The 72,089-nt window shown below is 38.8% G+C and overlaps 1 pseudogene across 1 annotated transcript; it reads right to left on the minus strand.

Moving 5' to 3' along the window:
• Positions 1 to 39,710: 39,710 nt before the first annotated feature.
• Positions 39,711 to 40,302, minus strand: LOC311170568 (small ribosomal subunit protein eS6-like; annotated as a pseudogene). Its single transcript has one exon. The product of its transcript is annotated as a small ribosomal subunit protein eS6-like (transcript).
• Positions 40,303 to 72,089: the final 31,787 nt, after the last annotated feature.

Consider the following 72,089-nt stretch of genomic DNA (forward strand, 5'->3'; position numbering starts at 1 on the left):
AAGAACGCAAAGAAACAACCTAATCTCGAAGCTCAAAGATCTAGAAAAAGAACAACAAAAAAACCCCAAAACCAGTAGAAGAAAAGAAATAATAAAAACCAAAGCAGAAATAAATGAAATTGAAACTAAAAAAACAATCCAAAAGATCAATGAAACCAAGAGCTGGTTCTTTGAAAAAATCAATAAAATAGACAAACCCCTAGCCAGGCTCACAAAGGAAAAAAGGGAGAAAGCACAAATAAACAGGATCATCAATGAAAGAGGAGAAATCACAACGGACACAGCAGAAATCAAAAGAATAATCAGTAACTACTATGAACAGTTATATGGAAACAAGTTCAACAATCTAGAGGAGATGGACAAATTCCTACAACTCTACAATCACCCAAAGCTAGATAAAGAAGAAATAGAACACCTAAACAGACCAATTACAATTAGCGAAATTGAAATGGTAATAAAAAACCTCCCCAAAAACAAAAGCCCAGGACCTGATGGATTTACAAATGAATTCTACCAAACATTCAGAGACGAATTAGTGCCTATCCTTCACAAACTCTTCCAAAAAATTGAGAAGGAAGGGACAATACCAAACACGTTTTATGAAGCCAACATTACACTAATACCAAAACCGAACAAGGACAACACAAAAAAGGAAAACTACAGGCCAATCTCCCTAATGAACACTGATGCAAAAATCCTGAATAAAATTTTAGCTATCAGAATCCAACAATGTATCCATAAGATAATTCACCACGACCAAGTTGGATTCATTCCAGGGGCACAAGGATGGTTTAACATCCGAAAATCAATCAACGTTATCCAACACATCAACAAAAAGAAATATAAAAACCATATGATAATATCAATAGATGCTGAGAAAGCTTTCGACAAAGTGCAACACCCATTCATGATAAAAGCCCTTGAAATTCTTGGGATACAAGGAACATACCTCAACATCATAAAGGCCATCTATGACAAGCCAACAGCCAGTATCATTCTCAATGGTGAAAAGCTGAAAGCAATTCCATTAAGATCTGGAACAAGACAAGGATGTCCACTCTCACCATTGCTTTTCAATATAATACTGGAAGTCCTAGCCAGGGCAATAAGACAAGAGAAAGAAATCCAAGGAATCCAAATAGGAAAAGAAGAAGTCAAACTATCACTATTTGCAGACGATATGATATTATACATAGAGAACCCCAAAAACTCCACAGAAAAGCTAATTCAACTCATCAATCAGTTCAGTAAAGTGGCAGGATACAAAATCAACACGCAAAAGTCAGTAGCCTTCCTATACACAAACAATAAATCTGAAGAAGAAGAAATCAAAAAGACCATCCCTTTTGTTATTGAAACAAAAAAAATCAAATATTTGGGAATAAATCTAACAAAAGAGGTAAAGGACCTATACAAAGAAAACTATAAAACACTGTTAAAAGAAATAGAAGAAGACACAAAGAAATGGAGAGACATCCCCTGCTCATGGATTGGAAGAATAAACATTATTAAAATGGCCATCCTTCCAAAAGCAATATACAGATTCAATGCTATTCCAATCAAAATTTCAATGTCATTCTTCAAAGAAATAGAACAATTATTGATGAAATTCATATGGAATCACAAAAAACCCCGAATAGCCAAAGCTCTCCTGAAAAAAAAAGAAGGGAATGGAGGCATCAGACTCCCAGACTTCAAACTATACTACAAAGCCATAATCATCAAAACTGCATGGTATTGGAACAAGAACAGACATACAGACCAATGGAATCGAATAGAAAATCCAGAAATAAACCCACAGATTTATGGTCAACTAATCTTTGACAAAGGAGCAAAGACTATGCATTGGAGCAAAGAAAGTTTGTTCAATAAATGGTGCTGGGAAAACTGGGTCGCTACATGCAAAAGAATGAAGCTTGACCACCACCTCACACCATACACAAAAATCAACTCAAAATGGATTAAAGAACTAGACATAAGACCTGAAACCATAAAATATATAGAAGGAAATATAGGCGAAACACTACGTGATTTGCACATCAAAGACATCTTTACAGACACATCACCCAAAGCAGTGATAGTGAAGGCAAAGATAAACAGCTGGGACTACATCAAATTAAAGAGCTTTTGCACAGCAAAAGAGACAATAACAAAAACAAAGAGAAACCCCACCAACTGGGAGAACATTTTTGCACCCAACACTAATGATAAAGGACTGATCACAAAAATCTGCAAAGAGCTGATGAGACTCAACAACAACAAAGAAAATAATCCAGTCAAAAAATGGGCAGAAGAGCTTAAAAGAAACTTCTCTGAAGAGGAAATTCAAATGGCCAACAGGCATATGAAAAAATGTTCAACATCACTTGTCATCAGGGAAATGCAAATCAAAACTAACATGAGATACCATCTTACACCAGTGAGAATGGCACATATTAAAAAAACTAGCAACAACAAATGTTGGCGAGGTTGTGGAGAAAAAGGAACTCTTCTGCACTGTTGGTGGGAGTGCAAACTGGTCCAACCACTGTGGAAAGCTGTGTGGAGATTTCTGGACCTACTAAACATAGAGCTTCCATATGATCCAGCAATTCCACTCCTAGGTATTTACCCAAAGGACACAGAAACATCAATTCCAAAGAACACCTGCACCCCTATGTTTATAGCAGCACTGTTTACAATAGCTAAGCTTTGGAAACAACCCAAATGCCCAAAAATAGATGACTGGATCAAGAAGATGTGGTACATATATACCATGGAATATTACTCAGCATTCAAAAAAGATAAACACATGCAATTTGCAGCAACATGGATGGCGCTGGAAGGGATCATGCTCAGCGAAATAAGCCAAAAAGAAAAAGAAAAATACCGGATGGTCTCACTCATAGCAGGAATCTAGAAAACTTAAATAAGGGACCAGGAAAATGAATAACTATAAGATAGTGAAAATCAAAATCAACAAAAAACTATGAACCAGAGACACTTTTAGGGGGGCGGGAGGGGAGGGATTGGGGTCAGAATGGGGGGGCTGCAATTGTATGGGGAATATAACAATAAAATTTATTTAAAAAAAAATAATAAAATTTGTTCTTTGTACAAAAAAAAAAAAAAAAAAAAAAAAAAAAAAAAAAAAAGAAATAAGATGTCAGAAGCAGAAAGACAAATACTGGATGATTTCACTTTTATGTGGAATATAAAGAAACTAAGCAAAAGAACAGACAAAACCAAACTGAAATAAACTCTTGGATTATGACTTCAGAACTGAAATTGCCAGATAAAGAGATTGTGAGAGCAAAAAGTGGGGGGTTTCAGTGGACTATGGTGGAAGGTTTTGCGTATTTTTTGTGATGGATGTGGTGTAGTAACATACATTTGAAAAGGTGTGAACTTGTATTCCTAAAACTTAAATAGTGCTGTGAGCAAACATTGCCTCGATAAAAAAAAAAAAATTATAAAAACTTATACAACAGGATGGTGAATACAACTTATTTAAAGGGTTCAAGTCAACTCTACAAAGAGTCTGACATTGCTTAACTCATTTGTGAACTATGCTTCACTCTTGAGTAAAGTTTGTGTAAATCCTATCTTCTTCAGAAAACTGTTTTACACCCATGGGATTTATCTAAAACATGACTTTGGATATGATCCTTTTCTTTGAGTGCTTGAAGGTGAATAATATACTAAGATTTATATCCAAATAGTATATCAGATACTAATTTGATAAGTTTTTCCAGTGTGTAGGAGAAGAAAAAGAAAATAACTTTTATTGGAAAGAATACTTTTAAATTCGAGGACTGCTAGCATTAAAAAAGCTTGGTCAGCTAACACAGTACTTTGTGAGCCAACATTTTAATGTTCTTTTTGAAAGAGATGAAACAGTTTGCTTCAAAACTGAGATATTAAATGCCAAGTTTGAATCCATGTGCTAGGTTTTAAATGTTCAAATAGCTGTATTAAATGAATTTTAGAAAACTGGATTTACTGCAGTCATGTTACTATAGCTGTAACTATGGGCAGACTATTGTGGTTTTGTCTCTGATCATAAAAGAACAAAAAATCAAAAAGACACTAAAATTCATATCTGAGCAATAACTAAAGAGGCAGAGATAAAGGAAATATTTCAGTGACACTACAATGAAACTATTTTTGCCCCATTTTTTAGTTATAAATTAACATAATTTTTTGTTTTTCAAATAAACTCTTGCACTTACAAAATTCTTCAGTTTAGACAAATTCTAAGTGCTGATGAAAAATATTTGGCTTAGGTATTGAAGTATGTGGTTTGAAAGACTTAATGTCAGAGATTTAAGCTTTGGCATGTCTGGGGATATTCTGGAATTCCCTACTCACAACACTGTAAATTTAGAAAGAAAATGAAACTATATTATTCTATTCATTCTGGACTAACCTCCACCATAAATTTACTAAAGTATAAGAGATATTTACTGTTTGTAGTTGTAGTGTTCAGAGACAGGATTTGATATAGTGCAATAGTTTTCTATTGTGCTGTAAGACATTACCACAAATTTAGAGACTTAAAACAACACAGATTTATTATCTCAGTTTTCAAGGATTAGGAGTTCAGACACATTAGGCCCTTTGCTCAGAGTTTTAATATTGCAATCAAAGTATCAGCTGGATTGCATTTCTTTTTGGAGCTCAGGGTCCTTTTTTCAAGCTCCTGTGATTGTTGGTAGATTTTTGGTAGGTCCCTGAATTTGCTGGACTGAGGCTCTCATTTTTTTTTTTTTGCTGACAATTAGCCAGGGAAACTTTAATTCTTGAAATCTCCCACAGTGCTTGATACATGACCCTCTTACAGTATGTCAGCACACTTATTGAAGGCCAGCAGGTAATACGTATTCCCTTCAGTCTGAAAAACAGTCTTATGTAATCTAACATAATCACAACAGTGACTATGTCATCACCTTTGCCGTATTTTTTAAACTAGTCAAGGGATTACCTTACTCCCCTTTGCCATATTCTTTTTTTTTTTTTTAAGATTTATTTATTTATTTATACAAGCACTGGGTACAGTCAGAAGCATGGGAGGGTGAGAGAATGCACCAGAGCCAGAGCAGGGAGCAAAACAGGCAGACTGATGAAGTACACTGCTGAAGGGAGCAGCGGGTGTGGCAGGAGAGGTCTGTCGCACCATGTGGGACCCTCGCTGGTGGCCAGGGATCGAACCAGTGCTGTAGAGGCTATGGGCAGCTTCACAGCCCAGTGCTCAACCACTGCGCCACCAGGGGAGGCCCTGCCATAATTTCCTCTGCACGGAAGAGAATTATGTAAAGGCTTACACGAGTTATTAAGGGTCATGTTAGGGGGAGTCTATTGAACCTAATATACCCCAAACTGTGTAATTAGGTCAGATATCACATTAAAGCTGACAAGTGTCAGGTAGTTTTTCATTTCATATCATAGTATGGTAAATTGAGATATAATTAAAGAAAGAAATATTGTATTATAGAAACACATTTATCATGAAATCACTGGTGATCTTGAATAAAGCATTTCTCAGCTTGAATGTGTATTTTAAGTCTCTAAAATAAGTAGGAGGTATTTATTACCTTCATGATTATAATGACACTTGTAGTGTGTTTTGGTTAGAAGTTCAGAAAATTTTGATGGTTTTACAAGGGTAGGAGTTAATCTACAAAGTTAAAATACAATACTAATAGGATTTTTTTGTTTTAAGTAGTCAAGTTGACCCTAAAATTCATCTGGAAAAAAAATGCCTGAAAAATTTGAATAAAAAGAAAAATAGAAGATTTAGGAGGGATTTGCTGACAACATATTAATATGTATATGCTACAAAAAGCTAAATTAGTTTAAAATATAACATGAAAAAAATAGTAGCTATAAAAGAAACTAAAATACATACGGAATTTTAAAATAAAGGTTGCATTTTAAATCAGTGATAAAAGATGATTAATTCAATTAACTGTTAAGAGGCAATTAGATTCTTGAAAGAAAGTATAGAGTGACCCTTTTCCCCCTAAAATATATCCTGATGGTCAAAGGCATAAATATTAAAAAAATTAAACCATAATATTACCAGAAGAATCATGAGAGATGATTTTATATACAATCTACAAGTGCCTTTCTACAAATGACACGGACCCCCTGAAATTCAGAAAAATGACTTAATTCAACTTTATGAAAATAGAAAACAAAATAAAAATATAACTATAAAAATTATAAAGTTGGAAAACTATTTGGAATATATCAAGAGTGTAAATTGGCATAAACCCTTTGGAGGATAACTTAGCAATGTTTAGCAAAATAGGAAATTAATGCAGCCTTTGATACTGCTATGTATTTTTCCATGCAATGATGATCCATGAGCAAAATGAATTCATGATAATATTGTTTATAATAGAAACATTTTGAAGAAACTCAAATGTCCTTTAGTAGAGTATTAAATAAAATATGGCTTGTGAGAATAAGAGCTAACTTTTTTGAGTGTTTATTGTGTGTGAATTTATAGTAGGCACTTTATATATATATATACTCTAATTTAACTTCCACAACATTTCGAAGTAGGATCTATCAAAAAGGGAAAAATGCAACATCGAGAGGGTAACTAACTTATTCCGAATGAATAGAGGAACTGGGATTCAAGTGCTGACATATTCTTACTAGGCAAAATATTCCCGAGTACATACAGAATTCTAGGAAGGCATAAAAAAAAGAAGGAAGTCACTCTATGTTCTGTATTAATACTCTAGATTGTCTAGAAACATACATATAAGCATTTTAAAGAAATATTTTATGAGAAAACTGCAAGAAATACAACAGTGTAGTATATCATTACTTGTGAATATATTGACAAATGCTTATAAATACACAATCTTTCATCACAGATAGAAAAATATTAGCATAGGTTTGCAACCATGGAGAAGAACTGAGTGTGTTGGGGAATAGAGGAAGGAAGAAATTGTATTGTTTATCACTTTGTGTATTTAAATTTTGTGTAATGTGAATATATTATCTATTCAAGAAAAGGCAATTAAATAACAACAAAAGAAGTAAACACAGGGAAGCATTAACTCAGAGACCTTTTTTATAGTGTTTTTCTTTTTTTGTAAGTATCTCATTTCCCCTTATAAGGACAGTATATGTTATAAAAATTGAACATGCATCCTAAATAAGTGAAAAAATGATTTCAACAAATTGAGAAAAAGTATTTATAACATAGAATCAACAGAGGATTGATATCTAAGATATACATAGGACTCTTATACACCAGGCAGAGAGGGGCAAACAAACTAGTAGAAAAAATGAGCAAAGATATGAACAGGTAATTCATAGAAGAGGAAGTTCAATTAGCAAACACACAAGAATATGATAAATCACATGGATAATTATGAGAATGTTGCCACTTTGGGGGGTAATGTAATGCCTAGTAGAGTGGAAGGTGATATGTGGAGAGTGTGATTCACCAATTCTGTCCACATGTACTAAGGAGACCCATGCAAGGTTGTTCACAGTGGACTTTTTTAAATAAAAATTTTATTGAATGTGTTAGGTAACAAATATTTAATTTTAGAATTTCTAAAGTACTTGGCAATTGAGACCAATGGCATCTATGAATTTCACATTGTTAGTTTCTTTAGTAGTTGCCGTAGAGTTTGTAATACACATTTATAATGAATCAAGTACACTTTCAAATAATGCTGTATTGCTTCATGAACACTGCAAGTAGTGTTTTTTTTTTTTAAAGATTTATTTACGCATATAAGAACTGGGGTACAGGCCAGAGTTGGGGGTTGGTGAGAGGATCCACCAGAGACAGAGTGGGGAACAGAACAGGCTGATTACCTGAAATACACTGCTGAGTATAGCAGCGGGCAAAACAGGAGAGGTCTGCTGTGCCATGTGGGTAGCTCCCTGGCTGGCCGGGGATCAAACCCATGCTGCAGAGACTGAGGATAGCTTCACATTGTTGTGCTTAACCCCTCATGCCACCAGGGAGGCCCTGCAAGTACTTTATAATGACCATCTGTGGTTATTAATTTTATGTGTCTACTCAACTAGCCAAGGGGTACCAAGATTAAAAATATTTTCTGGAGCTGTTTCTGGATGAAATAAGCATTTGAATTGGTAGACTCAATAAAGTAATTGCCCTCCCCAATGTGGGGCGTCACCCAATCAGCTGAAGGTCTGAATAAAACAAAAGATAGAGGAAAGAGGAAGTTATCCCTTTTTTCCTGCCTTACTGATTGAATTGGGACATCCATCTCCTGTTGCCTACCTTTGTGTAGGATTTACACATCAGCTACTCCCAGGTTTGTGTGTGTGTTTCCAGCTTGCAGATGGCAGATCTTGGAATTTCTAGACTACATAATTTTGGGAGCCAGTTTTTCATTTTTCTGGAGAGTTCTGTTTAATGCACCAAGTTTTCCTAATTCCTCCTACCTGCCCTCTGTATTGTTGCTGTCTTTTATTTCACTTATATGTACATAATAATTATTGAATACATTATTTCAAGCAAACTATTGTTAGCTCAAGAATACAAAAGTTGCAATGTACCTTAAGTAACTCTTAATCTCTTCTTTTATGCAGATCCAAGTTTCTGACCTATATAATTTTCCTTCTCTCTGAAGAACTTTTAACATTTATTCTAAGACAGATCTTCTAACAACAAATTACCTCAATTTTTGTTTGTCTAAGAGGTCTTCATTTTCTCTTTTGAAGAAAAGTTTTTTGGAATCAAAATCTATTTTGATGTTTCTTTCCTTCTCAATTCTTGAATTATTTTGCTCTGTTTTGCTTGCCTGAGCTCTGAGAAGAAATCAGATGTAATCATTGCTCCCCTATAGGTAAGATATGTTCTCTGACTTCTTTCAAGATTTTTCTTTATTATTGATTTTCTGCAATTGGAATATGCAATGCCTAGTACGGTGTGTATGTGTGTGTGTATGTATGATTAATTTGTTAATGGTATTCTCCGAGCTTCCTGAATCTGTGATTTGGTGTCTGACATTATTTGGGGGGAAATCTCGGTAACTATTGATTAAATATTTGTGTTGCTTTCTTTCTTTGTTTTTTTTTTTTTGGTATTCTCATTTTCTTTGTTATACCTTGTGTCGTTGTCCTATAGTCTTGGAGATTCTATTCTTTTTTTTTTTTTTCACTCTTTTTATCTTTGCTTTTCAGTTTCTCCTGCATATCTTTAAGCTCAGAGATTCTTTTCTCAGTCATGTCTAGTGTACTAATGAGCTGATCAAAGGCATTTTTTCATTTCAGTTATACTGTATTTGAACTATAGTAGTTCTTGATACATCCTTAAAGTTTTCATCTCTGCTTATATGGAACCATCTGTTCTTACAAGTTATCTGTTTTTTTTTTTTTTTTTTTCCCAGTAGAGGTTTTAGCATGTTAATCATAGTTGTGTTAAATTCATGGTCTATGGTGACATACACCTGAATGGTCTGGTTCTGTTCTTTTAAGTTATATATAGTGTTGCAAACCAAAGTTACCTCAATAAAAAAAAATTAAAGAAAATATATTTATGGTCTGATAATTCCAGTGTCCCTACCATGTCAGAATCTGTTTGTAATACTTGTTCATTATCTTCAAACTGAGTGTTTTGTTTTGTTTTTTTTTTTTTGCCTTTTAGTATGCCTTGTAATTTTTTGTTTAAAGTCCGACAAAGGGGACCTCTCTGATGGTGCAAAGGGTTAAGTCTCATCACTATGATGCTATCACTGCCACTGCAGCACCAGTTTGATCCCTGCAAGGGAGCTACTCACATGGCTCAACAGACCTCTCCTGTCTTGCCCACTGCTACGCTCAGTAATGTATTTCAGTCACTCTATCTCTGGTGTCAGTCAATCTGCCTGTTCTGTTCCTCACTCTGTCTCTGGTGAATCCTCTCACCACCACCTCCACCCCCCCCTACACACACACCTCTAGCCTGTACTTCAGTTCTTGTATGCATAAAGAAATAAATCTTAAAAGAAATAAAGTCAGACATGATATACTAGGTAAAAACAATTCTAGTAAATAAGGCTTTAATGGTGTGAAGGCAAGCTGTGGGATGAGAAGTGTTCTATATTCCTATAATTAAGTCTCAAAATTCTTTTTTTTTTTAAGAATATTTTTTTTTTCCTTGAAGATTTATATATTTATATAAGCACTGGGTACAGTCAGAAGCGCAGGACGGCGAAAGAATTCACCAGAGCCAGAGCGGGGAGCAGAACAGGCAGAAGGAACGAAGTACACTGCTGAGGGGAGCAGCGGGCGGCAGGAGAGGTCTGCACGCCATGTGGGACCCTCCTCCGGTGGCCGGGGAGCAGCCGGGGATCGAACCGGCGCCGCAGAGGCCGCGGGCAGCTTCACAACCCAGTGCTCAACCGCTGCGCCACTGGGGAGGCCCAAGTCTCAAAATTCTTTAATAAATTTCATCCCCTGTTTTTGAAATTTATAAGTGCTTCTCAATTTTTTTCTCTTGCCTAAGGTGGGAAGGATCCTTTGAGGGGTCTAAAGGTGGGGATGAATGACTAGAGTTTCCTTCCCCAACTAGATTAGGGTCTGAGAGGTTAGAATATAATAAAATAGTCTCCCTAAAGGCATGTATTGTTAAAAAAAAAATCCAGAATGGGGCCTCCCTGGTGGCTTAAGGGATTAAGTCTCAGCACTATGAAGCTATCCACAGCCACTGCAGCATGAGTTTTATCCCCAGCCAGGGAGCTAACCCACATGACACTGCAGACCTCTCTTGTCTTACTGATGCCGGAATTGTCAGGCCTAGTCTCCCAGCCAGGAACGGATTCCAGGCTGCAGGGCAGCGCTGAGCCCCAGCCACTAGACCCCCCACGGGTTGGTGTCTCACGAAGCCTCAGCAGGAACTTCGCAGACGCTCAGGCAAGCAAGCGAGAAGAGGCAGTTTGTTTAGAAAAAGAAAAAGTTTATTGAGGAGAAAAAGAACAGAAATAAAGTGGGACTCCCAGGCCAGGGAACCAGGCCTGGGAGGGGCAAGGAAGCCAAAGTGGAATTGTGTTTCAGGGAATATATACCTTTTTTCCCTCATTATTCTAAAACTTCACCAGTCTCTCTGTGATTGGTTAGTTCTCGGATGTCTCACTTAATTTGCTACTGAGTGGGGATCTTCACATTCCTTATCTAACAGTTTTTTCTTTTCCCATTTGTTGCATCTTTAAATTTATGGCCCAGTCCTCTGGATGGGCATCCCTGCATTGAAGTTAAACAGCTGCCCTTCTAATGTGACCATAAATTAAACCACTCTCCATTTCTCCAATCTCCACCTCCCTTTACCACCTGAAGGAAACCAGGACCAGCATTAACAGTTGTCCTTGGTCCTGGCATGTTTGTTTTTCCTAATGGAATTGGTTATATTTCTTTGGTTGTCCTTATCTCTGAAGCCTCCCTAAATTCTTCAGAGGACCCCTCCTGCACTGTCCCTAAAACTGCCTAATAACCCTGGCTTGCCCTGTCTCATTACTACGGGGAAAGGATGTCCTGAGCTATCAGGGCTGCCCTGTAATAGTCTCACGCACTGCTCCCCACAGCAGTATATTTCATTCAGTCTGCCTGTTCTGCTCCCTGTCTCTGGTGAATCCTCACACACGCCCCCCTTCCCCCCACACCTCTGGCCAACATACCAGGTCTTGTATGAATAGAGGGATCTAAAGGTGGGGCTGAATGACTGGAGTTTCCTTCCCCCACTAGATTATGTCTTGATGTTTCTTGTGTGTGTGTGTTTCCAGCTTGCCAATGGCAGATCTTGGAATTTCTAGATTATGTAATTTTGTGAGCCAGTTTTTCATTTTTCTGGAGAATGAAATCTCGAGAAAATCTCTCTATTAAAAAAATCCTGAATGCTCCGGTGACTCAAATGGCCATTTTTTCCTCTCTCTCTCTTAGAAGTGCAAGAGAGATTTTCACTGTGAAATCTTCACTGGGGAACTTGGTAGAGCTCCTGAAGGTAAAACTTACAAAAGTGTGAAAGGTCATCTTGAAGCGAAAATATATTATTGAGCAAATGAATATAACAAAGATTCCAGCAGAACTTCCAGCCCAGGTGCAATGAACACTCCAACGCAGGCATAATCAACAACTTTGCTTAATTACAACTCCTTCCCTTTCAAGATTCATGGCCAGGGCCTCAGCACGCTTATCTATTAGGTTGGGCAGTTGGCCAAGCTGGTCTCTCTCCAAGGCCATCCCCGAATGCCTGCATCTTTCTCCCCTTGGATTGCCCCCCCTTGTCTGGGGACTTTGCTGCAAATGGTTGTGTAACAGGGTGGTCCCCAGGAAAGGGGGAGGTTCCCTGCCCCACCCAAGGGAGGGTGGAGCTGAGCAGGAAGAAAAGAAGCAGCAAAAGAGACTGAGGAAGGAAGCAGGATGGAGCCAGGAGACCTGGAGGAGGCGCATGGAGCCTAGAGACACGTGAAGAAACTGCGCTTATCTTTTTGGTCGTGGACTGGGTGACACAGATGTGGGTGAGACCCATGGGGAAGTGACAATGGCAGCTTTTATCCTAATGTTGATTTTGCTCTTTTCCTTCCGGGCTTGTCTGGTTGTTTCTGACCCTTTTCTGTGGGTCCCCACTGGAAGATGCTTTAGACTTGTGGCAGGCTTTGGGGCCTTGCTCTGCGCCATTCCCATATGGATGGACTTTTACCCACGAGGGGACGGGTAACTTGGGTTCTTGATTTAGGAACTAGACTCTTTGCCTTACCTGTATTGTTTCCTAGTTTTATTAAAGTTCCTTCCCATTAAAGTCTCATATGTTTTGTGTTGATGCGGCGGATGGCAGAACCCATTTAGAACAGGCAGGTTTGCGGGGTTTGGCTGCCCCTGAGACAGGGCAAGCTAGGTTTATTAGGCAGTTTTTAGGGACAGTGCAGGAGGGCACCTCTGAAGAATTTAGGGAGGCTTCAGAGATAAGGACAACCAAAGAAATATAACCAATTCCATTAGGAAAACAAACACCCCAGGACCACAAATAATATTAATACTGTTAATGATGGTCCTGGTTTTCTTCAGGTGATAAAGGGAGGTGGAGACTGGAGAAATGGAGAGTGGTTTAATTTATGGACACATTAGAAGGGCAGCTGTTTAACTTCAATGCAGGGATGCCCATCCAGAGGACTGGGTCATAAATTTAAAGATGCAACTAATGGGGAAAGAGAAAGCTGTTAGATAAGGAATGTGAAGATCCCGCACTCAGTAACAAATTAAGTAAGACAGCCGAGAACTAACCAATCACAAAGAGACTGGTAAAGTTTTAGAATAATGAGGGAAAAAAGGTATATATTCCCTAAGACACGACTCTACTTTGGCTTCCTTGCCCCTCCCAGGCCTGGTTCCCTGGCCTGGGAGTCCCACTTTATTTCTGTTCTTTTTCTCCTCAATAAACTTTTTTTTCTAAACAAACCTGCCTCTTCTCGCTTGCTTGCCTGAGCGTCTGCGAAGTTCCTGCTGCGGCTTCGTGAGACACCAACACGTGGGGGTCTAGTGGCTGGGGCTCAGCGCTGCCCTGCAGCCTGGGATCCGTTCCTGGCTGGGAGACTAGGCCTGACAATTCCGGTATCACCCCTCTCCCTGTCCTATAACAGTTGTGCCTGCTGAAAAACAATGTTATCCATGTAACAGATATGGACACACAGTTGTGTATAAAAGGAACCCTTGGTCTTTAAACAGGTGCTCATGTCATAGGGCAGCCCCGATACAAAACGGGTTGCCTGACTGTGGGTTCTCACCCGCGCACTTAAAAGGACTTATCGATACTCTACTGCAGGCGCACATGAAAGGTTAATAAAAGGTTTATTTACAAGGGAAGGGCAAATAAGGAAATGTACAACTCAGGGAGAAAAGTGGGAGACAAAGTTTTAAATGCATCCTACCCGATCCGCCGATCTGGAATCCCAAATGGCACTCTGAGAGCTGGCCGCGAGCCAGGAGCCATGAAGCCATGAAGCCTGGAAGCGAGCGAGAGAGCGAGCCCCCCAAGGTCCACGTGTTTGGTTTTTTATACCAATCCTGGCTGCTTAACTCCACCCTGCCACCTTCCCTTTGGTGGTGACAGGATTTGTCTTTCCCAATGTCCTGATGGCTTTGGTCTGGAGTGGGGGTGGGGTCCACAAAGCCTGTATGGGATTAGCTCAGAACATCCTTTCCCCCTAACACTCAGACCTTACGGGGTTACCCAGGTCTGGGACCTCATGCATGGGCAATAAAGCTTTTCCTGACCTCACCACTCCTGAAGTACCACTTGTTCTTCCTTAGCCTGGGTAAAAAGTAGAATTTATTTCTACAACTATCTAATGTGGGTCTGCTAATCCTAAGTGGCCTGTTCAGCCACTATTTTGTTACCTACAGTTCTAAATCCTAAGCAAGGTCAGAATGGCCCAGTCATTTAGGTACAGGAACCCCACCTTGCAAGGTGCCTTTCAAATCAATCAAGAGCACAAAGCTGGATCGAGGTGGGAAGGCTTTGCATCATGAGGTGTGACAGGGAACGCCTGGGGGTGCCGAGGACATGACCGATGTATAACAAGGGACTCCAAAGCTAATCAGTGGAAAGCCTTGTTGATAAGATTGAAACCATGGGAAAAAAAAAAAAAAAAAAAGATTGAAACCATGGCTGGGGAACTAGAGCTTGATCTCAGTTACAATACCAAGTCATCAAGCAGATGAGAAGTGCCTGGAGGGCAGACTCACAACCCCTGATACTATAGATGACAGAGCACATTTTCTAGTTTTACTCCTTCCTTTTTCTCTTGGGCCTCCTTCCTCTCAACTGATGCGGTATAGTTCTATCAAAAAAGGCCAGGATCGCGCTCTTTAGCAGCATCCTGCATTTTGTAGCCTGCACCAGGACTCCCACTTCTTTATCAGTGTGGTGTTGCCTGATGCCACAATCTAAGACTAGCACCCTCTCGAGTTTTAACTCTCAGAATTGTCCACACAAACCCTCTAGCCATTCATCAATTATACTTGATCTTTTCCTACCCAGTACTAGTTCCAACAGTGGTTGTGGAACACTCCTCTTGATGGAGGACAAAAATGGAAAGACTAGAAAGGAGGTGCCCCAAAACCAGAACCTGACTCACAAGGAGGTGGGGGTCCAGGGAAATAACATGACAATTGATCTAGCTGTTTAGAAGTCGTGACCCTTAGGCACCAGTGCCTAATCACAAGGCATAAGACCCAAGCAGGATCAGATTGCTTTAGGGAGTGGAGCACAGACCTGAGGGTAAAGATATGGAGATTGGGCCCACCCTGGAATCTCTGGTCCTTTCATTGTTCTGCATTGTTATCCAAAATCAGCAACAAACTGAAGGCTCACAAGGAGTGACCCCTCCCAAACAGAAAAGGACTATATCAGTGCAGTCTCTGCCCAGGCTTAGGGCAGCAATCCATCGGCTGGTGCTTCTTCATCAACTCTCTCCCCTGCAGGGAGTTCTGCAGGGCAGCAACTTCCTGCCTGCCCATGACCTTACCATGCCAGGACTTCTCTTCACTGACCTCCCTCAGAGGAGGCAGCTCTCCTCAAGGCTGCCTGCCTGCAATCATGCAGGCCTCTCTTAGCAAACCTGTCCCTTTCCGGGCAGCTCTTCCTGCCTGCTTGTGTCTGTGCAAGTGTCCTTCATTCTCCTGTCCCTTTCCCTAATAAACCCATTCTTTAAATATAACTAATGTCTCTGTCTCGAGGAGAAACTCCCTGGGAAACTTGCCGCGTGTCGCTGAAAGGGGAACTCTGGTGAAACCTTTTCCAGAGTGAACCCAAGGACCCCGCACTCAAAACCCACAGACTCCAAAAACGACAACACTCTGGTAAAGTACAAATCTTTATAATTTGTTTCTCTGTTTATTGGAGCATCAGCTTGCCCTGTGACCTCAATTCTTTGCTGGATCTGATACCGGAATTGTCAGGCCAGTCTCCCAGCCAGGAACGGATCCCAGGCTGCAGGGCAGCGCTGAGCCCCAGCCACTAGACCCCCACGGGTTGGTGTCTCACGAAGCCGCAAGCAAGCGAGAAGAGGCAGGTTTGTTTAGAGAAAGAAAAAGTTTTTTGAGGAGAAAAAGAGCAGAAATAAAGTGGGACTCCCAGGCCAGGGAACCAGGCCTGGGAGGGGCAAGGAAGCCAAAGTGGAGTTGTGTCTCAGGGAATATATACCTTCTTTCCCTCATTATTCTAAAGCTCCACCAGTCTCTTTGTGATTGGTTAGTTCTCGGCTGTCTCACTTAATTTGCTGAGTGGGGGTTCTTCACATTCCTTATCTAACAGCTTTCTCTTACCCCATTTGTTGCATCTTTATCTTTATGGCCCAGTCCTCTGGATGGACATCCCTGCATTGAAGTTAAACAGCTGCCCTTCTAAGTTGTCCATAAATTAAACCACTCTCCCATTTCTCCAATCTCCGCCTCCCTTTACCACCTGAAGGAACCCAGGACAGCTTTAACAATGTTGTCCTTGGTCCTGAGATGTTTGTTTTTCCTAGTGGAATTGGTTACATTCCCTTGGTTGTCCTTATCTCTGAAGCCTCCCTAAATTCTTCAGAGGTCCCCTCCTGCACTGTCCCTAAAACTGCATAATTCCTAGCTTGCCTTGTGTCTCAGATCTAAGAAAGAGTTGTTACCTTTTAGCTTTTAATTTGTTGTTAGGATGAACTATCAGCTTCTAAGCTTCTCATATACCATCAAAATCTGAAAGTCTATTCAATGGCATTGAGTTTAATGTTGAAAGATTAAAACATTTCAAGTATATGTCATGAACAAAAGAAATAAGTAAATTGTGGTATATTCACATAACAATACTATAAATGCACTGGAATTATATAATTTAAAGTGACTGTGCCACAGAAATATAGAGTGAAAAAAATTGATGAGAATGATACACACAAAACAATCACATATTATGGAAAACCATATGGAGATTCCTAAAAAATATTAAAACTTCAACAACCATATGATCCAGCAAATTCCACTTCTGGATATTTATTTGAAGAAGATAAAAACATCAATTTGAAAAGATATATACAGCCCTATGTTCACTGAAACATTGTTCACAATAGCCAAAATACACATATAACATAAGTGTCCAGTGATGGATGAATAAAGATATATTTGTATATAAATAGTACACACGTGCTCATGTACTTGTATATAAATATATATACATACACATGTATAAATATGTATATTTACATATAGAAATATGACATGGAATGCTAAAAAATACCTTTAAAAATCTTGCCATTTGAAGCAACATGGATGGACCTTGGGGGAAGTATATTAAGGAAGATAAATCAAACAGAAAAGACAAATAAATGCTCTATGATTTCACTTATATGTATAATTTAAACAATAAAAAATAAAACAAAACAAAACAACAAAAATAAGAGTTACAGATACGGTGTTTCCTAGAGGGACAGGTTTTGAGAATTAGGCAAAGTGGATGAAGGGGATCAAGAGGGTAAATGCCAAAACTAACTTTATGTGGTGAGGATGATGACTCGAAATTTTTGTGGTGAGAATTTTACAATGCATGCAAATTTCAAATCATTATGTTGTATACCTGAAACCAATATTATGTTATATGTCAATTATTTCTCAATTAAAATATGAAAAATTCTATATGTTCATGGATCCATACATGTGTAATAAAAGCATAATGTAACAGAAAGTGATATATCATTTTTGGGCTACATTAAGATTTCTTCTGGGTATTTAGGGAGGAATTGAATTCGTGTGAAATAGAAGAGATTTCACCTATGTGGGTAATATTTAATTACTTAAAAGAACAAAAGAATGAAAGCAAATAGGTCCTCCTTGGTGGCGCAAGGGGTTAAGTCTCAGAACTATGAAGCTTCTGCAGCAGAGAGCCAACCCACAAGTTGCAGCAGACCTCTCCTGTCTCACCCATGGCTCCTCTCAGCAGTGTATTTCAGTGAATCTGCCTGTTCTTCTCCCCATTCCTGTCTCTGGTGAATCCTCTTTACCCCCTCCCCCATGCCCCGCACCTCTGGCCTATACCCCTGGCCTGTACCCCAGTTTTTGTATGCATAAATAAATAAATCCTTGGTTAAAAAAAAAGAATTAAAGCAAATATAACAAAGTGTTAACCCTTCTTACGTTTGCTCTTAGGAATACTAACTTACCTCCAAATACTTTAGTGTTTTTCCCTTAACATAATCACAGTAATAATACTTATTTTGTATGGTTGTTAAGGGTTAAATGTACATTATATATAATTTATTAAAATTTTTGTCATAAAAATGTAAAGAAAAATTATGATAAAAGAAGATGGACATATTTTAGGAATTCGGATGAGTTTAAAATGACCTTATGTGATTATTGCTATAATAAATTCTAACATGTTTAATACAAAATAGAAAGTAGATGTTAGCATTCCTTACTTTAGCTATCATTTCATTTGAAAAATGTAACTAATGTTGCTGCTTTGGGAGATCAATTGATCAAGGGTAAATGAAAAATCAAAGCATTAGTTTTATTTGTTCTGGAGGAATCTGACTGATTGGTTTTCATCAGCATTTCCTAAGGGAATTTGACAATTTTTGCAGAGCCTGTTTGATTTTTGTCTCTAAACTTTAATAACTCACAAGGAGACCTCCTTTTGTGTCTTTAGATCCTCGTTTCAAGCTCCTAGTAGAATTTACTACTGTTTCTATTCAATAACAAAATACCAGGAAGCAGTAGGAGAACCTTTAGTGAGGACAATAGAGGGAACCAGAATGTTCCTTGTGTATGTTGTTTTGTGTCTTCTCTTTTGCTTCTTTTTTGTCCTCTAGTGTGGATGGCGCCTGTGATCTGATTGACACCTTAGTCCATGTTTTCAGTCACAAGTCTTCGTGGCATATCAGATTGTTGTGACCTTGCATGAGATTTCTTTGCAAAGTACAGGGCTTTTGAATCAATTGGAAAATGCCTTCTGTTTAGGAAAATGCTTGTTGTTCCGTGCTCTGCTTGTCAGTAAGGCTGAGACTATTAAAAATAAAGAAGACAAAGTCCTCTGGGTGTCATCTTTCTATCTTTAAGTGAGAAGAAATCCACACAACCAAATGAGCAATGAAAGCCACAGTTTGAAGCCTGAAATTTCTATTGTGAAATAGCATGTCTTTGTAACACATGCTTTGTGGCTAAAAGATTCATAAGGTTTCTGTAGCCTGTGCATGCAAAAACTTGGTCTCTTTTACCCAAATAGAGGGGAACTATTGAAGCAAGAGTTCCTCTGTGAACACAGTACTTGGAACAAAATAAGAATAAGAATAATTTAACAATTCTGGTGCAGGCTTTAGATGAATCAGAACATCGGCCTCTAGGTCAGTTATTTTTCATGACTAAGTGAAAAAGCACAGGGAGTCCCCATTTTAATTTGTGGCACACACAGAAAGGTGTGCACACTTTTATGGCTTATCCGTGTAAATGTGCATACATAAGCACCCCACTTCTTTTTTCTGGCATTGCTAAACAATGAGGTTTGTGCTACAGAAAGGAAACTTACTTGATTAAATATGGTAGTTTAATATTTAATATGTATCTGCCTTCTTTAATAAGCATACCAAACACATTTTAACTTTTTGTGGATGATACATTCATCACTATTAATAATTAAATATGATGTTTTTATTTCTAGAAAAAAAACCATGATGATGCTTTGCTTTCATTCCTTCCCCCTTTGTTATTACTAAAGCAATACTCATTACAGAAAACCAGAAATGCAAAGAGGAAAACACTAATTATTGCACATATCTAGAGATATCAAGGCTAACTCTTTGTGTATTTTAAAAGTCACACTTATATGCACACATTAAAAAAATAGGAACATATAATATCTTTTGTGATCTGTTCTTTTTAATAATGATGTATCATGAAAATTTTTTATTATTATTAGTGAACCCATACATGAAACATAATTTTAAATGACTACACGATATGACATTGTATGGATATATATTTTATTTCAACTTTTTCATGTGGTTGGACAGTTACATTATGTTCAACATTCTTCTATCACCAACAATACTGTTAAATATACATTTGTGAACATATGTAAGTGTATAAATATGTAAGTATTTATGTAAATGTCTATTATTTCCTTATAATAAATTAGTAGATGCAGACTTTATACTTCCAAGAATATGTACATATTTGAATTTGCTATGATCTGTCAGCCAGGAATTACATTCAGTTAATGGATCCGGATATGGCTACACAGTTGGTTTAGAGCTGTTACCCACTTTGATTGTTCACTATGTACACTGCATTGGTGGTTAAATATCATGAAATATTTATTTTTGCGAACTAATCATAGGAAAGTTATATAGATGTGTATTCCCACAGATTTACATTTTGAAGAGAGATGAAGGGACACCTTTAAAGTTTAGTTTTAGTTTTTATTCTTATATAAAAATACATACATGAGGGCCTCCCCAGTGGTGCAGTGGTTGAGCGCTGGGCTGCGAAGCTGCCCAAAGCCTCTGCAGTGCCTGTTCGATCCCCGGCCGCGGAGAGGGTCCCACATGGCGCGCAGATCTCTCCTACCGCGCCCGCTGCTCCCCTCAGCAGTGTGTTTCGTCAGTCTGCCTGTTCTGTTCCCCGCTCTGGCTCTGGTGAATTCTCTCACCCTCTCGTGCTTCTGATTGTACCCAGTGCTTGTATAAATAGATAAATAAATCTTAAAAAAAAATACATATATGAAACTCAAAATGTTTAAACATAAAAATTTGGGAGCTAGAAAGTAAATTTTTCTTGGATTAAAATATATACTACTTAAAAGGATTTAAGCAGGCATTTCACAAAATATGCATATAAAGAAATGAGAAAGTATGCCACATAATTAGCCTTTAGGGAAATATGTATTATTATTATTTTTTTAAATTTTAATTTTTTTAAACAATATTTGCTTTCCCCCACCTCCTCAGGTTGTGTCCTCATAGATAGGGAAATATATATTAAATACAAAATGAGATAGTACTACATATCTACTAGAATGACTAAAACAAACAAACAACAAAATCTGATAAGTACCAAGTGCTGATAAGAGTGTGAAACAACTAGAATTATCTCACATTGTGGGAGGGAATGTAAAAAATGTTACAGCTATTTGAAAAGCTGAATAATAGCTTGAAAAAAATGAATAATCAAGTAAAAAAATATGCAAAAGAACTAAATGCACTCTTCTTCAAAGAAGATATATACCTGGCCAATAAACACATGAAAAAAATGATCATCATCACTAATTATTAGGAAAATGCAAATCAAAACCATAAAAACATAATATCTCATACCTGTGAGAAGGGTAAAGATCAAAAAGGCCAAAATCAACAGGTATTGGTCAGGGTGTGCAGGAAAGGAATGCTCATTCACTATTGGTAGGAATGTAGACTGGTGTAGTCTGTATTAAAAGCAGTATGGAGGTTTCTCAAAACTTTAAAAATAGATCTATGATATGATCCAGTAATCTCTCTCCAAATATCTACCCAAAGAATATGAAAACAATTCAAAGGGATTCATTCACTCCTATGCTCACTGCCACTCTATTTATAATAGCCACACTGTGGAAACAAACTAAATCCTCAAGAACATATGAGTGGATTAAATTAATGTGGCGCATGTGTGTGCAAGTGCACACACACATATACTTACAAAGGAATACTATGCAGCTACAGAAAAGATGAATTCCTGCTACTTGTGACAACATGGATGGTACTGGGGGGGGGTGGCTGATAAGCAAAATAAGAAGGAGAAAGAAAAATGATAACTGATATCCTCGTGTGGAATATAAAAAAACAAGCAAAGGATCAGAGAAAAACAAACCAAAAACAAATCCTAGAAATTGGACTGCAGAATCGAGGTTACCATATTGAGAAACAAATGTCAAAGGGGGACTATGGAGAAAGATTATTTAGACATTGGTGGATGATGTGATAACATGCATATTTAGTGGTGTGAACTTACATCCCTGAAACATATAAAATTTGTAGGCCAATTCTACCACAATAAACATCATTTTTCTATTTTAACATTTATCATTTTTTAAAATTTTTTAGACAATATTTGTTTCCCCCCAGCCCCTCAGATTGAGTCCTCATAGAATTTCCTTCCCCAAGGCACCCATGCATCATCACCACAGTCCCCTGTGCTCCTCCCTCCCTCTGATGCCTCTCCCACCTCCTCCCCTGCAGTATGTCTGGTTTATAATTGTCTGTTTTTTTTGTTGTGTTTTGTATTATTGTTATTTTTTTTTACACTGATGTCTTATTTGGTTCCCCTATATTCCTGTTACAAGTGAAACCATCCGATATTTTTCTTTTTCCTTCTGGCTTATTTCACTGAGCATAATTCCTTCTAGCTCCATCCACGTTGCTTCGAATGGCATGATTTTATCTTTTTTGATTGCTGAATAATACTCCATCATGTATATATACCACATCTTCTTCATGCAGTCATCTATTTTTGGGCATTTGGGTTGTTTGCAGGTTTTACCTATTGTAAATAGTGCTGCAGTAAACATAGGTGTACAGATGCTCTTTGAATCACTGTTTTTGTGTCCTTTGGGTATATCCCTAGTAGTGGAATTGCTGGGTCGTGTGGTAGCTCCATTTTTAGTAGACTGAGGAACCTCCAGACAGCTTTCCATGGTGGTTGGACCAGTCTGCACTCCCACCAGCAATGTAGGAGAGTTCCTTTTTCACTGCATCCTCACCAACATTTGTTGTTGCTTGTTTTTTTGATATGTGCCATTCTTACTGGTGTAAGGTGGTATCTCAGTGTGGTTTTGATTTGTATTTCTCTGATTGAAAGGGATGTTGAACATTTTTTCATATGCTTGTTGGCCATTTGCGTTTCCTCTTTGGAGAAATGTCTTTTGAGTTCTGCCCATTTTTTGACTGGATTGATCATTTTGTTTTTGTTGAGTCATGTGAGTTCTTTGTATATCTTTGTGATCAGTCTCTTATCAGTTGAATGGAGTGCAAAGATTTTTTTCCCAATCAGATGTTTCTCTCTGTTTTGATTAATGTCTCTTTTGCTGTACAGAAGCTTTTCAGTTTGATGTAATCCCAGGTGTTTATCTTCTCCTTGACTATTTTTACTTTGGGTGTTGAGTCTTTAAAAATGTTATTGCGGAGAAGGGGGCGGAGCAACAAGGCAGCGAGGAGACGCTGCGAGTAAGATCTCCCATTAAAAAAAGTTAATAGGGAGGAAAAGCGGCAGGTCCCAGTGAGAACTGGGACACGGAAGATAAACGGACGACTCCAGCAAACTGCCCGAAGAAGAAAGTGGCCATAAAAGAGGACGAGAAGGGAGGGAAGCGCAGAACCCTGCTCCCCTCCCCCGCCCACAGAGGCGGCACTCTCTGACCGGCAGAGACGAGGGAAACAACAAACCAAAACGCCCAACAAGAAAAACGGACGCAGCAAGTGGGACTGTGAGTGGAAAGGAACTATTTCAGCCACCACACCCCGTGAACGGGAGCTGAGGCGAACCCTGCAGGATCCGCCGCGGAGGTGAGCTCCAGGCGCCATTAAAGAGAGCCCAACCCCCCAGGAGGAGACCAGCACCAGCACACAGCCCCGGCCGCCCGGTAAGCTTGCGCGAAAGCGGCGCTCGGATTGCAGCTGCCCAGGTCCCCGAGCCTGCGACCTAGGCTTGCGGGGAGACGGCGGAGGCCCTCCCTGAGTGAGCAGGAACAAGGTGCCCAGGCAGGGGAGCGGGATTCAAAAGGCGCCATTCCTGCGCCACTGATCTGGGCTACAGCCTGTGTCCTGGAACTGAGGGCTTTGGAACTGAGACCCAGGCGGAGGCCCTCCCTGAGTGGGCAGGAACAAGGCGCCCAGGCAGGGGAGCGGGATTCAAAAGGCGCCATTCCCGCGCCACTGATCTGGGCTACAGCCCGCATCCTGGAACTGAGGGCTTTGGAACTGAGACCCGGGGCATGAAATTAGGGGCGTGGGTTCCCCACGACGGTGGGGCACAAGGCAGACACAGCACCCCAAAGCCGTTGAGGTGTACCCTACCATCCCCGCTCTGCTCCCTGTCCCACGGGGTGGAAAATCAGCTCCCCAAGGGCTCTAGGAGAGATCTCTGGCGCCACCTAGTGACTTGACCCCAGCACAGGCTCCTGAAGGAGCTAGTGGCCAGCTGGGGAGTTAGCCCACACCGGGCCCCTTCCGAACAAGTAGTCTGAGCCCACAGGGAGAGCGAGCACCCACAGCCGGGGCAGACCAGGCGCGCAGAAGAGTGTGCCTGAGACCAGAAGCGCAGGGAGTGTGTCCCACATCACCATTTTAGAACAGGGACATTTCTTCAGTAAAGACTACCTGCAGAAGGCTTCCTCAGGAGCCAGAGGTGAGCGGGGGAAGTTCGCCCACGCCAGACCCCCTCTGGCCTGCAGTCCAAGCCCAGAGGGGAGCAGGAACCCACGGCCGGGGCAGACCAGGCGCACAGGGGAGTGTGTCCCCACATCGGCATTTTAGAACAGGGACCTTTCTCCAGTAAAGGCTGCTTGAAACTGACAGATGACTCCTGGAAGAACCAGAGGGGAACAGAGAAGCCCACCCAAGATGCCGGCAAGTCCCAACAACACAGTGTCCCAACGCATACGGCAAATTAGAAAACAGACAGTAGGGAGGAGAAGAACCACACGCAACCTAGCAACTCTCCAGAGAAAAAGCACACCACAAAAAGAAAGCCAGCCCCCAGATTGCAACGACAATAACTTGGAAGAATTTCTGAGCCTTCCAGAAAGAGAATTTAAAATTGCCGTGATTAAAAAACTGACAGAAGTCATAAAGGAAAACAATGATAAGGGAAAAATAATCAACGATCAGAAGAATGCAATTGAGTCCCTAGAGAGGGAAAACAATGGTCAGAAGAAAGAAATTGAGTCCCTAAAGAGGGAAGTAAAAGAAATGCAGGAGATCAAAGAATTAATGGAAGAACTAAAGAATTCTGGGAAAAGCAATGAAAGCAGAATAGATGAAATGGAAGAACGAATAAGTAATCTTGAAGACACAGAAATAAAAAGAACCAAAACAGAAAAGGAAAGAGAAGTACGAAGGAAAAAGAACGAAGAAAGACTTCGGGAACTATCTGACTCCATGAGGAAAGGAAATATAAGAGTTATAGGAATACCAGAAGGAGAGGAGAGAGATGTAGGAACAGAGAAAATATTCAAAGAGATAATTGAAGAGAACTTCCCAAATGTGAAGAAGGAGCTGAAAATTGATATACAAGAAGCAAGAAGAACACCAAACTTCCACGACGAAAGGAAAAATACAGCAAGACACATAATAGTAAAGCTCCCAAGAATCCAGGACAAGGAAAAAATAATGAAGCTGGCAAGAGGGAAGAAACAGATAACATTCAAAGGAAAACCAATCAGGCTGACATCAGACTTCTCCGAAGAAACACTACGGGCAAGGAGAGAGTGGAGGGACATAGTCAACAGACTCCAAGAAAACAGATGCCAACCAAGAATACTCTATCCCGCAAAGCTCTCCTTCCTCTTTGAAGAAAGAATATGGACCTTCCCAGACAAACAGAAACTCCGGAATTTCATTGCAACTAAACCCCCACTCCAAAAAATACTACAAGGAGTCCTAAAGCCAGAACCTCAGAGGGACGAATAACAATGAAAGAAGGCCAAAAAAAAAAAAAGTTATTAAAAGAATAAATAAATAAAATCAAAGGAAAGACAAACACAATGGCAAATACAGATGTTAACATATCAATATTAACTCTAAATGTAAATGGACTAAACTCTTCAATAAAAAGACACAGAGTTGCAGCCTGGATTAAAAAACAAAACCCAACCTTTTGCTGTCTCCAGGAAACACATTTAGCTACAAAAGATAAAAATAGGCTCAAAGTTAAAGGATGGAAAACAATCCTACAAGCAAATGGACCAAAAAAGAAAGCAGGAACAGCTATACTTATATCAGATAAAACAGATTTCAAACTCAAAAAGATAAAAAGAGACCCCAATGGTCACTACATTCTGATCAAGGGGACAATACTTCAAGAAGAAATAACACTCATTAACATATACTCAACAAACGAAGGAGCACCAAAATATATCAGACAACTGTTGTCCTCTCTGAAAACAGACATCAGAGAAAACACATACGTAGTGGGAGACTTCAACACACCACTATCAACAATGGATAGATCAACAAGACAAAAAATAAGTAAAGAAACCAAAGCTCTAAATAAAGACCTAGAGCAATTGGGCTTAACAGACATCTATAGAACACTAAACCCCAAAAAAACGGAGTGCACATTTTTCTCAAGCGCACACGGATCATTCTCCAGGATCGATCACATACTGGGGCACAAGACAAACATCAACAGATACACCAAGATTGAAATCATATCAACCATCTTTTCTGACCATCAAGGCATCAAACTAGAAATAAACCATAAAAAGAAGGCAAGGAACTTTCCTACCTCATGGAGATTAAAAACCACACTACTGGAAGACCATTGGACTAATGAGGAGATCAAAGAAGAAATTAAAAAATTTTTTGAATTGAACGACAAGGAGGACACCAATATCCTAAATGTATGGGATGCAGCAAAAGCAGTAATAAGAGGAAAATATATAGCAATAGAAGCTCACATCAAGAAACAAGAAAGAACGCAAAGAAACAACCTAATCTCGAAGCTCAAAGATCTAGAAAAAGAAAAAGAACAACAAAAAAACCCCAAAACCAGTAGAAGAAAAGAAATAATAAAAACCAAAGCAGAAATAAATGAAATTGAAACTAAAAAAACAATCCAAAAGATCAATGAAACCAAGAGCTGGTTCTTTGAAAAAATCAATAAAATAGACAAACCCCTAGCCAGGCTCACAAAGGAAAAAAGGGAGAAAGCACAAATACACAGGATCATCAATGAAAGAGGAGAAATCACAACGGACACAGCAGAAATCAAAAGAATAATCAGTAACTACTATGAACAGTTATATGGAAACAAGTTTAACAATCTAGAGGAGATGGACAAATTCCTACAACTCTACAATCACCCAAAGCTAGATAAAGAAGAAATAGAACACCTAAACAGACCAATTACAATTAGCGAAATTGAAATGGTAATCAAAAACCTCCCCAAAAACAAAAGCCCAGGACCTGATGGATTTACAAATGAATTCTACCAAACATTCAGAGACGAATTAGTGCCTATCCTTCACAAACTCTTCCAAAAAATTGAGAAGGAAGGGACAATACCAAACACGTTCTATGAAGCCAACATTACACTAATACCAAAACCGAACAAGGACAACACAAAAAAGGAAAACTACAGGCCAATCTCCCTAATGAACACTGATGCAAAAATCCTCAATAAAATTTTAGCTATCAGAATCCAACAATGTATCCATAAGATAATTCACCACGACCAAGTTGGATTCATTCCAGGGGCACAAGGATGGTTTAACATCCGAAAATCAATTAACGTTATCCAACACATCAACAAAAAGAAATATAAAAACCATATGATAATATCAATAGATGCTGAGAAAGCTTTCGACAAAGTGCAACACCCATTCATGATAAAAGCCCTTGAAATTCTTGGGATACAAGGAACATACCTCAACATCATAAAGGCCATCTATGACAAGCCAACAGCCAGTATCATTCTCAATGGTGAAAAGCTGAAAGCAATTCCATTAAGATCTGGAACAAGACAAGGATGTCCACTCTCACCATTGCTTTTCAATATAATACTGGAAGTCCTAGCCAGGGCAATAAGACAAGAGAAAGACATCCAAGGAATCCAAATAGGAAAAGAAGAAGTCAAACTATCACTATTTGCAGACGATATGATATTATACATAGAGAACCCCAAAAACTCCACAGAAAAGCTAATTCAACTCATCAATCAGTTCAGTAAAGTGGCAGGATACAAAATCAACACGCAAAAGTCAGTAGCCTTCCTATACACAAACAATAAATCTGAAGAAGAAGAAATCAAAAAGACCATCCCTTTTGTTATTGAAACAAAAAAAATCAAATATTTGGGAATAAATCTAACAAAAGAGGTAAAGGACCTATACAAAGAAAACTATAAAACACTGTTAAAAGAAATAGAAGAAGACACAAAGAAATGGAGAGACATCCCCTGCTCATGGATTGGAAGAATAAACATTATTAAAATGGCCATCCTTCCAAAAGCAATATACAGATTCAATGCTATTCCAATCAAAATTTCAATGTCATTCTTCAAAGAAATAGAACAATTATTGATGAAATTCATATGGAATCACAAAAAACCCCGAATAGCCAAAGCTCTCCTGAAAAAAAAAGAAGGGAATGGAGGCATCAGACTCCCAGACTTCAAACTATACTACAAAGCCATAATCATCAAAACTGCATGGTATTGGAACAAGAACAGACACACAGACCAATGGAATCGAATAGAAAATCCAGAAATAAACCCACAGATTTATGGTCAACTAATCTTTGACAAAGGAGAAAAGAATATGCATTGGAGCAAAGAAAGTTTGTTCAATAAATGGTGCTGGGAAAACTGGGTCGCTACATGCAAAAGAATGAAGCTTGACCACCACCTCACACCATACACAAAAATCAACTCAAAATGGATTAAAGAACTAGACATAAGACCTGAAACCATAAAATATATAGAAGGAAATATAGGCGAAACACTACGTGATTTGCACATCAAAGACATCTTTACAGACACATCACCCAAAGCAGTGATAGTGAAGGCAAAGATAAACAGCTGGGACTACATCAAATTAAAGAGCTTTTGCACAGCAAAAGAGACAATAACAAAAACAAAGAGAAACCCCACCAACTGGGAGAACATTTTTGCACCCAACACTAATGATAAAGGACTGATCACAAAAATCTGCAAAGAGCTGATGAGACTCAACAACAACAAAGAAAATAATCCAGTCAAAAAATGGGCAGAAGAGCTTAAAAGAAACTTCTCTGAAGAGGAAATGCAAATGGCCAACAGGCATATGAAAAAATGTTCATCATCACTTGTCATCAGGGAAATGCAAATCAAAACTACCATGAGATACCATCTTACACCAGTGAGAATGGCACATATTAAAAAAACTAGCAACAACAAATGTTGGCGAGGGTGTGGAGAAAAAGGAACTCTTCTGCACTGTTGGTGGGAGTGCAAACTGGTCCAACCACTGTGGAAAGCTGTGTGGAGATTTCTGGACCTACTAAACATAGAGCTTCCATATGATCCAGCAATTCCATTCCTAGGTATTTACCCAAAGGACACAGAAACATCAATTCCAAAGAACACCTGCACCCCTATGTTTATAGCAGCACTGTTTACAATAGCTAAGCTTTGGAAACAACCCAAATGCCCAAAAATAGATGACTGGATCAAGAAGATGTGGTACATATATACCATGGAATATTACTCAGCATTCAAAAAAGATAAACACATGCAATTTGCTGCAACATGGATGGCGCTGGAAGGGATCATGCTCAGCGAAATAAGCCAAAAAGAAAAAGAAAAATACCGGATGGTCTCACTCATAGCAGGAATCTAGAAAACTTAAATAAGGGACCAGGAAAATGAATAACTATAAGAAAGTGAAAATCAAAATCAACAAAAAACTATGAACCAGAGACACTTTTAGTGGGGCGGGGGCGGGAGGGGAGGGATTGGGGTCAGAATGGGGGGCTGCAATTGTATGGGGAATATAACAATAAAATTTATAAAAAAAAAATGTTATTGCGATGCCATATGGGAATTTTTATAGTGAGGAAATTGATGCATATCTTAACAGTGACTGGCTATAAGGTGTTATGCATTTGTCCAAAGTCAAATATGTACTGATCAAAAGTTAATTTTACTGAATTGAAATTGAAAGAGCAGACAAAAATAAGATATAAGAATAATTATATTTTATTTAATAAGAGAAAGAAAATACTGTGTTGAAGCTTTTGTCTCGACCAGGTGAATAAGCATTGCATACTTCCAAACTGAAAAGCTTGTAGCACCTAGACTTTATGACTTTCGTTTTGGCTATATTGCAGGTCTAAGTCCTTTTTATTTACACCCAGAGTCTAGTTTTGCTCAAAATGACTGAGGTTGACAGACATGCAAACTCCAGGGAAGAGATTATTCTGTATCAATATCTCTTTAGATAAGAGAAAGATTGATGAACTCTTCAGTTCCTTAATTGAATAGCACACTTCTTAAACTTTTCTATGAGATTATTTATCTTGAAAGACTGGAAAAAGGAAAATTGGTTTCATCTTTTGTACAGGAATTTTAAACAAAAAAATTTGATTCTCTCCCTTAGGACAAAAATTTGATACAAAATCTTATCACTAAATTTGAGATTAGATATTGACTCTGATATGGCTTAAAATGTTCAGTAACTTTTAGATAATGTGGCACTGGCTTTAGGAAGGCTTTGTTTCTAATATTAGTTGAATTTGATTGAGCTTAGTAAATTATAGCCAAATAAATACCATTAATTAACTAAGCCAATAATCATCAGGACCCCATTCTAAAAATTGGGTTTTAGATGGATGCAACCCAATGATCATTGATTCTCTGCATGTAGCTAATATAACAGATGGAATAAAAGGGACTAGTAAAGAGCTAGCTTCTTCGGTTGACAGTACCTGGAGGGACTACATTATTAATATTTGAGCTCTAGTCATAGCATATTGGTGCTGTGAAAGCATTATATGTAGCTTCTATTTTTTTTTGTATTTCATTTAGGAAATACTACTGGTAGCTCCCTAAATTGATTTCACTGCTTTTTAATGTGACATGAATTGGGGTCTCCTTGGTGGCACAGGGAGTTAATTTTCAGAACTGTCAAGCTATTGACAGCCACTGCTGCTTGAGTTAGTTAGACCCAAGGCCAGGGAGCTAACCTACATGGCGCAGTAGCCCTCTCCTGTCTTACCCAGCGCTCCCCTCAGCAGTGTATTTCAGTAGATCTGCCTGTTCTGCTTCCCACTGTCTCGGGTGAATCCATTCACCACCCCCCCCACACCTCTGGCTTGTACCCCATTTCTTGTATGCATAAATAAATAAATCTTTAAAAAAATTTAATGTGACATGAATTGCAGTTTGGAAAATATTGTAGGTGGCACCAAGATCAGTCTTTCTCCTTCAATGCTCCCTTGAACTGGAGCCTTGTTCCTGGGCCCAGCAAACACCAGTATGGTTTAGTAGTTATTAATATCTTACTTTCATAAGTCGTTCATTCTGGTAAAAGAAGGCCCAGGCTGTGATAATATTTTCACCTTGGACTGCAAATGGGAAAATGAGATAATACATAATTAGTACAAAGTATCTTTGTTCAAAATTTCTATTTAGCAGTCTACTTCCTATTGTACTTTCAAATTGGTTAATACATAAAATGGTTTGCTTTATTCAAACATATAGATGAGCTGGGGGGGATTCCAATAAAATAATGAGGAAGCAAAAATGAGAACTCAAATCTAATTCAGAAATTTTGCATTTGTGAAGTGGGGCTGAACATCCTTACACTATTATTAGGAGGATAAATAACAGTGACTATATACATAAATTAGCTGCATAGGACACATAGTGGATAGTTGCTTGCAAAGATAGTCAAAGCAATCCCCCCATTCCTGTATCTTTTCCCCATTGTAACATAATTTGCCACTTCTTCCATGGAGAGATGAAGTCTATTCTTTCCTATCCATCCATCCTATCCACTTTCATTTGTGTCTGGACTGACCTTTGAACTTACTTTGACTAACAAAACATAGTTGAAGTGATGTTGTGGTGCTTCTAGCTTAAGTTTCAAGAGGTCTTGTAGCTTTTGTTCTCATTCTCTTAAAATCCCTTGACTTCCATGCAAAGAAGGCTTCTTGAGAATGAAAGATCAGGTTGAGAGGTAACCAACACCAATCACCAGACATGAGAAATAGGCCACATTAGCCCACCCAGCTCAGTTACTATAGGTTAAATTTTGTACTCCCCCTCCTGGAGGTGGAGGTCTTTTAGAAGATGGTTAGGTCATACAGGTAGAATCTTCCTGAATGGGAATTGTTTCCTTACAAAAGGTCTCCAAATAGACCCTTTGCTTCTTTCACTTTGTGAGGTCACACTGGGCAGACTGTTCTTTCATGAATCAAGAAGCAGACTCTTACCAGACACCCTATCAGCAAGAGTCTTGATCTTGGATTTCCAGCTTGCAGATCACCCAGTTGAACACAGCACAGACTGTTGATCCACAGAATCATATACAAATAAAATAGATGTTATTTTAAACTTTTCTGATTTAGAGTAGTTTATTACACAGGGGTAGATAAATAATAAATCGGAAGATTATAAATTTTCAATAAATGGGTCTAAATCCTTTCTTCTTGCGGAATAGATATGTTTAATTTTGAAGTATAGTTTCAAAGGTAATTTTTTAAAGTACTGAGATTTATTTCTTAGAATTAGGTGGACAACATTTGGTAAGTTATTTGGCTCATTATTGTTAACTCTGTGTTTACCTCAATTCCAGATCTCTGTATATACATACATAAACCAAAACTATTTAAGGCAAAATTGACTTTGTTTAAAGTTGTCAATCAGAAGAAATCTCAAATCTTGATTAGTGGGGATCCCTTATATTGGAATACAAGTTGGGTCAATGGGGTATAAATATCATAGCTAGTATTCCCTAGGTCAACACTGCACAGTAGAAAGACCCTGGAGACATGGTATTTTGAAATTTCACCATCTAAGAGAATAATGAGGAAGATAATTTCTTTCATTTAGCCTTGTTGGGAATTATGACTCTAACATGTTATTATGGGCCACATTAAATTTTGCAAGTGCAGATTGTGGAGGATAATATTAGCGATAGCTAACACTAAATATTTCACATCAAGTATGTTGTAAACATTTGGAACATTTTTAAAGCATTTTATCATTTATTTTCAATTTCCTTATCTGTACCAAAGGGAATAATAGTAGGTATGGGGAGGAAACTGAGGCACAGTGACTTGGTTGTATTTCCTAGAATTAGAACTTAAGATGGGAACACTTACATCATGGATTTATTGCAGGAGCCCTCTCAGGAGAAAAGTGTGGTAGCATTCAGGAAACAAGAAGAGTAAAAACTTAAGCAAGAATGTCCTCTTGGTTGAAGTTTTGCTTCAACCTAATCCTATGGGGAGTTCTGGAGTGTTAATTGCACCAAAAGTTTGGTGACACATTGAGGAAAAGAGTCCAGTATTTTTAAATCACTATAAGAGGAGTTTTTAGGACAGAATTGTCCTAGAAAGGATTACTGGGGTACCTAACATCTTTGTGGGAGGGAGGCTCTTGTTGCCAAAGGGCAATTATCAAAAGAGAGGTGCAAATGTGGAATAGTAACAAGAAGTACAATAGCTGAGTGATGGGGGCACCAACAGAGTAAAGGGATCTCACTGGGGCATCAACAGTCTTTGCTTTGCACTAATAAAATATACTTGCTTTTTACATTAAGCTCACTCTGTCCAACTGCTGTTTCTCCAGGATTCAATATTGGTTACAATTTCTGGAAAATTTCTACAAGAAGAGGGCTAATAGGGCAAACTACAGCCCCTATTGCTGCAGTTGATCTTGACATCATGACTAAAATGCCTTGTCTTTTGCTTTTACCTTTTATTCTATTTTCCTTCACCAAGTGCTAGCACTTCTCCAGTTATAGGTGAATTACCTGCTGGATTGATCAAGACTCTCAGTTCTGGAGAATCTGAGCTCCTAATTATTATGCCTTGATCATACTAAATGTCTTGAGTTTACCCATTTAGAATTGATACTGGGCATGGTAATACTAAGAGATGTCCTGTGGACCATCTGAGTATCAACAATAAATCTATCTGCTCCTTCCCCCGCAATTAGCAGTAGTCCTATATCCTCACAATGATCAGGGTTAATTATTCCTGCTAGTATATTAACATTCTTTTGTTTCCCAGTCTACTGGCATAAGGAACACAAAGTGACCAGGAATCAACCATAACTTTTTCGGTGGGACCCTGATGGAGGTGAGTAGCATTGAGTGTCAGGATCTTCAGAACTCTAGAGTCTAAGGATTCAGGTATAGGAAGCACAGTTTCCTTAGATATATTTCTGGAGTGAACATAAGCAAAGCAACTTGTACTTCTATCTTTTGAAGACACAGAATGAAATTAAGGCTAATGCTTTAATGAGTATATCATATTCTGAAAAAGTATATCATATACTTTTTTCTCACAAGGTGTTATAGTCCTTAATTGTATCCTCAAGAAGCTACTTCACAACTTTATCTGGGGAGCAGCTTTGTATGGTGAGAGATATGTTGAACAAGTGGATTTTATCAGCATGGACTCACTAGTATTCCTCCTTTGCCGTAAATGGTGTCTCTTGCTTGAGGCAATGTTATAAGGGATCTCATTTCATAATTCGAATACTTGCCAGTATTGGTCAGAATGAAACGTTGTGCTTTTACAGGAAGAAAATGACATGAGGTAACCAATTCCACTCAATACACTGGTTGGTGTCCTCCACTGGGGGGACAAATCTTGGTACTGGGTTGGAAAAAGCATTTATCTCTGTTGCTGACATATTGGATAACCCTCAGTGAAAATATTAGGTCAGCTTTGGTTCAGAGGGAACTTGTGTTGTTGGGATAGTGAATGAATAACCTCAGTCCTTGTCATCATGGACTCCTCCATTCATGCATGCATTAGTATTGGGTGGTCAACTAGAGAAGTTGGTTGACATCCGTGTGGCAGAGTTAACATCTTCCCTTCTGTTATTAGCACCTCTGCCATAGGTGCTTTCTGGAACATATGCTTTCTCTTGCATACAATTCATCTATTTTGGGGCATTTAGGTTGTTTCTATCTCTTATCTATTATTGTAAATAGTGCTGCAGTAATCATAGGAGTGCTGGTTTTATTTTGAATTAGTATTTTTGTGTTCTTTTAGTAGGTTCCTAGGAGTGGAATCACTGGATCATATGGTAGATCCACTTTTAGTGTTCTAAGGAAACTCCACACTGTTTTCCATAGTGGCTGGACCAGTTTGCATTCCCACCAGCAGTGAAAGAGGGTCCCTTTTCCCCCACATATTTTCCAGCATTTGTTGTTTACAGTTTTTTTAATATGGGTCATTCTCACTAGTGTGAGGTGGTATCTCATTGTGGTTTTGATTTGCATTTCCCTGATAGTAATGATGTTTAACATTTTTTCATATACCTGTTGGCCAATGAAGAGAAATTCTGTACCTTTGTCTCAGTCAATAGGTGTGAGTCTTGGAATGCTATGGTCTTGGGTTAAGTGTCTCTCTGCTGCTGAGGGACACCCTGAAGGAGCAGATAGCTGAAAGTTGTCTGTTGGCAATTTTTTCTTGCAAAGACCCATCTCTACCTCAGCCAGCCTACCCTTCTGATATAGAGGATGGGTCTGATAGATCAGTTCAACATTGGCAGTTACAGCTGTATGATCAGATATGCAGATTCCTTCAGAGCTAAGGAACATGCCAGAGTTGGTTGTAAATGTTGCCTAATTCTCTACACAATATGGAATGAATTACTCTAGAAGACTAAGAGTCTGTGCTATTATTCCTCTATTGAGTCTTGCCAGAAATTCTGCCTGGTGCTTTCGCTACCAAAAATACCTCTATTGTCATGGAATTTGCTTGGTTATATGGCCCAATTGAGGGACTTCTTATGCCATAACATAAATCTTCTGTAAAGAACTTTTTAGTTTTTTGCTCTGGTACCAACTCAAATATAGTAGTGTTCCTCACCAACCCAATAAATTAGTTGGTTCTATTTTTCCAAATGCAGTACATGCAGCATTAAACCCCAAATTGACCTAATAAGTGTTAGGCTTCTTTCTTACTGGTAAGATGTGTTAAGTGAATAACTTGCTCGAATAGTTGAATATCACTCCTAACTCAATAAACATTTTGATGAGTTAAGCTCTTGAATCTTTGCAAGGTTTATTTGCTTTTCTACAGAGCACATGAGTGTTACTATTATTCCAGAATACTTGCCTCTTCCTGCTAATTAGGTCAGATTTATGCAATGTCATTAATATAGTGAATTAATGTGATACTCTGTAGAATGTCCAGATGGTAACATTATAACAGGGAGCAGGAGGATAGCCTTGGGTCAGACTATGCATTCATCTTATTATTTGTCTCATGCGAATGCAAATCATGAGACAGACTTGGTCAGAACTCCATTTACAACCTGATCTCCATGATGACACTTGCATCACCAGATAGCAGTGTCAACTCAGACCCTGCATACATAAGATCCCCAAAGATCTGGGCATTCTCTTTTTCCTATGTTTTGTTAACTGAGTGAATGACTACAGTCCCTTGGTCAGTTTCTTATTCAATGATCATGATCTGGGTATATGCATTGGCTCAGGTATCCAGATCTGGGTATATACATTGGCATCTCTTCATGATCTCTTTTGGTTACCTAAGTGAAGGATTATTCTTATTGGCTGTCCATTTTCCTGTCCCCCAGGTCCTATGTTTTAGTTGCCATCTCCATTGATCCCTATGAGCCAGGTCATTTTGTCTTTGCTGTCTTTTAAATTTTATTTATTTCTTTAAAATAAGTTTTTATTGGGCCTCCCCTGATGGCGCAGCAGTTGAGCGCTGGGCTGCGAAGCTGCCCGCAGCATCTATAGCACTGGTTCGATCCCTGGCCGCTGGCAAGGGTCCCACATGGTGCGCAGACCTCTCCTGCCCACCTGCTGCTCCCCTCAGCAGTGTATTTCAAGTCTGCCTGTTCTGTTCCCTGCTCTGGCTCTGGTGAATTCTCTCACCCTCTGGCGCTTCTGACTGTACCCAGTGCTTGTATAAATAAATAAATAAATCTTTAAAAAAATTTTTTTGTATTTGTTTTTGTGTAAAAGAACTGGGGTATAGGCCAGAGGTGCGGGGGGTGAGAGAATTCACCGGAGACAGAGTGGGGAGCAGAACAGGCAGATTGACTGAAATACACTGTGGAGGGGAGCGGGGCGAGACAGAAGAGGTCTGCTGTGACATAAGTAAATTAGCTCCCTGGCTAGGACCAATCTCAGGCTGTGGCAGTGACAGTGCTGAAATTTAAGTCTGAGGCCACCACGGAGGCCCACTGCCTTGTTTAGTAATTATGCCTTTCTTGTGCCTGAGGGTTAAGTGCCACACTTGGCTTTTGCTCTCATGGAATCCTGTCATTCCCACTGCAATAATGAGTGTGGTTCTTTAGCAACAACTTTTATTATCAGCTCTAACTTTTAGAAGATGATCAGCCCCCTGTAAGTTTCCTGCTTATAAGTCTCCAATTTAAATATTTGCTTTCTGAAGATACTTCCTGAGACATTAGCTTAAGGCAAATTAAATATAATTCTTTACTGAAGAGCTTTAAAATATCTTTTATGTGAGAGTAGAATGTGATTTTCCATAAATGTAATAAAAAATTTGAGTAGAAATTCTATTTGTCTACTTTATCAGGTGATTCTTTTTTTTTTTTTTTTTAAAAGATTTATTTATTTATGCATACAAGAACTGGGGCACAGGCGAGAGGTGTGGGAGGTGAGAGGATTCACCAGAGACACAGTGGGGAACAAAACAGGCAGATTGACTGAAATACACTGCTGAGGGGAACAGTGGGCGAGCAGGAGAGGTCCGCTGCACCATGTGGGTATCTCCCTGGCTGGGGATTGAACTTGTGCTGTAGTGGCTGAGAACAGTTGTGTCTCAACCCCTTGTACCACCAGGGAGGGCTATCAGGTGATTCTTACCTAACCCCCCAAACAGCATTCATTTGTGCTCTCAGTGTTGCAAATATCATAGGTAAAAAGTATCTCAAAATTATTTTAATTTTAAATTTCTAATTATGAAATGAAGATTTTTAAAAAGTCTGTAACATAGGTATTCCATTTTCTATAAACTGTTCATCATTTGTTCATTTTTAAAAAAGGTGTCTCTTAGTGACTTTTAGAAACTCTGTATAGTGAGAATTAGTTCTTTACCCAATATGGTAGAAAATATCTTTTTTGATTGTCATTTGATTTTAGAATTGTTTAGGGTTTTAAAACTTCTTCTCTCTCTTTACAGCCTTCCTTTTACTCATCTTCCTTTTTTTTTGCTTACCATCTTTTCTACCTATAGCCTTCTAACAATAATAGCCTGATTTTTCAGTAGTGTTCCTGCCAATTTTTTTTTTTTTAGATTTATTTATTTATACAAGAACCGGGGTACAGGCCAGAGGTGTGGGATGGTGAGAGGATTCACCAGAGACAGAGTGGGGAACAGAACAGGCAGACTGACGAAATACACTGCTGAGGGGAGCAGCGGGCGAGACAGGAGAGGTCTGCTGCGCCATGTGGGATTCTCGCTGGCTGGCCGGGATTGAACCTGTGCTGTAGAAGCTGTGGACAGCTCTACAGTGTGCTGCTCAACTGCCTGCACCACTGCTCAACTGCCTGCGCCACTGCTCAACCCCCTGCGCCACGTCACCCCTGTCAATTTTTTAAAAGATTTTATTTATTTATGCATACAAGAACTGAGGTACAGGCCAGAGGTGTGGAGGGGTGAGAGGATTCACCAGAGACAAAGTGAGAGGATTCACCAGAGACAGAACAGGCAGACTGACTGAAGTACACTGCTGAGGGGAGCAGCGGGCGAGGCAGGAGAGGTCTGCTGTGCCATGTGGGCCAGCTCCTTGGCTGGGGATCCAACCCATGCTGCAGTGGCTGCTGATAGCTTCACAGCGTTGAGACCCAACCCCTTGTACCACCAGAGAGGCCCTAAAACTTCTATGTTTAAAAAAAAAAAAGAAATGATGAAGACCTTAGTACTGTGCTGTGAGGAGTTTATACTTATACCAGAGAACATGAGGTCACCAAAACATTTAGTAACAGTGATCTGTTTTATGTTTGTTCTATACTTCCCTCTTGTCTTACAGAATGTTCTATTGGTAGTAATTTCTTCAGGATATTTTACGTGTGTACAGGAATCTGCATGGGGAATCTTCAACTCCTTAGTTAGCATGAAATGCCTTTTTTCTTCGTTGCTTTTGGAAACTGATTTTACAGGTGTATTTATATCAATCTGACTTTTTAAATTTTAAGTAAGTAATTATTAAGAGACTTGTAATTTCTTCTCGGTACTCTCCCAACCAAAGAAAATTTCAGTAGTCTGAGCTATGTTGCCTTTTTTTTTTTTTTTGATATCTGGTCTTATTTGTTTCTTTTAGAAAATTTCATTTTTAAAAAGATTTATTTATTTATGCATACAAGAACTGGGGTACAGATGAGAGGTGTGCCCCCCCACCAGAGGGAGAGTGGGGAATAGAACAGGCAGATTGACTGAAATACACTGCTGAGGGGAGCAGAGGGCAAGACAGGAGAGGTCTGCTGTACCATGTGGGTAGCTCCCTGGCTAGGGATTGAACTCATGCTGCAGTGGCTGTGAATAGCTTCTTAGGTTGTGTCTTAACCCCTTCTGCCACCAGGGAGGCCCCTAGAAAATTTCGTTTTTGACTAGACTCAAACTTTGAGGTGTTATCTCTCAGAGAAGATAGGCTCAAATGGTGTAAAATATATAGAAAATAAAAAATAAAATAAAAAGGAGCATACTGAAAAAAAGAGAGAGAGAGTCTCAATCTCTGGGCAGTCTGTTCCTGGCATTTTCTTTGACCTCTTTCCTTCTCTTGACTGAAAGTGTAACATAATCTGCAGCTTCTTCCTTCTTTTTTTAGTACAATGTTTCTTCAGATTTGTGTTTGTGTTGCAGAATGAATGGGGTAATAAGAGTGAATCTTGGGTGCTTTGGTCCTGAGCTTCTTAGCTTCTTTGTTTAGATGCTTGCTCACAGCATATCTGTGGGCATTGTTAGAGAAATTCAAGTTTTTGGATTTTGTTAGCTCTTCACTCCAAGGGTCTAGCGACAGTAATATCAGTGAAGCCAGGGATATATTTCTTTTCTTCTTCTTTTTTTTTTTTTTTTTGCAGTGACCCAATGAGAACACTCAGATTGGCATTCACAATGCAACCCTATGAGATTTGGATTTTCTTCCACCAGTCTTTGGTCTATAACGGGAGTGAGTGCTCCTTACTCAGCAGCAGGAGTACCCGACTGTGGGTCGAGACACCCTTTTCATGGGAAAACCTTGTTTGCAGTTTCCACCACTGATCCAGACCACAAACTCTTTCCATTCATCATCCAGAGCATCAGCAGCAACTTCTATGGCCATAGGCTTTTCATAAAAGGTATGAAGTTTGTGTTTGTCATCCACTTTAATGGATTTCTGGCAGCCTGTGGCTGGGAAAGAGATGTTCAGCTTCATCTTGAAGCAGCTGACTGCCTCTTCAGGTACCACAAAAAAGAGTCATATTGCAATATTTTATGGAATAAGTCAGCATCCCGCATTAGGGAATTATAGATGTTAATGATAATGATAGCTTTGTGAAGGAAGGAATAGACCTTATGTGAGTAGTAGATATTAAGGAAAAATAGTCTACTTTTTGTCTTATATTTTTTTAATCTAGAAATTATTAGGTAATGATTTAATAATAAACATAACAAAAAATAACAACAGTTAATACTAATGAACAGAAAAAATACCCCTGTACTGCTTTGCAAAATGGCTCAGTAATTTCTGTCTTAATAATATTAGGACTTACCTTTATTTATGTAATTCTTTTTATGTTGAAATTGCTTATCCAAAATTAAGTAATTAATCCTAATACCCAACCCTGCAAGGAAGATAAGAATTATATTCATTTTACAGATTAAGTTAAATGTACTGTATTCTAAATGATTAATGCTTCAAAATCTCCAATGCCAAATGGTCTATGTTCCCCTGCAAGCATGTGGAAATCTAAATTTACATAGTAATTATGTGTTCAATTGTGCTGAGGAAGCAAGTGGCAGACCCAGATAATCTTCCAAAAAAAAAAAAACAAACCCAAAAAAACAGTAATGTACAAAATGGAGAAAAGCAGGTTTTTAAAAATCTATGTTGAAGGATGATATTATTATTATAGATAGTAATTCCCTCCTCAAAAGTCCTCCAAAGCTAAAAACAAAATCACAAAAACCTTGGCAAATGCTGTTTATGCACAGAATAAATCCAGTGGATGGTGTGATTCACATCTTGACAAAAGAAAAAGAAGCCATGTTCTATTTGGGGATAACAGCAATGCACAGCTATTGCTTTAACATCTAGCATATAAATACTACCATTGGGCTGCATCTGTTTGCTTTCACTACGTCTTCTGTGTAAAGAAAAATTGTGTGAGATTTGTGTTAAAATATAAATTATTAAATGTTATTAAGAAGTAATTTCTTAGCCTTTCATCGTGGAAGGACTTTTTTTTTTTAAGATTTATTTATTTATACAAGAACTGGGGTATAGTCAGAGGCATGGGAGGGTGAGAGAATTCACCAGAGACAGAGCGGGGAGCAGAACAGGCAGATGGACCAAAGACACTACTGAGGGGAGCAGTGGGCGAGACAGGAGAGGTCTGCAGCACCATATGGGACTCTCCCTGGCTGGCTGGGAATCAAACCTGTGCTGCAGAGGCTGGGGACAGCTTCATAGCCCGGAACTCAACCCACTGCGCCACCGGGAAGGCCCAGGACTCTTGATAAATATGCCATTAATATTTTTGAAAAAGCGTAGCACTTTCACCATAGATCTGAGGCATACATCAGGGGAGAGAATGGGGTGGGGCGGTCAAAGCAGGGGAGTGAAGAGCACAAGGGACCACGGTGATGGATCATAGGAACTATGGTGGTGGGGGAACTCCAGGGACTACACGTGTGGGGAGAAACCAATTGCTATACAAAAATGAACAATGGTGTAAAAAAAAAATTAAAAAAAGCATAGCACTTTCTCCTCTTTTCATGACAGAGAAACAAGTCATCACTGTTAGTGTGACAATGAGGAAAATCTAGATAGCTACCTATTTTATCTATCATTCATCTCTCTATCTCAATACTGTGTTCTACTATGTTTGGAAGAAAGACAATCCCTATGCAAAATAAGAAAGGAGGGTGCCTGTTGATGGTATTTTAGTTCAGTGAGAACAGTTCCTTCAACACTCCCTGATTTGTGCGGAAGTGCCAGAAATATCACTATTTAGAGAGTCAGGGGCTTCTATTTCTGATGATAGGGTATGCACATATTTAGATTAACCCTTCTGGTAAGAAACATCTAGTAAATACATGAAAAAATAATAATGCTGTCTAATAATCTGAGGTTATTAGACAAATGACAAGAAGGCGTAAATCAAAGGGCAAGGAACAGTCGGAGTCACTTGAATGAGCTATAAAAGGGAAATGGGAGGTGAATCTTTGGACTTGTGCGAGGGGGGATGTTTGGGTCCTGAACCTAGATCATCCCCCTCTTTAGTAGGTGAATCAAAAACATCCTTGATTCCTGGGGGCTGATATACATTCTTCCCTGTCTCTACTTTAACACAGGGTGGAGCAGGATAAAACCTGTCACTTGAGAAGCCCCTTTAACCCACCCTCACATGGATTTTTTTTGTTTTGTTTATTTGTATGCCCAGATATTTACTATTATGGACTGAAAAGTTTTGGTCTGAAGACTAAAGTGCTCTCAGGATTTGTGTGTTCCTAGGCAATACCAAGGGGAAATTTCTCTGTAGGAATGCATTATAAACGCAGGCCTTAATGCCTCAGGCCTCAGACCCATGAATGGGAGCCAGTAAAAATATCAAACAACAGAATCAGACCAGCAAAGACTGTGGATATTGGAATTTATCAAGTACCAAACACAGGTGAATGTTTGTAATGAATATTTAATCATTTTAAAAGGGATGTAGGATTCTATCACAAGTACCCTAAAGGACAATAGACCACCAAATATAACTAATTTGATTTCTAAAAAAGGAAAAAAGGACTTCTGGAATGGAGATAATTTGTGAGAACCCTAAAGGACTGCTTACAAAGCAGAGTTGACATGACAAAGAAGGAAATAATGAGCTGTAACATGGCCTAAAGGATGGTGGTATAGAGCTGGAAAATATCAAAGATAGGTACATGGCATATGTGATAGAGTAAGGAGACATAATGTCAGTATATATTGTTGAAGTTCTAGAGGGAGATTAAAGAAAATGAGGAAAAGACTATATTTGGAAACAATAAAAGCAGAATATTATTATACAACTAGAATTCTAGAAATCCAGTGAATCCCTAAAAGAACCTATGTAAAGAAATCCATGGTGAGATATATTTTAGCGAAACTGCAGAATCCCAAAGACAAGAAAATATCTTAATAACAGTGTGATAATTACATTTAATTTCTACATATCAACAGTAAAAACCAAAAGATATTACGATAAAACTTGGAAAGGGCTGAGGTAAAATTGTTAACGTAGAAATCTAGTCATATAAACAATTGCATAACAGATTCCCATTAGAAAATATTCTAGATTTACTTCATGAAGAAAGAAACTAATCTCAGAAGAAAGATCTAAGAAGGGGAGGTAAGCAAATAAAATGGCAAACACGTGGGTAAATCTGAAAAACCATCAAGCATGTTAAACATCATTTTATTTGTGGCATAAGGAAGATAAAGGTGAGTTAAAATACTGGAAAGCAGTAGCTTTCAAGATGAAAATGTGTGCCCTGAATTAAAATATTCAAACTCCTCATAATGACTGAGAAGTGGTGGAAAAATTATAGAATCTAATATTAATAAAAATATGCATTTTATGTTTTAGGATGATCACTCAAATAACAAGCAGGAGTACAAATTTCCAGCATATTCAGGGAAGAAACATGAAATAAAAGATTTATTTATGTGAATTAGTTCAACTCTTAAACTGTCAGTAAGCGCTAGAGAACATTGGACAATATATTTTTCACATTTTAGGGTGAAATATTTTAAATGTCTCTTTTGTCATCTTTTCTCTCTCCTTTTCTTTCTGTTTCCTTCATCATCCCTCTGGCACTGGATGTGTAATAGGAATTAGGTAGGTGCTGTGGATTCAGAGCTAAGTAAGAAAGTCCCTGTTGTAAGCAGTTCAAAGAACACTTACCATGTAGCAGCTCCAAAGGAAGGAAATTTCTGATGAGAGAAGGGATAATTTTGACCCATGGGAATATGTATAGAGCTTCAAAGAGGGTAACTATGGGCAACCAGACAAGATTAGCAGAGCACCAGGCCCTGAACTACCAACACAGTTTTGAGTTGCAGCGAAATAGAAAGTTTTCATTCAGTTTGAAACTACATTTGATTATTTAATCACTTCGAATATTTTCCTTGAAATAAGTGATTGAGTTGAAAAAATGAAAAACCAGCTGCCACTTTCCTGCAGATATTTCTTGCTTTCCCTAGGTTAATAGAATATTTATTAAACACTTAGTACTTCACATTCACTCAACTACTTCTTTTCAAATGTCATATGAAATATGTCTGCTTTAAAGAGGAGGAAATCCAGGCTCAACTGGGCAAAGTGACTTGCACAAGAGCTGTTTGATTCCAGAACATAGGTGGTAAGGGAATAGATAGGGACCTATGCTTGCTTTAATAACTTTGGGATATACAGGATGTAGGGTAAAGAAAATATCAGGCTTTTCTGCCCTTCCGCCATCAGGATAGATGATGGATCCTTGTCCTGAATGTATGCCTGATGGCGGGCACCTGGAATAGGGTGTGGGCATAGGTAGATGGGATTCAGCTGAGCTAAGACTGTGCTTTTTTTAAGGGCGGCGTCACGGGGACGCTAGCAGCAGCAGTAGAAGCCGAAGCCGAAGCCGAAGCCGAAGCCGAAGCCGAAGCCGAAGCCGAAGCCGAAGCCGAAGCCGAGAAGCAGCAGAACGAACGCTAGAGAGCCCAGATAGAGTGAAGACTTGCTGGGGGCTGGGAGGCTGGCAGGCCTGCCAGCCTCCCAGCCCCCCAGCCAGCACCCCTGCCTGCCATATGCCTGGTGAACCCCAATAAAAGACCTGCAAAAACCCACTAAGGACTCTGACTCCTCCTTTACCCGGTCTGCTGGATCCTAGAAAACCTGCACTGTGGCCAGTCCTGCCTTTACACAGGATTAACAAATGTTCATCATCTGATTTTCCTGATGTGTTCTCGGATACTTTATGTGCTCCTAAAAGGGAACTGTGGCACATAACTTTTCTTAGACTTGTGGGACTATTATGTTTAACCAACACAACTCGAGAGACACAATCCAAATTCAAATTTATTTTTGTCACTCTCTGAGACTTGATAGAAGCGTTATTCTGGTGAAAATTTGGCATGGCTAGATTTTCTGTTCACTCAGTTAAAAAATCTTTGATTTACTTTAAGTTGGTGTAGGGGCAGGAACAGGACACTGTGCAGGTTTTCTGTGATCCAGCAGACCGGTTAAAGGAGGAGTCAGAGTCTTCAGTGGTTTATAGGTTTTAATTGGGGTTTACAAGGCATATGGCAGGCAGGGGTGCTGGGGGGCCGGGAAGCTGGCAGTCCTCCCAGCCCCCAGTAAATCCTCACTCTATCTGGGCTCTCTGGCGTTCTCTCTGCTTCTCTGCTCTTCTGTTCAATCTGCTGCTTCTCGGCTTCTTCATCGGCTTCTACTGGTGTCCCTGTGATGCCGCCCTTAAAAAAGCAGTCTTAGCCCAGGTGAATCCCATCTACCTATGCCCACACCCTACTCCAGGTGCCCGCCATCAGGACCGCGAGGATCCATCATCTATCCTGATGGTGGGAGGGCAGAAAAGCCTGACATTTTTCCTTACCCTACAGTTGGAAACAGCATCTTAGGTCAGAAATTAAAATTCCTTCCCTCTCCCAGATGGGACTGGGTACAGGGTAGCATCTCCCTCTCTAGCTAAATCTTTCCTGAGTACCTCAGCAGGAGCAGGAGGCAGGAGGGAGGGAAGAAAAGGGAGGGCAGAAAGCTCTTAATTTACCGCACCATAGTGTGGCTTTATGCTTTCTGGTTTTGGCAGATGTCTGAAGTTGGAGCTTTCTCTCCTGGGTGCTTTGGAAGCTTTCTTGCATGTTCTTTTTCTGACACAGACAGTGATGCTCTATTTTTCTTGCTGCAGCTTCCCTCCCAGCCTTGTTTTTTTGGTCATTTATTCCATACTGTTGAGCCCTATCCCTGTTCCAGTTGGTTCACTGGAAAAGTTTTTTTTTTTTTTTTTTCAGTTGCCAAGTTTAGATGGCTGCAGGTCACTTTTTTTAGGGGCCTTACCTCTAGACTACTTCTAGGCCATGGAATATACCTCAACTTTGAAAAATATTTGCATATCCTTAGCCTGACAAGCTTGTGTTCTTCTCTTTCCTTTTCTCTTACTTCCCTTTTCCTTTCCAAAGGAGTCAACTGTGATTTCTTGATTACTGGCTTTGCTTGTGAAAGTCAGCCTGTGATTCGATTCAGGTGCCCCACTGCAGTGGTCACGAACATAGCATGCTCTCTATTACTAGTAAAATCTCGCCCATTGATTTGAAATGAGGGGCGGTGTAGGGTAAGGTAAAAAACTATCAGGGTTTTCTGCCCTCCTGCCATTAGGATAAATGAAGGAACCCTGTGGTCCTGAATGCATGCCTGATGGCGGGCACCTGGACTGTGGTGTGGGCATAGGTAGATGGGATTCACCTGGGCTGAGACTGGGCTTGTAAGGGCGGTGTCATGGGGACGCCAGCAGAATGAAAGAGAGTGACAGAGAGTGGAAGAGCAGAGTGAAAGGAGCAGAGAAGTAAAGGCCACGAGAGAATGCCGGAGAGCCCAGAAAGAGTGAAGACTTGCTGGGGGCTGGAAGGTCTGGCACCCCTGCCTGCCGTGTACCTGCTGTATTCCAATAAAAGCCTGCAAAAGCCATGGAGGGCTCCAGGACTCCTCCTTCACTCATCTGCTGGATCATGGAGATCCTGCTTTGTGCCCTTCCTGCCACTACAGGCGGGCACCTCTCTAACCCTTTGCAGCTCTCTTTGGTCATGGTGGGGAGTGGACAGACAGTACTTTAAGAGTCTCTGTAAGGGACCATCCACATTAGTTACCTATTACTGCATAACAAATTATTTCCCTAATTAACAGTTTAATAAAACAACAAACATTTATTATTGCACAATTTTGGAGGGTCTAAAAGACTGACGCATCTAAGGTGGTTATAACTTAGTGGCTCCTGCATGTGGTAGTCAAGCTTTCCTTGACTACCTGATGTTTTCACTAGGGTTTGGATATCTGCTTACAAGACAGCTTATTCCTGAGGTTGTTGGCAAGAGTTTCAGTTTCTCTCTGGCTCTTAACCAAAGGCCTCCGTTTCTTCTGTGTGAGAGCTACATAGAGTCTTGGATGACATAGTAGCCGACTTTTCTCAAGGCCCAAAGTAAGTGAAATGAGAGAGACTAAGGCAAAAACAGCAGTGTCTTTTATAACCTTATCTTAAAAAATGGCATACTGTATCTTCTGCATATTCTACTGGTTACATAGGCCAGGTCTGATTCAATGTGGGAGGCACTACATAAGGCTGTGAATGCCAGGAGGTGGAGATCAGTGGGGGTAATCTTGAATGCTGGTTACCACACCTTCTATTATAAATGTATAATTTATTTCATATACCATTAGGAGAAAATGTGTTGACAACTGATATGCCATCAAGTGTAAGACATACCTAATTTCAGAAAGGTTAAAATGTGAAAGAAATGAGTATAGGAATTGATGAAATGTAATATATCTTCCTTGTAGGTAGGGATATTTTAAAATCACAAAACTGATTCCTGATTATTTTCATTGGAAGTAGCATCTTGGTTCAGAAATTTGCTTTGGAATTTTCTTTTTCTTTTTTTAAAGATTGATTGATTTATGCGTACTAGAGCTGGGGTGCAGGTCAGAGATGTGGGGGGTGGGTGATGATTCACCAGAGACAGAGTAGGGAACAGAACAGGCAGATTGACAGAAATATACTGCTGAGGGGAGCAGCCGGCGAGTCAGGAGAGGTCTGCTTTCCCATGTGGGTTGCTCTCTGGCTGGCTGGGGATCAAACTCATGCTGCAGAGGCTGCAGATTGCATCATAGTGTGTTGCTTAACCCCTTGCGCCACCAGGGAGACCCCTGCTTTGGAATTTTTTATCTAATGAATTTTGGGCACATCATTTTCCCAAACCCACCTTTTTTTTTTTTTTTTTTTGAAAACACTCTCTTGTTCTAATTTTCTGCTAAATGATTTTTGGGAATGTTGTTCTAGTTTCAAAGCTAGTTATTTCTCTCTGCTTGTTTCTGTGGTTTAAATCTCGTTATTATTAAATATTAACAGTGCCAACATTGAGCAGAATAGCATGCAGATTACAGTAGGACACAGCAGCTTTTTGATCTCATTTATAAAGAGGATAAGTTACAGCAAACATAATGAAAATGTCTACTCAACTGGATGGAAGAGAAAATTTTTTGTTTTAAATAACTAATTTGAGAAAGCAGTTCAAATATTTAAATTGCATCTTTGAAAGTCTGATGAACTGTACCATGTTTAATACAACTTATTTATAAATGTTTAAGTAAATTCAGTTTAATAATTGTTTCTGTTTTAAGAGCATCCACCAGTATAATTTAGTAGTAAAACTACATGATTCAAACATATTTTTGCTGGGTATTTATATCTATTTTTCAAAGTTTAGGATGTTTTATAATAATGAATATTGTATAGCAGAAAGCGTGAACTCTAAAGACAGGTAAAAGTAGGTTGACAATTGGTTATAAAAGTTCTACAAGTGTAACTGAATATGATTATAATCTTTTTCAGTTTTAATTGCCTTTCCTGTAAAATAAGAATTCTGCTACCTACTTTATTAGAAATTAGTGAAGATTAAATAAAACAGTATATAAAATCCAACGCTATTGCTTGGCACATGGTGGCTTCCAGCAAATGGTAGCTATGAGTACAATCTACCGACAGTGAAGTAGAGTTTAATGTGTTGATCTGGTTTTATGACTGTCTGAGGTTATAAGTACATTTAAAGAGAAAGTGAGAATTTGGTGCTGGCGCAAAGTATGCATTCTGCCTGTACTTGAGAGGCAGACCAATTATTTTGAATATAAGTGTTTTAAATAGGATAATAAAATTATATCAAAAACAAGGAAATGAAAACACATTACATTTAATAATAAGGGAAATTCTAGCATTGCAATTGATAAATATTACACATGCCATACTTTAATATACTATGGTATGCAATAGATATAATGCAAACATAGGTAATAGACATAATTTACTTATTCATTGAAATTAAACAACATGAGGTCAAAATACTGAAAAGGAGAAGAATATATAGACTTTTTGAAACAAACTTTTAATATTTAGGAATTTCAGCACAGCTTAGGTTAGCCTGAATTTAGAAAAAATAAAGCCTTCTAGCTTTATTTGTAAGTGACATAAAATACAGCCTCTAAACATGACTGTGGAAGAAATGAGCTCAAGCAGAATTCTTAAGTCATAAAGGTGAATGGTTGGAAGAAAAATCTTAGAAAAAAATCTTCAAAAGACAAAATATATGTTTTCGGTAGTCCAGCGAAGTCTTTCTTTTTTTTTTTTAAGATTTATTTATTTATGGGTAGAAGAACTGGGGTATGCCAGAGGTGTGGGGGATGAGAGGATTCATCAGAGACAGAGTGGGTACTAGAGCAAACAGATCTACTGAAATACACTTCTAAGGGGAGCAGCAGGTGAGACAGGAGAGGTCTATTGTGCCATGTGGGTTAACTCCCTGGCCGGGGATCGAACTCAAACCATTGAGATGATAGTCCTGAGACATAACCCCTAGGCCACCAGGGAGGCCCTATATATTTTTTTTGTTTTGATAAAGGAAAAATGATTGAGGTCAAAATAATATATGTAATGTATTTCTCTCTAAACATATATGTATATATATCTCACATTATGTATTTTTTAAACTTTAAAAATGATAAATAACACAGTTGCCAGTGGAGATGCATTTCCAGATTTGACACAGTGATGGGCATAATTATTTTTGTTTTAAGATTACTGCTATTTTATGTACTGTTAAATCAGCAAGCAATGTTTTGGGAAATTAAACTCTATTAGGAAACAGAGGTCTTTCATTAGTCCTTATTTTGTCGACGTTTCCCCTGCTTAGTGACTTTAAATGTTGATTATGTTTTTGGCTTTCACAATCTAGATGCCTTCTAGCCTCTGCCATTCTTCCATCTCCTTGCTAGTTATTGTCATCTTGCTGACCCTGAGTGTGGGCTTAGTCTATGACACTGGTGTTTCCTCACATGAGTCTTAGGAGGTTCGTTGAGATCTTTTGTCCTAACTGTGATATTTCTCCCAAATATTTATTTTCCCAAATATTTATTTCTTTATCCCTATATGAAAACTGGACATATTTCTTATGGTCAGTGATGCTTGAATCATTGAATTCAGACTTAGTTTTTCCTCTCTCCTTTATCTCCAAATTAGTCACAATTCCTCTTTCCTCTAAGCAGGAATCCAAAGTTCACTACTCAGGCTGGTTTTCTGAAGGTGACACTGGGATGGACAGGTGGGGGACATCAGGCATGATTCAAAAGACAGTTTTGTAGAAAAAGGCACAAGTTGATAGTGGGCAGCCAGCATGACAGACTCCTTCAGAAAGATGCTAGACAGAGTTTAAGCTGAGGCAAAGTGAAGGAAACAGAGGACAGAAGATGGAGAAAGGGTTCTGAAATGGGGGTGGGAAGTAAAGTCTGGTTGAATTCTATGAGCTGTCAGAATATTTTAATAAGGAGTCTTCAGTTTTATAAAGTCAGTATCTCTATTAGAAATATTTCCTTCATGTTCTATGAAGCCAACATTACACTAATACCAAAACCAAACAAGGATAACACAAAAAAGGAAAATGACAGGCCAATCTCCCTAATGAACACTGATGCAAAAATCCTCAATAAAATTTTAGCCATCAGAATCCAACAATGTATCCATAAGATAATTCACCACGACCAAGTAAGATTCATGCCAGGGACACAAGGATGGTTCAACATCCGAAAATCAATCAACGTTATCCAACACATCAGCAAAAGGAAATATAAAAACCATATGATAGTATCAATAGATGCCGAGAAAGCTTTCGACAAAGTGCAACACCCATTCATGATAAAAGCCCTTGAAATTCTTGGGATACAAGGAACATACCTCAACATCATAAAGGCCATCTATGACAAGCCAACAGCCAGTATCATTCTCAATGGTGAAAAGCTGAAAGCAATTCCATTAAGATCTGGAATAAGACAAGGATGTCCACTCTCACCACTGCTTTTCAATATAATACTGGAAGTCCTAGCCAGGGCAGTAAGACAAGAGAAAGACATACAAGGAATCCAAATAGGAAAAGAAGAAGTCAAACTATCACTATTTGCAGATGATATGATAATATACATAGAGAACCCTAAAAACTCCACAGAAAAACTAATTCAGCTCATCAATCAGTTCAGTAAAGTGGCAGGATACAAAATCAACACGCAAAAGTCATTAGCCATCCTATACACAAACAATAAATCTGAAGAAGAAGAAATTAAAAAAACCATCCCTTTTATTATTGAAACAAAAAAAATCAAATACTTGGGAATAAATCTAACAAAACAGGTAAAGGACCTATACAAAGAAAACTATAAAACACTGTTAAAAGAAATAGAAGAAGACACAAAGAAATGGAAAGACATCCCCTGCTCATGGATTGGAAGAATAAACATTATTAAAATGGCCATCCTACCAAAAGCAATCTACAGATTCAATGCTATTCCAATCAATGTCATTCTTCAAAGAAATAGAACAATTATTGATGAAATTCATATGGAATCACCAAAAACCCCGAATAGCCAAAGCTCTCCTGAAAAAAAAAGAAGGGAATGGAGGCATCACACTCCCAGACTTCAAACTACACTACAAAACCATAATCATCAAAACGGCATGGTATTGGAACAAGAATAGACACACAGACCAATGGAATTGAATAGAAAATCCAGAAATAAACCCACAGATTTATGGTCAACTAATCTTTGACAAAGGAGCAGACTATGCATTGGAGCAAAGAAAGTTTGTTCAATAAATGGTGCTGGGAAAACTGGGTCGCTACATGCAAAAGAATGAAGCTTGATCACTAGCTCACACCATACACAAAAATCAACTCAAAATGGATTAAAGAACTAGACATAAGACCTGAAACCATAAAATACATAGAAGGAAATATAGGTGAAACACTACGTTATATGCACATCAAAGACATCTTTACAGACACATCACCCAAAGCAGTGATAGTGAAGGCAAAGATCAACAGCTGGGACTACATCAAATTAAAGCGCTTCTGCACAGCAAAAGAGACAATAACAAAAACAAAGAGAAACCCCACCACTGGGAGAACATTTTTGCACACAACACTAATGATAAAGGACTGATCACAAAAATCTGCAAAGAGCTGATGAGACTCAATACAAACAAAGAAAATAATCCAGTCAAAAAATGGGCAGAAGAGCTAAAAAGAAACTTCTCTGAAGAGGAAATGCAAATGGCCAACAGGCATATGAAAAAATGTTCATCATCACTTGTAATCAGGGAAATGCAAATCAAAACTACCATGAGGTACCATCTTACACCAGTGAGAATGGCACATATTAAAAAAACTAGCAACAACAAATGTTGGCGAGGATGTGGAGAAAAAGGAACTCTCCTGCACTGTTGGTGGGAGTGCAAACTGGTCCAACCACTCTAGAGAGTTGTATGGAGATTTCTGGACGTACTAAACATAGAGCTTCCATATGATCCAGCAATTCCACTCCTAGGTATTTACCCAAAGGACACAGAAGCATCCATTCCAAAGAGCATCTGCACCCCTATGTTTATAGCAGCACTATTTACAATAGATAAGCTTTGGAAACAACCCAAATGCCCAAAAATAGATGACTGGATCAAGAAGCTGTGCTACATATACACCATGGAATATTACTCAGCATTCAAAAAAGATAAACACATGCAATTTGCAGCAACATGGATGGAGCTGGAAGGGATCATGCTCAGCGAAATAAGCCAGAAAGAAAAAGAAAATACCAGATGGTCTCACTCATAGCAGGAATCTAGAAAATTTAAATAAGGGAGCAGGAAAATGAATAACTATAAGAAAGTGAAAATCAAAATCAACAAACAACTATGAACCAGAGACACTCCATGGGTAGTGGGGGGCAGGGAGGGGAGGGATTGGGGTCAAAATGAGGGAATTGCAATTGTATGGGGAATATAAAAATAAAATTTATTTAAAAAATAAAAATAAAAATAGAATAAAAAATCACAAAAAAATAGACTTTTTGATAGACTAAAAAAAAAAAAGAAATATTTCCTTCACATGAATATTACAATTTCTTAATATGTTTGTAGATCTATGAAGTCTTTATCTTTTCATCCCATGCTGCATACTACTTTTAGGTTACTCTCCTTTTTTTTTTTTTTTTTAAGATTTATTGATTTTTATACAAGAACTGGGGTACAGGCCAGAGGTGCAGGAGGGTGAGAGGATTCACCAGAGACAAAGCGGGGAGCAGAACAGGCAGATGGACCGAAATACAATGCTGAGGGGAGCAGTGGGCAAGATAGGAGAGGTCTGTCTTGCCATGTGGGTTGCTCCCTGGTCAGCCAGAAATTGAACCCGTACTGCAGAGGCTGTGTGCAGCTTCACAGTGCTGCGTTCAACCCTCTGTGCCACCGGGGAGACCCCAGGTTATCTCTTTAAAGCAGTCTTTTTACTCGTGTCTCTTTCCTGCTCAAAAGTATATTGACTTTCCTTTTCTCATGAGATAAAATGCTCTGCCTGGCAATGGAAGCCTCCTACATATTTCCCCACCAATACTTCCATGGGGCCCGCATTCCAGGAAAACCAGGCTGCTTAGTATTCACACTACACAGCAGGTGAAGCCCCACACAGTCTCCATCTATGCCTGTACTATTCTTCTTCACAAAAAAATAACGCTTGAAGTTTTCTTTATGAATGTAAGGCCTCCAGATTTTCTTTTTCTTTTTTTTAGGCAAGACAAGTACCTGATTATCGAGTAAGCAGTAAAGCACAATGTGACGTGCATCATAAGGAATACTCTAAGACATTGCAAAACAGAAAAAATCTTGTTCCCCTATTTAGTTAAGCAGATATAACCCTATTCATTTGTGTTTCAAAAAAAGCAATAATTAGTCCATGAGAGGACTTGATAGTGTCATTTGTGACACATAGTTCATTCTAACTTCATCTCATACTTTGGGGCACTATCTGTTATTTTATTAGCTTCATCTAGAGGAAAAATGAACTTCTCCTCTCTTTAGAGAGGAGGAGTTTTCCAAATTGGAGTAAAATATCCACTAAGATTTGGCTCCTCCCCTCCACAGGAGCTGGGAAACAAAGGAACTTTGGCCCTTGATGTTCGCATTTCAAAAAGATGCCTCCCAAGATCGTGAGAAAAACTTTCCTGTGTCATAAAGCTGAAAAACAAAAAAGGCCAACTGACAAAACACCTATCTAGTCTCCAGAGAGATGTGTTTTAAAGAATTGAGAAGTTTTTTTTTTTTTAAATATTTATTTATTCATGCATGTAAGAACCGGGGTACAGGCCAGATGTTCAGGAGGGTGAGAGGATTCACCAGAGACAGAATGGGGAACAGAACAGGCAAGACTGACTGAAATACACTGCTGAGGGGAGCAGTGGGTGAGACAGGGGAAGTCTGCTGTGCCATGTGGGATTCTTGCTAGCCAGCTGGGATCGAACCCGCGCTGCAGAGGCTGTGGACAGCTTCACAGCACTGCGCTCAAACGCCTGTGCCACCAGGGGAGGCCCAAGAATTGAATAGTTTTTTAGGGTAAATAATCTGAGGAAACAGGGTCGGGGGGCTCTCTTTCCCCTCTTTAAAAAGGAAGAATTAAACCTTTTATTTTATTTCATTTGTCACAATTGGAGACAGACATAGTGTGACTGTGTTTTCACAGCACACAGTGATGAGCCCCAAAGTGCATATTTCAGGGTCTGTAACGATGACACTGCAGCACAGTCTGGAGACGCACATGAAGATTTAGGGAACCCGCATGTGACATGTGTGTGATACTGACTCACGTCAACACAGCTGGCGACACCTCATATACACCTGGGGGACATAGTATAATAGGAATGGGATACTGTCATCATGTTAGACATGGCAGGGTCGAGATCTCTGCATTTTCTAGGTCATACTAAAAACTAGCTAGGATACCCACTACCTCTATAATAGACATTGCTGTAAGTGTTGAGTTTTATGATGGGCCAACAACTTTATATACATTGATGAGTTTAATGTCTTATTTAATTTTTCTCTACTATTAGCTGCTAAATTTTATTAATGGAGGCTAAGTATCCTGTCTAAGTTCATCCTACTAATAAAACAAGGTCAGTCTGATGCCTTTTTTTTCATCTTCTAAATCCTGTGGTTGATATGTTTATTACATACTCACATATGTTTTGTGTACTTACCTGGATGTTTAGCTCAACATATATACAGACTTTGTCTACAATTCTTTGTATCCTCAGAACTTAAAGATAAACGTCATGTGTGTAACATATGCTCAGGCATTATTATTTTTTTTTTAAAGATTTATTTATTTATACAAGCACTGGGGTATAAGCCAGAGGCACAGGAGGTTGAGAGGATTCACCAGAGACAGAGCGGGGAGCAGAACAGGAAGAAGGACTGAAATACACTGCTGAGGGGAGGAGAGGGCGAGACAGGAGAGGTCTGCCACACCATGTGGTAATCTCCCTATCTGGCCAGGAATCGAACAGGCACTAGAGAGGCTGCTGCGGCAGCTTCACAGTGCTGTGCTTAACCCGCTGTGCCACTGGGGAGGCCCTGCTCAGTCATTATTACTGTTTATGTTGATGTTTCACTATTTCAAGAGTGAAAAAACAATTGAAATTTACCTAAATTATTTTGCTCCACCTGAATTTTTAAAAATAAAATGGCTTATATGATAATAATGTGGGAAATTCATAGACTGTCTTCTACTGGTTTTGGGGTTTTTTTGATGTTCTTTTTCTAGCTTCGAGATTGGGTTGTTTCTTTGAGTTCTTTCTTGTTTCTTGATGTGAACCTCTATTGCTATATATTTTCCTCTTATTACTGCTTTTGCTGCATCCCATGCATTTAGGAAATTGGTGTCCTGCTTGTCATTCAATTCAAAGAATTTTTTAATTTCTTCTTTGATCTCCTCATTAGTCCAGTGGTCTTCCAGTAGTCTGGGTTTCAATCTCCATGAGGTAGGATAGTTCCTTGCCTTCTTTTTATGGTTTATTTCTAGTTTGATGCCTTCATGGTCAGAAAAGATGGTTGGTATGATTTCAATCTTGGTGTATCTGTTGATGTTTGTCTTGTGCCCCAGTATGTGATCGATCCTGGAGAATGATCCGTGTGCGCTTGAGAAAAATGTGTACTCAGATTTTTTTGGGTTTAGTGTTCTATAGATGTCTGTTAAGCCCAAGCTCTCTAGATCCTTATTTGGAGCTTTAGTGTCTTTACTTATTTTTTGTCTTGTTGATCTATCCATTGTTGATAGTGGTGTGTTGAAGTCTTCCACTGCGTATGTGTTTTCTCTGATGTCTGTTTTCAAAGATGACATTAGTTGTCTGATATATTTTGGTGCGCCTTTGTTTGGTGAATATATGTTAATGAGTGTTATTTCTTCTTGAAGTATTGTCCCCTTGATCATAATGTAGTGATCATTGGGGTCTCTTTTTATGTTTTTGAGTTTGAAATCTGTTTTATCTGATATAAGTATAGCTGTTCCTGCTTTCTTTTTTGGTCCATTTGCTTGTAGGATTGTTTTCCATCCTTTAACTTTGAGTCTATTTTTATCTTTTGTAGCTAAATGTGTTTCCTGGAGACAGCAAAAGGTTGGGTTTTGTTTCTTAATCCAGCCTGCGACTCTGTGTCTTTTTATTGAAGAGTTTAGTCCATTTACATTTAGAGTTAATATTGATATGTTAGCATCTGTATTTGCCATTGTGTTTGTTTTTCCTTTGATTTTATTTATTTATTCTTTAAATAACTTTTTTTTGACCTTCTTTTGTTGTTATTTGTGAGGTTAATCTATGTATTTGCCATTGTGTTTGTCTTTCCTTTGATTTTATTTATTTATTCTTTTTTTTTTAAAGATTTATTTATTTATTTATACAAGCACTGGGTACAGTCAGAAGCACGGGAGGGTAAGAGAATTCACCAGAGCCAGAGCAGGGAGCAGAGCAGGCAGAAGGACTGAAGTACACTGCTGAGGGGAGCAGCGGGCGGCAGGAGAGGTCTGTGCACTATGTGGGACCCTCCTCTGGTGGCTGAGGAGCAGCCCGGGATTGAACCAGCGCTGCAGAGGCTGCGGGCAGCTTCGCAATCCAGCGCTCAAGCATTGCACCACCGGGGAGGCCCTATTTATTTATTCTTTTAATAACTTTTTTTTTTGGCCTTCTTTTGTTGCTATTCGTGTTATAATTTCATTAATATTAATAACCTCTGAGGTTCTGACTTGAGGACTCCTTGTAGTATTTTTTGGAGTGGGGATTTAGTTGTAATGAAATTTCAGAGTTTCTGTTTGTCTAGGAAGGTCCTTATTCTTTCTTCATAGAGGAAGGAGAGCTTTGTGGCATAGAGTATTCTTGGTTGGCATGTTTTCTTGGAGTCTGTTGACTATGTCCCTCCACTCTCTCCTTGCCCGTAGTGTTTCTTTGGAGAAGTCTGATGTCAGCCTGATTGGTTTTCCTTTGAATGTTATCTGTTTCTTCCCTCTGTCAGCTTCATTATTTTTTCCTTGTCTTGGATTCTTGGGAGCTTTACTTTTATGTGTCTTGCTGTATTTTTCCTTTCGTCATGGAACTTTGGTGTTCTTCTTGCTTCTTGTATATCAACTTTCAGTTCCTTCTTCACATTTGGGTAGTTCTCTTCAATTATTTCCTTGAATATTTTCTCTGTTCCTACATCTCTCTCCTCTCCTTCTGGGATTCCTATAACTCTTATATTTCCTTTCCTCATGGAGTCAGATAGTTCCCAAATTCTTTCTTCTGTTTTTTCCTTCGTACTTCTCTTTCCTTTTCTGTTTTAGTTCTTTTTATTTCCGTGTCTTCAAGAGTACTTATTCGTTCTTCCATTTCATCTATTCTGCTTTCATTGCTTTTCCCAGAGTTCTTTAGAGCCTTCATTAATTCTTTGATCTCCTGCATTTCTTTTACTTCCCTCTTTAGGGACTCAATTTCATTCTTCTGATCGTTAATTAATTTTCCCTTATCATTGTTTTCCTTTATGACTTCTGTATTTTTTTTAATCACGGCAATTTTAAATTCTCTTTCTGGAAGGCTCAGAAGTTCTTCCAAGTTACTGTCGTTGCAATCTGGTAGGTGGTTTTCTTTTTGTGGTGTGCTTTTTTCCTGAGGAGTTGCTGGGTTGTGTGTGGTTCTTCTATTTCCTACTGCCTGTTTTCTAATTTGCCGCATTCCTTGGGACGCTGTGTTGCTGGTACTGGCCAGCATCTTGGGTGAACTTCCCAGCTCACCTCTGACTCCTCTGGGAGCCTTCTGCTGGTTTGATGCGGGGATCCGCTACTCTGTGAGCCTGGTCTGCCCTGGTGGTGGGTGCCGCTCCCCTCTGGGCTCGGACTGCAGGCCAGAAGGGGCCTGGCGTGGGCTAGCCTCCCAGCTCGCCTCTGGCTCCTCCGGGAGCTTTCTGCCGGTTTCAAGCAGTCTCTACTGAAGAAAGGTCCCTGTTCTAAAATGGCGATGTGGGGGACCGGAGCACTAATATTTTTCATTAAAATTAGATAACAACTTTTTGGGGATAGTACTGTTTTGCTTATAAATTTATAATCCCAATTATATACAACACTAAACATTAATAAAACTTATTATCCCAAGAATTGTTCAAATACAATGATGATGGGGTTAGGCACAGACAATTATCAGAAAGTCTTACCTTGTCACACATTTTGTTTTTTTTCCTCAACCAACCTTCTTATCATGATTTTTGTGAGTCATGAATTCAGGAAGGGATTGACTGGGTGTTTCATCTGGGATTCTCTTTCAGGATGGCTTTATCATCACATAACTGGATCTCAGTGCTCTTTTTGTCCCGTGCCCCTTCCTTCACTTTTGACCTTTCTCCTTTCCCCCTCCCTCCCTTCACCTCAGAATCTTCACTTTGTTTATCACTGCCTACTAGTTTATAATCATTTTGCTTGGTCAGTTTATCTTCTAGATTCCTTATTTTACTTGTATATGTGAAATTGTCTAATATTTTTTGTTGTCTTTATGACTTGCTTTACTACATATAATTCCCTTAAGTTCTTTCTATTTTCCTGTAAATGGCAACATTTGTGTTTCTTTATGACTGAATAGTATTCCACTGGGTGGCTACAACACATCTTCTGGATCATTCCTCTATCTGTGGGTACTTCAGTTGCTTCGGTGTCCTAGCTATTGTAAGCAATGCTGTAATAACTATTCTGGACCATATGATTTTTTTGAGTTGGTGGTTTCATATTCTTTGAATCAATATACAAAAGTTGGATTGTTAGATCATATGGTATACTCATGTTACACATTTCTTTATGAGTAACAATTAAAAAACAATCATTTGCTACTGTTAAACATAAGAAAATGTGAATAGAGGAACAGTACCCTCTAAACTCAAACAATATAAGTTAGGTGTTTGGTGGTGGTGTCAGTCCATGCACCAAGAACAAAAAGGGCAGCAGAACTTAATCAAATGACCCAGAAGATGGGAATTCATAGCTTACATTTAAATTGATTACATGTGAACTTACAAGGTTACTCCATCCAAGGGTAGACTTTGAATACTTAAAAGCCAGGTTTTAAAAAACTTTTTATTGGGCCTCCCCGGTGGCGCAGCGGTTGAGCGCTGGGTTGCGAAACTGCGCGCGGCCTCTGCGGCGCCGGTTCAATCCCCGGCTGCTCCCCGGCCAACGGAGGAGGGTCCCACATGGCGCGCAGACCTCTCCTGCCGCCCGCTGCTCCCCTCAGCAGTGTACTTCGGTCCTTCTGCCTGCTCTGCTCCCCGCTCTGGCTCTGGTGAATTCTCTCACCCTCCCTCCCGCACTTCTGACTGTACCCAGTGCATGTATAAACAAAACAAGCAAACAAACCAGCAAACAAATAAATAAAGCATGCCTCTATTAAAAAAAAAAACTTTTTATTTATTGATTTTTTTGCATAGAAGAACAGGGGTGTAGGCCAGAGGTGCAGGGGTGAGAGGATTCACCAGGGACAGAATGGGCATCAGAATAGGCGGATTTACACTATTAAGGCGAGATAGGAGAGGTCTGCTGGGCCATATGTTGGTTAGCTCCCTTGTGGGGGGGATTGAACTCAGGCGGTCGAGGTGATAGCACTGAGACTTAACCCCTAAGCTACCAGGGAGACCCAAAAGCCAGGTTTTTAAAGGTAGTTATCTTAACTCAGTTTTTCGTTAGACCTTTAGGAGGCATCATTTCCTAGGTATGTGGATTAATGATGGAACAGTCAGTAGAAGTACTTGTGGTTAATATGAAAATGTTTTAACAACAGGAGAACTAGTTCCTCAATAATCCAGAATAAATGCTTAATTTTGCATCTGGTGCATTCCTGAATAAGTCATTATTTAATAATGTGTTCTAATACTGATAAAAATGGACTGACAACTGTCCATATAAGGAAGTAAAGTAAGTCATAGCATTGGGCAGATACTTGTTGCTCAAATCTATTTGACTTTTTCTCTCCCAAGAGAAACGAAGCTCCATATAAAACATTTTTATGTTTATTGTAATCTCCTTTATGGCCCATATTCCTTAGTATTCTCTGATGTCCTTAGAAGAAGTAACCAGATCTTATTTCTGTCTATCCCAGTGGTACAGAAATTTGCATATATTTACTGACATTCAGAATATTAGAGATGGAATGAATGAGTGCATTTCTATTGAGATTATCATGTTAGGAGCTATAAGAGCTGCGGTGATGACTAAGATACAATTCAATATACTTTCTGGGGTCTCTGAATCTTTTGTTTTCAAAACTTTGTTTAAAAATTCAATAACAGTTTATTCTCATCAGTAATAATTGATGGTGCTAAGCAAGCTAGAGCCCTAGAAAGAGGTATAGGAGAAAATTAAACAGAAAATGGAACACAGGTGGTTGAAGCTTTATGTTTTTCTCTATTCTCAATGCATGTGCTCCTGTGAAGTATTATTTCATTTTCATTAAAAATGTCTCTTTAAAATGGGTGAATTTGAAATTCAAGTCAAGTTTATGCAAAAAACAAATGCCAAGTGATTATTAAAGTGGCTCAATCGCGCTACTTTAAATACATTAAATTTTATGGAAATGAGTTGATTTAAAATGAAATTTACAGATCTAATGGGATAGTTGATTAGATTTGAGTCCTACAGAAAAACTGTGTAATATCACTCTATATGACAAATTGTTATTTATGTAATTTTTGTGCATTTAGGCATGTGTTATAGAGATAAATGATTAAATATGTATGCATAGTAATATTTTGCATATCATATATAATTTGCACAATTGATGTTTCAATTATTTTACCTCCCCCAAAGGAAGACAGGACAGTAACACCAATAAAACTGATAAATAAAAATAGAAATATGATAAAGAAACACTTTTTCATTTAGGAAAAGTCAGGATGATTCTCCAAATCCAATAAAGTATACACTTTCAAATTTGTAAAAACTTCTTAGGTAGGTCCTTGCAAAATTAGAGTCTTATAATAACTAGGTTTATTACATCAGTTTTAACTGATGTAGCCTTTAGGATAGCTTGTTAAAAATGAAAGGAGGAATATTTTATACTAAAATGTTTTAAATACTCTGTAGTTGCTAATTTAGCTGCTACTTTTGCTAGGTTTACCTGATAAATTTTAAATTAAAGTTTTGGCATATTTCACAGCAAATGCTTTTACCAAAAGTCTTTAGTAATGTTATTTTAATTATTTTTTTCTCTAATTGATGTGTGAAAATAGAACATTTTCTATGACATTCGATGAAAGTGCACACATTTTATAAAAATGATTTTGAAGGGAAAACACATTTGAGATGGTGATTTAGAAATGACAAAAAGCACACATTGAAAATAGGTCCATATTTAAAAAAAATCTAATTTGTTTTTTTCTTAGCTATATACTCTCCATTTGCTGTTAAATCAAGTTATTCAACAAGTGTTTATTGACTCCTGAGTGCTTTTAATGTTTATACTATTAATCATAATCTCCAACAACATATATTGTGCACTGTGTGTATTTTATTTGCAGTAGAGCCAAACTCCACTACATGTTGTTCAGGCCTTGATGGTTAATTGAGGTAAACTGCATTAAGTTCAGAGAAATAGATTGATTCAAGGTCATCTGAAGCAAAGGAAGGGCTTTTCAGGGAAGAAAATATTGGAGCAATGTTTGGGAAAGGTATCTATGTATTTTTCTCTAAAATTCTTCATTCTAATTCTAAAGTACTGACTATATTATATATACATGTGCAAATTATTGTGGTTTAAAAGAATAACGAAACATAGCATCTGCATGCAAAATGCATTTAATTCTTATCTTGTATTGGGATAATTCATAACCTATAGCATGAATGATTTTATCATTTCCCCAGGAAAAAGTTAAATTTGTAGAATAAGGCCCCAAACAAGAAAAGTCTTGAAATGTAAAAGGAAGATTTAGGAGAGGACAGTGAGTAGAGGTCATTTGACTAGGCAGTTGGGATGACTTGGGCTTGCTGATAATCTAGTAGAACCTCAGAAGGAATTAGTAGGTTCTCAAGGAGGATTTCCAAATTAATTTAAATAATCTGTTAGTGAATATTAAGTCATCTGTTAGTGAATATTAAGAATTATGCCTCAAACCATCCTTGTTGGGCCTCCCTGGTGGCGCAGGGGGTTGAGCGCCGCACTGTGAAGCTGTCCGCAGCCTCTGCAGCACGGGTTCGATCCCGGCCGGCTGGTGAGAATCCCACATGGCGAAGTAGACCTCTCCTGCCACTGCTCCCCTCAGCAGTGTCTTCCATCTGTCTGCCTGTTCTGCTCCCCACTCTGTCTCTGGTGAGTCCTTTCACCCTCCCATGCATCTGGCCTGTACCCCGGTACCTTGTATAAATAAATAAATCTTAAAAAAAAAAAAAATCCTTGTTCAACTCCTTTAAAATTAGCATATGGCTAAGTGACTCATGCTGAAATAACTGGATCCTGGGCCATAGTTTTAAATGTGCTGTTCAAGGATTACTTCAAAGTAGAGGAGAAAAATGGAAGCCATACTTTTGGAAAATGGTTATATTTGTGGCAATTTTAGGAATTAGTTTTTAAAAATTGAATCTACATAGGCAAACTATTATGGAACATAAAAAAAAAACTTGTCAAAAAATAGCAGGGTAATAATATTGAAGCCAGTGTGTGCTGTTAATTTAAGCCTTTGAACCACTAAGGGTTCTTGTCCCATGAAGCCATAAAAATGAATTTGCAGACTTTTTAGATAAGTAGTAGGATGAGAGAAACAAAGTTTACTCAAGAAAGTGAGAAAAAGTTTATTTAGAGGAAAAAGAACAAAAGCAAAGTCTCCCAAAGCAGCGATGCCAAGGAGGGGCAAAAGACACCGTCATGGGCCCGTGTCTACGGGATATTTAAACTCTTTCTTTCTTAGAGTTTACCTCCCTTGTTCAAGGTCTTAGAGTTTACCTCCCCTGTTCAAGTTTTACAGTTTTTGTTTAGTCTTCCTGGACTTTCTGACCTCATCTCTGGAGTATGTTTTGTTCAGCACCTTTAGTATTTACTGTCCTTATCTCAGAGTAAGTCCCTGCCTGTTCTGTCACTGAAGCTGCCTACTTAACCCTAACTTGCCCTGGGACTCAATATCAGTAACAAAAATTCCACTATGATTATTGAGTTATTCAAATAATTGATATTGAATGACCCTAACATGGATTATTTTTTAGCCTGCTATTGTATTCTTCAGGTGTGTGTAACTGAAACTCTCTGGGCTTTAGTGCTTCTCTCAGTCAAAGGCAAGGTATCAAATTATATCAAAAATCCTTTTTAATACTATGTTTTTATCAGCAGGAACAGATGAAAATGTAGCTAAATAAAAACCATAAAATAATTTTGTACAGAAAAGGAACTTTACGATTGTATAGAATTTTGATTAAAGAAGATCAGGGCAAAGGGAACGACAAAGAGAAATTATCAAGAAATATACTAGAATTTAAGAATTTATGTTTTTAGAATAGAAGAAATAATCTAGACAATTTACATGTGCACAACTTCTGAGCCTGAAAACAGAATTGTTTCACTTTCATGAGGGAATTTTTACATAAGAGTAAATCAGGTCATTCAAGAAAAGAGTTGTTTTAATGGAAAAAAAATATGTAAGTGATGGATGGTTTATCCAGGCTTTTCACAATACATCGTAGATTGTAAGAATCCTTCTCATCTTGCTATGCTTCTTAAGCAAGGCTATTGGTAAATTGTAGCAAGAGATTAACAGGAGATTCCCATAGAAGTTCCTATAAAACTTCCTATATAGAAAGAAACCAAACAAAGGGTCAGGAAAAAAAGACAAAACTAGCAAGAGGACCATAGATCTGAAGCATACAGCAGGGGAGGGGGAGGGAGAGGGTCAAAACAGGGGAGGGAAGAGCACAAGGGACTATGGGGTTGATGGGTCACAGGGGTCTATGATGGTAGAGAGCTATGGGGACTAAACTTGAGGGGAGAAATCATATACTCTCCAAAAATTAATAATGATGTAAAATTAATAATGATGTAAGAAAATAAATATAAAAATTAAAAAAAGAATAAACTGCACAGAAGGTTTGGTGCATATTGATACAAGATAGAATTATAAAAAACAAAAACCCATGAGAGTCACAAAATAACAGTATCATCCTATGAAAAATAAAAGATGTCAGAAACACACTGATAGCTTGAAAATTTCATGTATTGCTACAATTCTGTGGTAGGTCAAGGAAGCAAAACAAAGATACAAGGTACTTGGATTATTTAATATTTGCAGAAATTATCTGTGCTTAGATAAAACTTTGCACTTAAGACTAGATGAAAATGTAGCTTCTCAAGTATCATGTACCATTAGCAGGCACTGATTCTAATGCGGATGATACACTATTACAATGTATTTCTAAAGTAAAAATTGAACTCAGGGAATGATGCTAAATGAAGTAAGTCAGAAGGAGAAGACAAATAATGGGTGGTTTCACTTTTATGTGAAATGTAAAAACAACAATAACAACAACAATAAAAAACACAAAGCTAAACCAGAACAAACCCTAGAAATCTGATAGTAGAATTGAGGTTACCAAAGGGGAGAAGGGGGTGGTGGAGGAGCAGGAGGGAAGCCATTGGACAGGGTGGAGGATTATGGATGCCTCGGTGGTTGTGTGTGCTGTGGTAACATACATTCAGAGAGGTATGAACATGTCCCTCTGAATTGTATATGATATTGTAAGCCAAAATTACCTCAATAAAAAATCGCAATTAAAAAAAAGGAAATTTCTTATATAATATTCTAGAGTGGGAAGAAGTCTTTTCCACATTTTATATTTCTCACAGTGTTCTGAGCTTAGTTTTTAACTTAAAAGTCACCTACCAAAATTGTACATGCTCATTGTACAAAAATTTTTTAGAATCCAAATAAAATAATTATTACCCACAGTCCCCAAGCCAAAGATAACCTCGTTAATGATCTAGTCTATACCTCACCATACTTCATGCTTGATAACTCATTGTACAAAAAATTTTTAGAATCCAAATAAAATAATTATTAACCCACAATCCCTAAGCCAAAGATAACCTCATTAATGATCTAGTCTATACCTCACCATACTTCATACTTGATAACTGAGGTCAGAATACATTATTTTACATTATGTCTATTTTTTCAATCATATTTTTGTGCTTTGCAAACTGTTTACTATGTAAAAGCTGCTTTCATGGCAAGCAAAGTAACTCAGTGAGTTTATCATTTACTTTTCAATTATATTTGTTGCTATGTGACAGGAGTCTATGTACTCAAATTTATGTTTTCCATTATGATTTCAACTTTTGATAATCTTTGTGTTATTTTTCAAAAGTGGATAACTATTTACTTACATTTTCAAAAACACTCAAATAATTGATATTGAAGAGCTTTTCTTCAAGAAAATAGGAATTTAGGGCTTCCTTGGTGGCACAAGGGGTTAAGATGCAAACTATGAAGCTGTCTGCAGCCACTGTAGCATGAGTTCGATCCCCAGTCAGCGAGCTACCCACATGGCACAGCAGTCCAATCCTTTCTCGCCCACTGCTCCCCTCAGCAGTGTATTGCAGTCAATCCACCAGTTCTGTTATCCACTCTGTCTCTGGTGACTCCTCTTAACCCCCACACCTCTGGCCTGTACCCCAGTTTTTGTATGCATAAATAAAACAAATCTTTAAAAAAAAAGAAAATAGGAATTTATATATATGCTCTAAGATTTTAAAATTCTACTTCTGAAAAACTTTTAAAAGTATGCAAATGGCACACATTGTACAAAATTAGAAAATATAAGTTCATTAAAATTAAGAAAAATAATATTAATTCTATGAGAACTAAGAAACCATTGTCAATATTTTGACATATTTATATACTTATTTCTATGTGTGGATATAGACATAAAAAGATAATGTAGGTTTTCTTTCAGTTAGAGGAATAAAAGGAACAGTGTGGTTGTGCATTATATAGGTGGATAGTTTATCCCACATATAACTCACTTAGGTGAGCAATTCTACTAGAAAGTTCTTGAGAGCCTCTCAATGTAATGGGGGAAAAAAATGATTCCACCCCTGGACTCAGCCTTCCATTTTCCCTTGGTTTGGGCGCTGAATATTTCAAGCTGTCACAATATTTGTTTCATAAGAAGAATGGAGGTAAAGGTGGACTAATATAAGGGACTCTTTCTCGACCGTTATTTAGCTGATCCTGGATCCTGATTTCTGTTGCATGTGTTAGGAAGTCAAGACTGCAAGTAGGATTTCAAATCATCTGAATGGAAGGGAGTGCAAGAAGATGGCTTCATGTGGATCAAGTCTTACTGCTTTTATGATATGATCTAACACAACCCTTGCAATCAAAAATGGCTTAATCTTTCTAGTTTATTCTCCAAAAGGAATTTTGAGACAGATAAGAAGGAATATAGGAAGCATCCTTTCACTCTGTCCACACTGTCCTTGTCTGTGAATAAATAACAATAACAGGCATAAACTTTCAGGAGCTTTTACCTTGTTCCAAGCTCTTTATTCATTAACAAATTTAGTTCTAACAATAGTCCTTGAGGGTGGTTATCTTTTTTTGCTAGGGCTGCCTTAATAACATATTATATTATAGACATAGTGACTTAAAAATATTTATTTCTCATATTTTTGAAGCCTAGGACAAAGATCCAGAGGTTGGCAGAGTCAGTTTCTGCTGAGACCTTTCTGCTTGGCTTGTAAATGACTGCCTTCTCACCGTGCATTCACATGAACTTTTCTCTGCGTGTACAACACGGGGATCTTATTCTTCCTATAAGAATAGCAATCCTATTGCCATCCTGACCCCTATGACCTCATTTATCCTTCAGTACTACTTTATTTTATTTTATTTTTTTATAGAGGCATGTTATTTATTTATTTGTTTGTTTGTTTGTTTTGTTTATACATGCACTGGGTACAGTCAGAAGTGCGGGAGGGTGAGAGAATTCACCGGAGCCAGAGCGGGGAGCAGAGCAGGCAGAAGGACCGAAGTACACTGCTGAAGGGAGCAGCGGGCGGCAGGAGAGGTCTGCGAGCCATGTGGGACCCTCCTCCGGTGGCCAGGGAGCAGCCGGGGAGCAGCCGGGGATCGAACTGGCGCCGCAGAGGCCGCGGGCAGCTTCGCAACCCAGCGCTCAACCGCTGCACCACCGGGGAGGCCCCCTTCAGTACTACTTTAAATGCACTCTCCAAATGAGGTCATATCAAATGATTAGGGCATCACAATACAAAATTTCAAACAACACAGTTCAGTCTTAACAGTAGTACTGCTGTTATCCGCATTTCACAGAAGAAATTTATGGATTTTAATTCATCATGTTCACCTAGCCAGGTAATGATGAAATTCAAATTCACTTTTGTGTCATCTGTAGTACACACAATTGACCACTATGTTACACTGTCATGATATACAATTTGGGTGTATGTTCTCTATCTGTATCTAGTTCCATTTTGCACTATAACTACACAATGTCTTCCTCAATTAGTGACCACTAGATGATTTTAAGACGTTTGAACTAGCTAACTACTGATCACAGCTCTATTTTTTTTTTAAATTATAATTTTAAAAATATATTTTCTTACATCATGGGTCATCTTTCTATAGTTACTGTTCCCCTGCAGTGTGGTCTTCCCACAAATAATTTATCCGCGTATCCCCACCAGGCTCCCCTGTGTCTCTCTCCCCAGCTCCCATCACTCCCACTTTCCCCTGCTGTAAGACATAGATCGATGGTTGGCGAAGGGACCTTGTCCTTTTCCTGGGCAAAGACCTGGGCTCCTGGACCACAGGAGACCAGGCTTCTCTAGTCCCCAGGAGCAAGGCAGAGTCATTTAGGAACCTCTTGTGGGGCAGGTGTGTGGGATGGTTCTCCCGACCCCTTGATTTTGGAGCGCCCTGTGGTATGGGAGACTGTCCCGTTTTGTCCAGGCCAGCGTGGTCTCTGGATCCTGTAACTCCTCGTTCATACTGGTTGTACTGTCTATTCCGGTGACTGTCATATGATGCTGCTTTTAAGTGTCATATTTCTGGCATTGAGACCCCAGCTCCCTGCCACTGTCACTGGAGAAGTTCTCAGTGGGGACAGAAGCAAGCAGTTGGTTGGTCCTCTTGTCTCCTTTCATGCTTTCCTGTCTTGACCTGGGTCCCCAGTCACATCATCTCTGATATTTTCCTCCCCCAGTTGGAAAAGAAGGAAGCCTCACTCACATTGCTCGCATCTCTGGAACAGGGGTTGGGTTCTCCAGCCCCCAGAGATACTGCAGGTGGAGCTATGTGATAGGCCACAACATCACCATGACTCATGGTCCTATCTCTTGTGCATCTGAGCGAGCTCTGTTTGGGTCTGCCCCAGGCAATGGCTATGTCTAGGAATTTGATTTGTCCTCCTCTCCTGAAAATCTGCAGCAGTGGTGCCTTGGTCACCCCAAGCTGACTGAAGTGGGAATCAGAATGGAGGGGGACCCTCCTTTTTGGCCCATACTCTGGCCCCCACCCCCAGCCCACATGGAGGCAGAGGCTGCCTCCCCCACCCTGAGACCCCTAGAGCCTGAGACCCCGAGACCCCAGTGGCTCAGAGTGATGAGAGCACATACAGGCACCTCATAAAACCATCACTACCCTGTGCCCCAGCTGCCAGAGATAATCCAAACCAGAGAAAAGCTGACAGCAGTAAATAATTCTAGCAGACCCATCTGGCAGTAGAGAACTCCACACCCTTGTGGGCAAAAATTTCCAGCAGAAGCCCAACACTGCAAAGACCTATTTTTTCTAAACTTGGGGCGCAATTCTCACTTTTTTGCAGCTCTGCGTTGCCCCTCGCAGACATTCATTAAATAAAGTCTGCTTCAGTCTGATACTCTTGGCCTCTTTTCTTTTCTGACGTAGGGCTCATCATGCCCCCATCCTCACCTGTGGCTTAGGCCCTCGCTTGAGATCCAGGCATGGTGGGGTGTCTATTAGCTCTATTTTGTATGGGTATAACTGACTTAAGAACTCTTGAGTGGATCAAGATGCTATCAAAGGAGCATTAAAAAAATATAAGAGAACTATATGTTAATGTACCTGGAGGCAGACATTGGCAAAAAGACAGTAGTTGTAGGGGGCCTTCAATACCCCACTGTCATCACTGGAAAGATCAATCAGGCAGAAAATCTATAAGGAAACAACTGTAAACAAGGAATTGGACAACTTGGACTTAGTTGATACTTATAGGGTACTATACCACCCCCCCTACCAAAGCTGAGTAGACCTTCTTCTCAATTGCACATGGATCATCATTCTTTCGGATAGACCACATGTTTGGTAACAAAACAAGTGTCAATAAGCTCAGTAAAAAAAAAAAAATCAGTAAATAAATATTTAAATCAAATCAAGTATCTTCTAGCATCACAGTGATAACAAACTAGAAATCAACTACAAAAAGAGAGCAGGAAAAGCATCAAAAATACAAAAACTCAACAATGTAAAAGTGAATGATTACTGGGTTAATGATGTAACCAAAGAAGGAATTTAAAAATAAGTGAATGAAGAAGATGTGTTATATATACACAATAGAATAGTGTGCAGCTATAAAAGATAAATTCTTGTCATTTTGTGACATGGATGGAACTGGAGGTGATTGTGCTAAGTAATATAAGCCAGAAAGGTGAATACTGGATGGTTTTTGTCACATTGACAACACTGCCCTGACAAATGGGAGTCGTGGAGAAAGCTGTACAATACAGGATGCTGCTGAAAGAGCAAGATCCTGGCCTTTTTATTCGTAGAATAATTATACAGCACCAGTTGTGTGGGGAAGGAGGACAAAGAGAAAAGGGAGGGGTGAAACCAGAAAATATGATATGTTACCTATAGTTTCAGGGGTTGCTAGTGCTTCCAGGCACTTCTCATCTGCTTGATGACTCAGTATTGAGATTGAAATCAAGCCTGAGATCCCCAGCCATGGTTTTGATCTCATCAACAAGGCATGCCACTGATCAGCTTCTGGGGTCCCTTGTCATACATCAGTCAACAGCCCCTGGGCATTCCTGGTCATAGCCTTCCCAGGGTGATCAGCTTTCTGTTCTTGATTGATTTGAAAGACTCCTTGTGGGGTTGGGCTCCTATAACTGATTGACCAGGCAATTCTGACCTTGTAGAGGAATGCAGAACCATTGGTAACAAAAATGGTGGCCAAACAGGCCACTTAGTATTAGCAGACTCATGGGTTTTAGTCATGTTTGTGATATAAAATAAAACAAAGGATCAGAAAAAAAAAAAAAAACAACCAAACCCAACACAAACACTAGTATTCTTAATGTAAAATTGAAACTGCCAGATAGGGAGAGGGAGGGTAGAGAGCAAAGGGCAGATGGGCCCAATGACCATGGTCAAGGAGTATGGGCGCCTTGGTGGTGAGTGTGGTGTGGCAATATACTTCTGAAGAGGTATGAGCCATACCTCTGAATCATACACAGTATCGTAAGCCAATGTTACCACAATAAGAAAATGATAAATAATAATGAAAAGAAATTACTGACTTTGGAATGGTATCAAACTTAGAGCTTTTCTTAGCTGATTGTATAGTGAATACAGTCTATTATATATAAAATGCCTGCTTACTACCTGTTTCTTATTTTTTACAACAGTTCTTTTCTGAAGAAAACAAAGCATCAGATATTCACAACACCTAACTTTTCCTCAAATTTCTGAAAGCAATATTGTGTAATAATAGTGCTGCTTTACAATTTCAAATTGGAGAACTCAATTTGCCCTCAATAAAATTATAATCCTGAAGTCATGAGTCCAAAAAGGCATTGAAAATTAGGTATTTTTCTCTGCTTAGTTTAATCATGTCACTGATAATATGAATTGGACATGGGCTGTTGATAACAGGATTCTCACTCCTGAACTGACAAAATCACAGACCACAGGATCACCATAACTACCCATATGTGTACCAGGTACCTGCCACATTACAAATGCCTAATGTAGATCTTAATATTAAAACTCGTTGCCTTAGGAATAATCAATATAAACTGAAGCTGTTAGCATTGGTGCTGCCAAAATTCTGTTACCTTCTTCATCTGGAATGAAGTTTTGTAGTTTTGTTCCTTGTGAGTACCCAAGGGAATAGTAACAATTATGTACTTAAGGGAGACTCAATACCTAGTGAAATAATAATACCATGGCTGTTTCTTCTACCTTATGTGCCCTCTGGCAATGTGAGCGCATAATAAGTACTTACTGATTGCGAGAATGAATGTTGCTAATAAATGCTACTAGCCAACTGACTAAGAAGTTCACTGTGAAAAGTGTGTCATATCATATAAAAGT

The sequence above is a fragment of the Talpa europaea genome, assembly GCF_964194135.1.
Source record: "Talpa europaea genome assembly, chromosome: 5".
Lineage (NCBI taxonomy): Eukaryota > Metazoa > Chordata > Mammalia > Eulipotyphla > Talpidae > Talpa > Talpa europaea.